The sequence below is a fragment of the Oncorhynchus nerka genome, linkage group LG27 (genome assembly GCF_034236695.1).
Source record: "Oncorhynchus nerka isolate Pitt River linkage group LG27, Oner_Uvic_2.0, whole genome shotgun sequence".
Lineage (NCBI taxonomy): Eukaryota > Metazoa > Chordata > Actinopteri > Salmoniformes > Salmonidae > Oncorhynchus > Oncorhynchus nerka.
The window spans coordinates 106,266,155-106,338,243 of NC_088422.1; the positions used below are offsets into that span (position 1 = coordinate 106,266,155).

Consider the following 72,089-nt stretch of genomic DNA (forward strand, 5'->3'; position numbering starts at 1 on the left):
CTGGTCATGATTCTCCTTTACAAAGCTGACAGAATGTAGAGGGGTGGGGATCTGGTCCTACTTTACAAAGCTGACAGAATGTAGAGGGTGGGGAGCTGGTCCTCCTTTACAAAGCTGACAGAATGTAGAGGGGTGGGGAGCTGGTCCTGATTCTCCTTTACAAAGCTGACAGAATGTAGAGGGGTGGGAGCTGGTCCTCCTTTACAAAGCTGACAGAATGTAGAGGGGTGGGGATCTGGTCCTCCTTTACAAAGCTGACAGAATGTAGAGGGGTGGGGAGCTGGTCCTCCTTTACAAAGCTGACAGAATGTAGAGGGGTGGGGAGCTGGTCCTGATTCTCCTTTACAAAGCTGACAGAATGTAGAGGGGTGGGGAGCTGGTCCTGATTCTCCTTTACAAAGCTGACAGAATGTAGAGGGGTGGGGAGCTGGTCCTCCTTTACAAAGCTGACAGAATGTAGAGGGGTGGGGAGCTGGTCCTCCTTTACAATGCTGACAGAATGTAGAGGGGTGGGGAGCTGGTCCTCCTTTACAAAGCTGACAGAATGTAGAGGGGTGGGGAGCTGGTCCTCCTTTACAAAGCTGACAGAATGTAGAGGGGTGGGGAGCTGGTCCTCCTTTACAAAGCTGACAGAATGTAGAGGGGTGGGGAGCTGGTCCTCCTTTACAAAGCTGACAGAATGTAGAGGGGTGGGGAGCTGGTCCTCCTTTACAAAGCTGACAGAATGTAGAGGGGTGGGAGCTGGTCCTCCTTTACAAAGCTGACAGAATGTAGAGGGGGTGGGGAGCTGGTCCTCCTTTACAAAGCTGACAGAATGTAGAGGGTGGGGAGCTGGTCCTGATTCTCCTTTACAAAGCTGACAGAATGTAGAGGGGTGGGGAGCTGGTCCTGATTCTCCTTACAAAGCTGACAGAATGTAGAGGGGTGGGGAGCTGGTCCTCCTTTACAAAGCTGACAGAATGTAGAGGGCGGGGAGCTGGTCCTCCTTTACAAAGCTGACAGAATGTAGAGGGGTGGGGAGCTGGTCCTCCTTTACAAAGCTGACAGAATGTAGAGGGGTGGGGAGCTGGTCCTCCTTTACAAAGCTGACAGAATGTAGAGGGGCGGGGAGCTGGTCCTCCTTTACAAAGCTGACAGAAGGTAGAGGGGTGGGGACAGGAACTAATGGGGCAACAGGAACTAATGGGGATCCATAACAAACCCCAGGAAGAGTAGCTGCTGCCTTGGCAGGAACTAATGGGAATCCATAATAAACCCCAGGAAGAGTAGCTGCTGTCTTGGCAGGAACTAATGGGGATCCATAATAAACCCCATGAAGAGTAGCTGCTGCCTTGGCAGGAACTAATGGGGATCCATAATAAACCCCATGAAGAGTAGCTGCTGCCTTGGCAGGAACTAATGGGGATCCATAATATACCCCAGGAAGAGTAGCTGCTGCCTTGGCACGAACTAATGGGGATCCATAATAAACCCCAGGAAGAGTAGCTGCTGCCTTGGCAGGAACTAATGGGGATCCATAACAAACCCCAGAAAGAGGAGGAAGAGGAGGAGGAGGGAGGGGGTGGTGGTGGTGGTAGTAGTAGCGGTATTAGTAGTAGTAGTAGTGGTAGTAATAGCAGTAGTAATAGTAGTAGTAGTAGTGGTAGTAGTAGTGGTAGTAGTAGTAGTAGTAGTAATGGTAATGGTAGTAGTAGTAGTAGTAGTAGTGGTAGTAGTAGTAGTAGTAGTAGTGGTAGTAGTAGTAGTAGTAGTAGTAGTAGTAGTAGCAGTAGTAGTGGTAGCTGGAGGAACGAGGATGAGGATGAATGAGGATGAGGATGAATGAGGATGAGGATCCATAATAATGTGGTAACATACTCGTCCATCAGATCCTCTCCATTGATGTAGCGGAGGCTCTTGAGGAAGGACAGGGAGCCCAGCGTCTGAGAGTGTCTGATTCTCACGTAGCCAGTCACTGTCTGGATCAATCCCATGAAACTCTCCAGCTCAGACACTATGTTCTCTAGAGGAGGGGAGGAGACAGGAGTTAGGTTAGGATCGTAGCCTGTCACTGTCTGGATCAATCCCATGAAACTCTCCAGCTCAGACACTATGTTCTCTAGAGGAGGGGAGGAGACAGGAGTTAGGTTAGGATCGTAGCCTGTCACTGTCTGGATCAATCCCATGAAACTCTCCAGCTCAGACACTATGTTCTCTAGAGGAGGGAGGAGACAGGAGTTAGGTTAGGATCGTTGCCTGTCACTGTTCTCTAGAGGAGGAGACAGGAGTTAGGATCGTTGCCTGTAACTGTTCTCTAGAGGAGGAGACAGGAGTTAGGATCGTTGCCTGTCACTGTTCTCTAGAGGAGGAGACAGGAGTTAGGATCGTTGCCTGTCACTGTTCTCTAGAGGAGGAGACAGGAGTTAGGATCGTTGCCTGTCACTGTTCTCTAGAGGAGGAGAGGAGACAGGAGTTAGGATCGTTGCCTGTCACTGTTCTCTAGAGGAGGTAAGGAGACAGGAGTTAGGATCGTTGCCTCTCACTGTTCCCTACTATAAGGTAGTGATATATAACTGTACTATAACAGGTAGTGATATATAACTGTACTATAACAGGTAGTGATATATAACTGTACTATAACAGGTAGTGATATATAACTGTACTATAACAGGTACTTACGTCCTCTACGGATGTTGATTTGTAGGTTGCCCTTGACGACGGTACATCCCTTCAGAGACTGGGCCGCGTCCACGGAGTCAATGACCTTCTCATCACAGATCTTATCACATAGCCCGTCACACGCGCTGCAGAACATACTGGAGATGGGGGAGAGTGGGACAGGGACAGTGAGACAGACAGAAAACATACCAAGGTATACTGAACTAAAATAGAAACGCAACAACCATCAACCTGTCACACTGGAGATGGGGAGAGGGGACAGGGACAGGGACAGACAGAAAACATACCAAGGTATACTGAACTAAAATAGAAACGCAACCAACCATCAACCTGGTTGGTTTCATAACAGAAGAGCATCTGAGGAAACTATAGAAATATATAAACACAACATGCCAGAATTTCAAATATTCTACTGAGTTACAGTTCATAAGGAAATCAGTGTAATAAATTCATTCGGTCCTAATCTGTGGATTTCACAGGACTGGGAATACAGATCTGCATCTGTTGGTCAAAGAGAACAGTTTAAAACAGATGGGGTGTGGATCAGAAAACCAGTCAGTATCTGGTGTGGATCAGAAAACCAGTCAGTATCTGGTGTGGATCAGAAAACCAGTCAGTATCTGGTGTGGATCAGAAAACCAGTCAGTATCTGGTGTGGATCAGAAAACCAGTCAGTATCTGGTGTGGATCAGAAAACCAGTCAGTATCTGGTGTGGATCAGAAAACCAGTCAGTATCTGGTGTGGATCAGAAAACCAGTCAGTATCTGGTGTGGATCAGAAAACCAGTCAGTATCTGGTGTGGATCAGAAAACCAGTCAGTATCTGGTGTGGATCAGAAAACCAGTCAGTATCTGGTGTGGATCAGAAAACCTGTCAGTATCTGGTGTGGATCAGAAAACCAGTCAGTATCTGGTGTGGATCAGAAAACCAGTCAGTATCTGGTGTGGATCAGAAAACCAGTCAGTATCTGGTGTGGATCAGAAAACCAGTCAGTATCTGGTGTGGATCAGAAAACCAGTCAGTATCTGGTGTGGATCAGAACACCAGTCAGTATCTGGTGTGGATCAGAAAACCAGTCAGTATCTGGTGTGGATCAGAAAACCTGTCAGTATCTGGTGTGGATCAGAAAACCAGTCAGTATCTGGTGTGGATCAGAAAACCAGTCAGTATCTGGTGTGGATCAGAAAACCAGTCAGTATCTGGTGTGGATCAGAACACCAGTCAGTATCTGGTGTGGATCAGAAAACCAGTCAGTATCTGGTGTGGATCAGAAAACCAGTCAGTATCTGGTGTGGATCAGAAAACCAGTCAGTATCTGGTGTGGATCAGAAAACCAGTCAGTATCTGGTGTGGATCAGAAAACCAGTCAGTATCTGGTGTGGATCAGACAACCAGTCAGTATCTGGTGTGGATCAGAAAACCTGTCAGTATCTGGTGTGGATCAGAAAACCAGTCAGTATCTGGTGTGGATCAGAAAACCTGTCAGTATCTGGTGTGGATCAGAAAACCAGTCAGTATCTGGTGTGGATCAGAAAACCTGTCAGTATCTGGTGTGGATCAGAAAACCAGTCAGTATCTGGTGTGGATCAGAAAACCAGTCAGTATCTGGTGTGGATCAGAAAACCAGTCAGTATCTGGTGTGGATCAGAAAACCAGTCAGTATCTGGTGTGGATCAGACAACCAGTCAGTATCTGGTGTGGATCAGAAAACCTGTCAGTATCTGGTGTGGATCAGAAAACCAGTCAGTATCTGGTGGGATCAGAAAACCAGTCAGTATCTGGTGTGGATCAGACAACCAGTCAGTATCTGGTGGATCAGAAAACCAGTCAGTATCTGGTGTGACCACCGTTTGCCTCGTAGCACAACTCCTTCACATAGAGTTGATCAGGCTGTTGACTGACCACCGTTTGCCTCGTGCAGCGCGACACATCTCCTTCACAGAGTTTTAAAAAAAACATGTATTTCACCTTTATTTGACCAGGTAGGCCAGTTGAGAACACCTTTATTTAACCAGGTAAGCTAGTTGAGAACAGCTTTATCTAACCAGGTAAGCTAGTTGAGAACACCTTTATTTGACCAGGTAGGCCAGTTGAGAACACCTTTATTTAACCAGGTAGGCTAGTTGAGAACACCTTTATTTAACCAGGTAGGCTAGTTGAGAACACCTTTATTTAACCAGGTAGGCTAGTTGAGAACACCTTTATTTAACCAGGTAAGCTAGTTGAGAACACCTTTATTTAACCAGGTAGGCTAGTTGAGAACACCTTTATTTAACCAGGTAGGCTAGTTGAGAACACCTTTATTTAACCAGGTAGGCTAGTTGAGAACACCTTTATTTAACCAGGTAGGCTAGTTGAGAACACCTTTATTTAACCAGGTAGGCTAGTTGAGAACACCTTTATTTAACCAGGTAGGCAAGTTGAGAACACCTTTATTTAACCAGGTCGGCCAGTTGAGAACACCTTTATTTAACCAGGTAGGCTAGTTGAGAACACCTTTATTTAACCAGGTAGGCTAGTTGAGAACACCTTTATTTAACCAGGTAGGCTAGTTGAGAACACCTTTATTTAACCAGGTAGGCAAGTTGAGAACACCTTTATTTAACCAGGTCGGCCAGTTGAGAACACCTTTATTTAACCAGGTCGGCCAGTTGAGAACACCTTTATTTAACCAGGTAGGCAAGTTGAGAACACCTTTATTTAACCAGGTAGGCTAGTTGAGAACACCTTTATTTAACCAGGTAAGCTAGTTGAGAACACCTTTATTTAACCAGGTAGGCTAGTTGAGAACACCTTTATTTAACCAGGTAGGCTAGTTGAGAACACCTTTATTTAACCAGGTAGGCTAGTTGAGAACACCTTTATTTAACCAGGTAGGCTAGTTATTTAATCAGTTGAGAACACCTTTATTTAACCAGGTCGGCCAGTTGAGAACACCTTTATTTAACCAGGTCGGCCAGTTGAGAACACCTTTATTTAACCAGGTAGGCAAGTTGAGAACACCTTTATTTAACCAGGTCGGCCAGTTGAGAACACCTTTATTTAACCAGGTAAGCTAGTTGAGAACACCTTTATTTAACCAGGTAAGCTAGTTGAGAACACCTTTATTTAACCAGGTAAGCTAGTTGAGAACACCTTTATTTAACCAGGTAAGCTAGTTGAGAACACCTTTATTTAACCAGGTAGGCTAGTTGAGAACACCTTTATTTAACCAGGTAAGCTAGTTGAGAACACCTTTATTTAACCAGGTAAGCTAGTTGAGAACACCTTTATTTAACCAGGTAAGCTAGTTGAGAACACCTTTATTTAACCAGGTAAGCTAGTTGAGAACACCTTTATTTAACCAGGTAGGCTAGTTGAGAACACCTTTATTTAACCAGGTCGGCCAGTTGAGAACACCTTTATTTAACCAGGTAGGCTAGTTGAGAACACCTTTATTTAACCAGGTAAGCTAGTTGAGAACACCTTTATTTAACCAGGTAAGCTAGTTGAGAACACCTTTATTTAACCAGGTAAGCTAGTTGAGAACACCTTTATTTAACCAGGTAGGCTAGTTGAGAACACCTTTATTTAACCAGGTAGGCTAGTTGAGAACACCTTTATTTAACCAGGTAAGCTAGTTGAGAACACCTTTATTTAACCAGGTAGGCTAGTTGAGAACACCTTTATTTAACCAGGTAAGCTAGTTGAGAACACCTTTATTTAACCAGGTAGGCCAGTTGAGAACACCTTTATTTAACCAGGTAGGCTAGTTGAGAACACCTTTATTTAACCAGGTAAGCTAGTTGAGAACACCTTTATTTAACCAGGTAAGCTAGTTGAGAACACCTTTATTTAACCAGGTAAGCTAGTTGAGAACACCTTTATTTAACCAGGTAAGCTAGTTGAGAACACCTTTATTTAACCAGGTAGGCTAGTTGAGAACACCTTTATTTAACCAGGTAGGCCAGTTGAGAACACCTTTATTTAACCAGGTAGGCCAGTTGAGAACACCTTTATTTAACCAGGTAGGCTAGTTGAGAACACCTTTATTTAACCAGGTAGGCCAGTTGAGAACACCTTTATTTGACCAGGTAGGCCAGTTGAGAACACCTTTATTTGACCAGGTAGGCCAGTTGAGAACACCTTTTATTTAACCAGGTAGGCTAGTTGAGAACACCTTTATTTAACCAGGTAGGCTAGTTGAGAACACCTTTATTTAACCAGGTAGGCTAGTTGAGAACACCTTTATTTAACCAGGTAAGCTAGTTGAGAACAAGTTCTCATTTACAACTGCGACCTGGCCAAGATAAAGCAAAGCAGTTCACCTTTTATTTAACCAGACACATACAACAACACAGAGTTACACATGGAATAAACAAAACATACCGTCAATAATACAGTAGAACAAAAGAAAACAAAAAGTCTATATACAGTGAGTGCAAATGAGGTAAGTTAAGGAAATAAATAGGCCATGGTGGCGAAGTAATAGGAATACAATATAGCAATTAAACACTGGAATGGTAGATCGGCAGAAGATGAATGTGCAGGTAGAGATACTGGGGTGCAAAGGAGCAAAGTAAATAAATAAATAAATACAGTATGGGGATGAGGTAGGTAGATAGATGGGCTGTTTACAGATGGGCTATGAACAGGTGCATTGATCTGTAAGCTGCTCTGACAGCTGGTGCTTAAAGCTAGTGAGGAGATGTGAGTCTCCAGCTTCAGAGATTTTTTGCAATTGTTCCAATCATTGGCAGCAGAGAACTGGAAGGAAAGACGACCAAAGGAGGAATTGGCTTTGGGGTGACCAGTGAGATATACTCTGCTGGAGCGCGTGCTACGAGTGGGTGCTGCTATGGTGACCAGTGAGCTGAGATAAGGCGGGGCTTTACCTAGCAGAGACTTATAGATGACCTGTAGCCAGTGAGTTTGGCGACGAGTATGAAGCGAGGGCCAACCAACGAGAGTGTACAGGTTGCAGTGGTGGGTAGTATATGGGGCTTTGGTGACAAAACGGATGGCACTGTGATAGACTGCATCCAGTTTGTTGAGTAGAGTGTTGGAGGCTATTTTATAGATGACACCACCGAAGTCTAGGATCGGTAGCGTGGTCAGTTTCACGAGGGTATGTTTGGCAGCATGAGTTAATCAGGATCTCGTCATGGTATCTCTGTGCATTCAATTTACCCATAACCCCATGGGGCACTATGTTCACATCAGCAGACTGCTCGCCCACACCTTGTCTGCCATCTGCCCGGTACAGTTCAAACCCGGGATTCACCCCGAAGAGCACATTTCTCCAGCGTGCCAGTGGCCATCGAAGGTGAGCATTTGCCCACTGAAGCCGGTTACGGCGACGAATACTCCATCCGCTGTGCCTTCAACCGGCCTCCGTCTGAGCAGACCCCCCCTGCCACCCCCGGGCTACTAACTTTAAACGCCGTGTCGCCCGCGTGCGTAGTGGCGGCTTCCCTGTTCCATCTACTGCTGCCCCCTGGACACTGTGATCACTTGGCTACATGCTGATGCCTGCTGGACTGTCCATTAATCACGGTACTCCATTCTGTTTATTTATGTTGTGTCTGTCGGCCCCAGGTGCGAACTCCGGCTCTGTGTGTAGTTAATCCGACCCTCTCTGCCTAGTCATCGCCATTTTACCTGATGTTGTTGTCTCACCTGTTGTTTTAGCTACCTCTCCCAATTCAACACCTGTGATTACTGTATGCCTCGCTGTATGTCTCTCTCAAATGTCAATATGCCTTGTATACGGTTGTTCAGGTTAGTTATCATTGTTTTAGTTTACAATGGAGCCCCTAGTTCCACTCTTCATACCCCTGATTACCTCCTCTGTCCCACCTCCCACACATGCGGTGACCTCACCCATTACAACCAGCATGTCCAGAGATAAAACCTCTCATCATCACCCAGTGCCTGGGCTTACCTCCGCTGTACCCGCACCCCACCATACCCCTGTCTGCACATTATGCCCTGAATATATTCTACCACGCCCAGAAATCTGCTCCTTTTATTCTTTGTCCCCAATGCTCTAGGCGACCAGTTTTGATAGCCTTTAGCCGCACCCTCATACTACTCCTCCTTCTCTGTTCCGCGGGTGATGTGGAGGTAAACCCAGGCCCTGCATGTCCCCAGGCACCCTCATTTGTTGACAGGTCTATACCCAAACAGATAGAACTTCTAATTTAAAAAATAATCTCTCCAGAAATACGTCTCTCACTGTTGCCGCCTGCTCCAGAACCCCCTCAGCTCCCAGCTGTGCCCTGGACACCATTTGTGAATTGATCGCCCCCCATCTAGCTTCAGAGTTTGTTAGGTGACCTAAACTGGGATATGCTTAACACCCCGGCAGTCCTACAATCTAAGCTAGATGCCCTCAATCTCACACAAATCATCAAGGAACCCACCAGGTACAACCCAAAATCTGTAAACATGGGCACCCTCATAGACATTATCCTGACCAACTTGCCCTCCAAATACACCTCCGCTGTCTTCAATCAGGATCTCAGCGATCACTGCCTCATTGCCTGTATCCGCTATGGGTCCGCGGTCAAACGACCACCCCTCTTCACTGTCAAACGCTCCCTAAAACACTTCTGCGAGCAGGCCTTTCTAATCGACCTGGCCCGGGTATCCTGGAAGGACATTGACCTCATCCCGTCAGTTGAGGATGCCTGGTCATTCTTTAAAAGTAACTTCCTCACCATTTTAGATAAGCATGCTCCGTTCAAAAAATGCAGAACCAAGAACAGATACAGCCCTTGGTTCACTCCAGACCTGACTGCCCTCGACCAGCACAAAAACATCCTGTGGCGGACTGCAATAGCATCGAATAGTCCCCGTGATATGCAACTGTTCAGGGAAGTTAGGAACCAATACACGCAGTCAGTCAGGAAAGCTAAGGCCAGCTTCTTCAAGCAGAAGTTTGCATCCTGTAGCTCCAACTCCAAAAAGTTCTGGGACACTGTATAGTCCATGGAGAACAAGAGCACCTCCTCCCAGCTACCCACTGCACTGAGGCTAGGTAACACGGTCTCCACCGATAAATCCATGATTATCGAAAACTTCAACAAGCATTTCTCAACGGCTGGCCATGCCTTCTTCCTGGCTACTCCAACCTCGGCCAACAGCTTCCGACCCATACAAATCAGCTGGGCCTGACAATCTGAACCTCTATTTCTGAAACTATCCGCTGCCATTGTCGCAACCCCTATTACCAGCCTGTTCAACTTCTCTTTCGTATCATCTGAGATCCCCAAGGATTGGAAAGCTGCCGCAGTCATCCCCCTCTCCAAAGGGGGAGACACCCTGGACCCAAACTGTTACAGACCTATATCCATCCTGCCCTGCCTATCTAAGGTCTTCGAAAGCCAAGTCAACAAACAGATCACGGACCATCTCAAATCCCAACATTCACAAGGCCAGACAGATTACCAGGACGTGTACTCCGAGCATGCGTTGACCAACTGGCAAGTGTCTTCACGGACATTTTCAACCTCTCCCTGTCGGAGTCTGCAATACCAACATGTTTCAAGCAGACTACCATAGTCCCTGTGCCCAAGAACACCGAGGTAACCTGCATAAATTACTACCAACCCTTAGACCCATGTCTGTAGCCATAAAGTGCTTTCAAAGGCTGGTCATGGCTCACATCAACACAATTGTCCCAGAAACCCTAGACACACACCAATTTGCATACCACCCCAACAGATCCACAGATGATGCAATCTCTATTGCACTCCACACTGCCTTTCCCACCTGGGCAAAAGGAACACCTACGTGAGAATGATATTCATTGACTACAGCTCAGCGTTCAACACCATAGTGCCCTCAAAGCACATCACTAAGCTAAGGACCCTGGGACTAAACACATCCTCTGCAACTGGATCTAAAAAAAAATGGAGGTGGTGAGGGTCGCACCCAGGTGGTAAGGGTAGGTAACAACACATCCGCCATGCTGATCCTCAACACTGGGGCCCCTCAGGGGTGCGTTCTCAGACCCCTCCTGTACTCCCTGTTCACCCATGATTGAGGGGCCAGGCACGACTCAACACCATCATTAAGTTTGCTGACGACACAACAGTGGTAGGCCTGATCACCAACTACAAAGAGACAGCCTACAGGGAGGAGGTCAGAGACCTGACAGTGTGGTGCCAGGTCAACAACCTCTCCCTCAATGTGATCAAGACAAAAGGAGACGATTGTGGACGACAGGAAAATGATGACAGAGCACAACCCCCATTCTCATCGACGGGGCTGTAGTGGAGCAGGTTGAGAGTTTTAAGCTCCTTGGTGTCCACATCACCAATAAACTATCATGGTCCAAACACACCAAGACAGTCATGGTAAGTAAGGTAAGACAAAACATATTCCCCATCAGGAGACTGAAAAGATTTAGCATTGGTCCTCAGATCCTCAAAGGATTACAGAAGGTAGTGCGTACGGAACAGCTTCCTGTCATCCAGGACCTCTATACCAGGCGGTGTCAGAGGAAGGCCCAGTACATCACTGGGGCCAAGCTTCCGGTCATCCAGGACCTCTATACCAGGTGGTGTCAGAGGAAGGCCCAGTACCTCACGCCAAGCTTTGACTCTATACCCCCTGTATATAGCCTCCACATTGACTCTATACCCCCTGTATATAGCCTCCAGTATATAGCCTCCACATTGACTCTATACCCCCTGTATATAGCCTCCACATTGACTCTATACCCCCTGTATATAGCCTCCACATTGACTCTATACCTCCTGTATGTATATAGCCTCCACATTGACTCTATACCTCCTGTATGTATATAGCCTCCACATTGACTCTATACCTCCTGTATGTATATAGCCTCCACATTGACTCTATACCCCCTGTATGTATATAGCCTCACTACTGTTATTTTATTGTTGCTTTTTAATTGTTATTTTTCATTTCTTTTTTAAATTCAGATTATTTTAGTAAATGCTTTTGACACTTATTTTTCTTAAAACTGCATTTTTTTAAGGGCTTGTAAGTAAGCATTTAACTGTCATGTCTACACCCGTTGAACTCGGCGCATGCGACAAATAACATTTGATTTGATGAGCAGCGCAACCCAACACCTGTATCGTCTAAGGACTCAGACTAAGGAGAACTGTTGATCCCACAGGTCTGAGTGACAAGTATTGGAGAAAGTCATAGCTATATAACAGCCTCTGTCTCCATCTGCTGGACAGTTTGAAGAAGACAAAACCCACTCACCTCTTGCTCTTGTTGCGTGTGAATCCAGAAGGACAATCAGACATGCACTCTCTTCTGTGAATGACGAAGCGGTCGAAGTCGGGCAGGTGGACGCTGGAGCAGAAGTCCAGGGTGACGCAGCGCCAGCCTTCAAACTTATAGGTATCAGGGGGGCAGTCTGGAACGCAGCGCCCCTCGTGGTAGTAGTGGAGACAGGCAGCGCAAGACGAATCAGTGTTAGGTTCAGTACAGCTACCCAGACACTGGCCGTGACAACACTCACCATCCCACGTACACGCATGACACTTATCAGGACACACTAGAGAGAGAGAGAGAGACAAGAGAGAGAGAGACAGAGAAAGAGAGAGAAAGAGAGAAAAAGAGAGAGAGACAGAAAGAGAGAAAGAGAGAGAGAAAGAGAGAAAAAAAGAGAGAAAGAGAGAGAGAGAAAAAGAGAGAAAGAGAGAGAGAGAAAAAGAGAAAGAGAGAGAAAGAGAGAGAAAGAGAGAAAGAGAGAGAGAGAAAAAGAGAGAGAGACAGAGAGAGAGAGAGAGAGAGAGAGAGAGAGAGAGAGAGAGAGAGAGAAAGAGAGAGAAAAAGAGAGAAAGAAGAGAGAGAAAAAGAGAGAGACAGAGAGAGAGACAGAGAGAGAGACAGAGAGAGAGAGAGAGACAGAGAGAGAGAGAGAGAGAGAGAGAGAGAGAGAGAGAGAGAGAGAGAGAGACGGAGAGAGAAGTCAGTTAATGACTTGACATAGGGAATTCGTACCCATTAATACCATTTCCATCTTTGGATTTAAAAAAAAATCATTATTCAGCACATCGGTACAGCAGATCCCCATATTGTATGGGACACTGAAATGTACTTTTAGAGGCCATTCAATACTCATCATTAAAACAAAAGCAGTTTAGGTCAAAAGACATGAGATCTTTAGAAAGGAATAGAGGAAGTTCATGGTAATGGAATAAATATTGAATCTGCAACATAGAAATGCGAAACGAATTCACAGGAACTCGTGACAAATGATGGAGTCATACATGATTCATCAAACTATATTTTGAAAGAGGAAGCAACATTTAAGCATATGTTTTTCACTGAACTATGTTAATTTCAATAGAAAGTTAGCAAAAATAGATACGATCATGCAACCATGAAGAGGTAAATGTGTCTATTAATGGAAAAATCACATTGATTAACTTGTTGGTCCTATCACAGTTTATTTACTTACTAACTAATGGCACTGCCTACTCCAGACGACTCGTTTTTTAAATCATTTGAGAAAATAATATTTAATTTTATTTGGAATGCTAAGCCAGACAAAATGAAAAAGTGCCTATTTATATAATGAATATGAGTTTGCGGGGCAAAAATTACTAAATATTAAAGCTTTAAACCTCTCACTAAAATATTTACTCATACATAAATTATACTTAAAACACAAAATGGTTCTCCAGTAGATTAAGAAAAGCTCATCCTTTATTCAAAAATGTTACAATTTACAACTTCTCATTTCCCACTAATTGAAATTATTTTCACGTCCGGATTAAATGCGTGCCCAAATTCAACTGCCTGCTACTCATCCCCAGAAGATAAGATATGTATAGATTTAGTAGATTTGGATAGAAAACACTCTGAAGTTTCTAAAACTGTTTGAATCATGTCTGTCATGTCTGTGAGTATAACAGAACTTATTTAGCAGGAATCCTGATTTCTAAGGGATCTTCTTGCAGTTCCTACCGCTTCCACTGGATGTCAACAGTCTTTAGAAATTGGTTGAGGTTTTTCCTTTGTGTAATAAAGTAGCCCTGTTCAAAACGAGGGTCACATCAAGTGTACTGTTAGAGAAGCGTGACCAGAAAGCTACAGTTTGTTTTCCTCCTGTATTGAACACAGATCATCCCGTCTTCAATTTTATCGATTATTTACGTTAAAAAAATACCTAAAGTACAGTTAACTTTTGAGATATTTTGTAGTCACGTTGCGCAAGTTGGAACTGGTGTTTTTCTGGATCAAACGAGCCAAATAAATAAATGGACATTTCAGATATATATCGACAGATTTATTCAAACAAAAGGACCATTTGTGATGTTTATGGGACATATTGGAGTACCAACAAAAGAAGCACATCAAAGGCAAGGCATGATTTATATTTTTATTTCTGCGTTTTTGTGTCGCGCCTGCAGGGTTTCTCTCTTTGTTTACGGAGGTGCTATCCTCAGATAATAGCATCGTTTGCTTTCACCAAAAAGCCTTTTTGAAATGGGACGTTGGCTGGATTCACAACGAGTGTAGTTTTAATTTGGTATCTTACATGTGTGATTTCATGAAAGTTTGATTTTTATAGTAATTTATTTGAATTTGGCACTCTGCATTGTCACTGGCTTTTGGCCAGGTGGGACGCTAGGGTCCCACATATCCCAGAGAGGTTTCTTTAACGAGTTTGACATACTGCTTTCCCGGGAGCAGGCCCAAATCCCTGTCATTTGCGTGAAGAGAAGACGGAGAAAAAGAGGATGGAGATCGGGCTACCTTCTAAGGAAGTCTCGCCTGAGGTAGAGTATCTCATGATAAGCTGTAGATCACACTATCTGTATTTTTCATAGCTGTCTACATACCACCACAGACCGATGCTGGCACTAAGACCACACTCAATGGGCTGTATTCCACACTAAGCAAACAGGAAAATGCTCATCCAGGCAGCACTCCTAGTGGCCGGGGACTTTAATGCAGGGAAACTTAAATCCGTTTGACCAAATTTCTATCAGCATGTTAAATGTGCAACCAGAGGTAAAACAACTCTAGACCACCTGTACTCCACACACAGAGACACAAACAAAGCTCTCCCTCGCCCTACAGTCAGCAAATCTGACCACAATTCTATCCTCCTGATTCCTGCTTACAAGCAAAAAATTAAAGCAGGAAGCACCAGTGACTCGGTCTATAAAAAAGTGGTCAGATGAAGCAGATGCTACACTACAGGACTGTTATGCTAGAACAGACTGGATAATGTTCCAGGATTCCTCTGATGGCATTGAGGAGCACACCATATCAGTCGATGACGTCGTCCCCACAGTGACCGTATGTACATACACCAACCAGAAGCCATGGATTACAGGCAACAGACGCACTGAGCTAGAGGCTAGAGCTGCCGCTTTCAAGGAGCAGGCGTCTAACCCGGAAGTTCATAAGAAATCCCGCTGCGCCCCCCAACGAACCATCAAACAGGCAAAGCTTCAATACAGGACTAAGATCGAATCGTACTACACCGGTTCCGACCTCGTCGGATGTGGCAGGGCTTGCAAACCATTACAGACTACAAAGGGAAGCACAGCCGAGAGCTGCCCAGTGACACGAGCTCAACACCTTCTATGCCTGCTTCGAGGAAAATAACAATGAAACATGCATGAGAGCGCCAGTTGTTCCGGACGACTCTGTGATCAAGCTCTCCATAGCCGATGTGAGTAAGACCTTTAAACAGGTCAACATTCACAAAGCCGTGGGGCCAGATGGATTACCAGGACATGTACTCCGACCAACTGGCAAGTGTCTTCACTGACATTTTCAACCTCTCCCTCACGAGTCTGCAATACCAACAAGTTTCAAGCAGAAACTCCCACTCTCATCGACGGGGCTGTCGTGGAGCAGGTTGAGAGCGTCAAGTTCCTTGGTGTCCACATCACCAACAAACTAACATGGTCCAAGCTAGGGTTGCAAAATTCTGGGAACTTTCAATAAAATGACCTAGTTTTCGAGAAATCCTGGTTGGAGGATGCCGAATTTCCAGTTTATTCCCTTCTGATTCCGAGATTCCTCCAACCAAGATTTTGGGGAAACCAGGGAATTTATTTGCAACCCGTCCAAGCACACCAAGATAGTCATGATGAGGGCACAACAAAAACCTATTTCCCATCAGGAGACTGAAAAGACAGATCACTGGGGCCAAGCTTCCTGTCATCCAGGACCTCTATACAGGCGGTGTCAGTGGAAGGCCCTAAAAATGGTCAAAGACTACAGCCACCCCAGTCATAGACTGTTCTCTCGGCTACTGCACGGCAAGCGGTACCGGAGCGCCAAGTCTAGGTCCAAGAGGAATCTAAACAGCTTCTACCCCCAAGCCATAAGACTCCTGAACAGAACAGCTAATCAAATGGCTACCCAGACTATTTGCATTGACCCCCCCCCCCCCTAATGAAATGGCTCCCCAGACTATTTGCATTGACCCCCCTAATGAAATGGCTCCCCAGACTATTTGCATTGACCCCCTAATGAAATGGCTCCCCAGACTATTTGCATTGACCCCCTAATGAAATGGCTCCCCAGACTATTTGCATTGACCCCCCTAATGAAATGGCTCCCCAGACTATTTGCATTGACCCCCTCCTAATGAAATGGCTCCCAGACTATTTGCATTGACCCCCTCCCCTAATGAAATGGCTACCCAGACTATTTGCATTGACCCCCCCCTAATGAAATGGCTACCCAGACTATTTGCATTGACCACCCCCTAATGAAATGGCTCCCCAGACTATTTGCATTGACCCCCTAATGAAATGGCTCCCCAGACTATTTGCATTGACCCCCTAATGAAATGGCTACCCAGACTATTTGCATTGATCCCCCCCTAATGAAATGGCTCCCCAGACTAATTGCATTGACCCCCTCCCCCTAATGAAATGGCTCCCCAGACTATTTGCATTGACCCCCTCCCCTAATGAAATGGCTCCCAGACTATTTGCATTGACCCCCTCCCCTAATGAAATGGCTCCCCAGACTATTTGCATTGACCCCCCCCTAATGAAATGGCTCCCCAGACTATTTGCATTGACCCCCTAATGAAATGGCTCCCCAGACTATTTGCATTGACCCCCTCCCCTAATGAAATGGCTCCCCAGACTATTTGCATTGACCCCCTCCCCTAATGAAATGGCTCCCCAGACTATTTGCATTGACCCCCCTAATGAAATGGCTCCCCAGACTATTTGCATTGACTCCCCCTAATGAAATGGCTCCCCAGACTATTTGCATTGACCCCCCTCCCTTTTACACCGCGGCTACTCTCTGTTGTCATCATCTATGCACAGTCACTTTAATAACTCTACCTACATGTACATATTACCTCAACTAACCAGTGACCCCACATTGACTCTGTACCGGTACCCCCTGTATATAGCCTCCACATTGACTCTGTACCGGTACCCCCTGTATATAGCCTCCACATTGACTCTGTACCGTACCCCTGTATATAGCCCCACATTGACTCTGTACCGGTACCCCTGTATATAGCCTCCACATTGACTCTGTACCGTAACACCCTGTATATAGCCTCCACATTGACTCTGTACCGGTACCCCCTGTATATAGTCTCTACATTGACTCTGTACCGGTACCCCCTGTATATAGCCTCCACATTGACTCTGTACCGTAACACCCTGTATATAGCCTCCACATTGACTCTGTACCCCCTGTATATAGCCTCCACATTGACTCTGTACCGTAACACTCTGTATATAGCCTCCACATTGACTCTGTACCGTAACACTCTGTATATAGCCTCCACATTGACTCTGTACCGTAACACTCTGTATATAGCCCCACACATTGACTCTGTACCGGTACCCCCTGTATATAGCCTCCACATTGACTCTGTACCGGTACCCCCTGTATATAGCCTCCACATTGACTCTGTACCGGTACCCCCTGTATATAGCCTCCACATTGACTCTGTACCGGTACCCCCTGTATATAGCCTCCACATTGACTCTGTACCTTAATACCCTGTATATAGCCTCCACATTGACTCTGTACCGGTACCCCCTGTATATAGCCTCCACATTGACTCTGTACCCCCTGTATATAGCCTCCACATTGACTCTGTACCGTAACACCCTGTATATAGCCTCCACATTGACTCTGTACCGTAACACCCTGTATATAGCCTCCACATTGACTCTGTACCCCCTGTATATAGCCTCCACATTGACTCTGTACCGTAACACTCTGTATATAGCCTCCACATTGACTCTGTACCGTAACACTCTGTATATAGCCTCCACATTGACTCTGTACCGTAACACCCTGTATATAGCCTCCACATTGACTCTGTACCCCCTGTATATAGCCTCCACATTGACTCTGTACCGTAACACTCTGTATATAGCCTCCACATTGACTCTGTACCGTAACACCCTGTATATAGCCTCCACATTGACTCTGTACCGGTACCCCCTGTATATAGCCTCCACATTGACTCTGTACCGGTACCCCTGTATATAGCCTCCACATTGACTCTGTACCGGTACCCCTGTATATAGCCTCCACATTGACTCTGTACCGTAACACCCTGTATATAGCCTCCACATTGACTCTGTACCGGTACCCCCTGTATATAGCCTCCACATTGACTCTGTACCGGTACCCCCTGTATATAGCCTCCACATTGACTCTGTACCGGTACCCCTGTATATAGCCTCCACATTGACTCTGTACCGGTACCCCCTGTATATAGCCTCCACATTGACTCTGTACCGGTACCCCCTGTATATAGCCTCCACATTGACTCTGTACCGGTACCCCCTGTATATAGCCTCCACATTGACTCTGTACCCCTCTGTATATAGTCTCGTTATTGTTATTTTACTGCTGCTCTTTAATTACCTTCAGACAAACTGGCGTAAATAGAAACCACTTCCATTTGAGGACACAAATGTTGACAGCTGCTCCATACAGATTGAAAAAAAGAAAATGGGAAGATATTTTCGATGTGCCAATTCCATGTGTTTATGAACTGGTACAAAGAAAACAACACTTGATACAACACTTCTTCCATTTAAATTATATAAAATTCTCAGCAAAAAAAAAGAAACGTCCCTTTTTCAGGACCCTGTCTTTCAAAGATCATCGTAATTTGGATTTTTACAAATTAAGATCTGGAAGTTAAAGGGTTTAAACACTGTTTCCTTAGGACACTAAAGAGGCCTTTCTACTGACTCTGTTCAATGAACCATAAACAATGAATGAACATGCACCTCTGGAACGGTCATTAAGACACTAACAGCTTACAGACGGCAGGCAATTAAGGTCACAGTTATTAAAACTTAGGACACTAAAGAGGCCTTTCTACTGACTCTGGAAAAACACCAAAGGAAAGATGCCCAGGGTCCCTGCTCATCTGCGTGAACATGCCTTAGGCATGCTGCAAGGAGGCATGAGGACTGCAGCTGTGGCCAGGAGACAGGATGGACAGCTGATCGTCTTCATAGTGGCTGACCACGTGTAACAACACCTGAACAGGATCAGTACATCCGAACATCACACCTGTGGGACAGGTACAGGATGGCAACAACAACTGCCCGAGTTACACCAGGAATGCACAATCCCTCCATCAGTGCTCAGACTGTCCGTAATAGGCTGAGAGAGGCTGGACTGAGGGCTTGTAGGCCTGTTGTAAGGCAGGTCCTCACCAGCAACAATGTTGTCTATGGGCACAAACCCGTCGTCACTGGACCAGACAGGACAGGCAAAAAGTGACTAACGAGACGCGGTTTAGTGTCTCACCGGGGGTGATGGTCGGATTCGTGATTAGCGTCGAAGGAATAAGTGTTACACCGAGGCCTGTACTCTGGAGTGGGATCGATATGGAGGTGGAGGATCCGTCATGGTCTGGGGCGGTGAGTCACAGCATCATCGGACTGAGCTGGTTGATCGATTTGGAGGTGGAGGATCCGTCATGGTCTGGGGCGGTGAGTCACAGCATCATCGGACTGAGCTGGTTGATCGATTTGGAGGTGGAGGATCCGTCATGGTCTGGGGCGGTGAGTCACAGCATCATCGGACTGAGCTGGTTGATCGATATGGAGGTGGAGGATCCGTCATGGTCTGGGGCGGTGAGTCACAGCATCATCGGACTGAGCTGGTTGATCGATATGGAGGTGGAGGATCCGTCATGGTCTGGGGCGGTGAGTCACAGCATCATCGGACTGAGCTGGTTGATCGATATGGAGGTGAAGGGTCCGTCATGATCTGGGGCGGTGAGTCACAGCATCATCGGACTGAGCTGGTTGATCGATATGGAGGTGGAGGGTCCGTCATGGTCTGGGCGGTGAGTCACAGCATCATCGGACTGAGCTGGTTGATCGATATGGAGGTGGAGGGTCCGTCATGGTCTGGGGCGGTGAGTCACAGCATCATCGGACTGAGCTGGTTGATCGATATGGAGGTGGAGGGTCCATCATGGTCTGGGCGGTGAGTCACAGCATCATCGGACTGAGCTGGTTGATCGATATGGAGGTGGAGGGTCCATCATGGTCTGGGGCGGTGAGTCACAGCATCATCGGACTGAGCTGGTTGATCGATATGGAGGTGGAGGATCCGTCATGGTCTGGGGCGGTGAGTCACAGCATCATCGGACTGAGCTGGTTGATCGATATGGAGGTGGAGGATCCGTCATGGTCTGGGGGCGGTGAGTCACAGCATCATCGGACTGAGCTGGTTGCCATTGCAGGCAATCTCAACGCTGTGCGTTACAGGAAGACATCCTCCTCCCTCATGTGGTACCCTTCCTGCAGGCTCATCCTGACATGACCCTCCAGCATGACAATGCTGTGCGTTACAGGGAAGACATCCACCTCCCTCATGTGGTACCCTTCCTGCAGGCTCATCCTGACATGACCCTCCAGCATGACAATGCTGTGCGTTACAGGGAAGACATCCACCTCCCTCATGTGGTACCCTTCCTGCAGGCTCATCCTGACATGACCCTCCAGCATGACAACGCTGTGCGTTACAGGGAAGACATCCACCTCCCTCATGTGGTACCCTTCCTGCAGGCTCATCCTGACATGACCCTCCAGCATGACAATGCTGTGCGTTACAGGGAAGACATCCACCTCCCTCATGTGGTACCCTTCCTGCAGGCTCATCCTGACATGACCCTCCATCATGACAACGCTGTGCGTTACAGGGAAGACATCCTCCTCCCTCATGTGGTACCCTTCCTGCAGGCTCATCCTGACATGACCCTCCATCATGACAACGCTGTGCGTTACAGGGAAGACATCCTCCTCCCTCATGTGGTACCCTTCCTGCAGGCTCATCCTGACATGACCCTCCAGCATGACAACGCTGTGCGTTACAGGGAAGACATCCTCCTCACTCATGTGGTACCCTTCCTGCAGGATCATCCTGACATGACCCTCCAGCATGACAATGCCACCAGCCATACTGCTCGTTATGTGCGTGATTTCCTGCAAGACAGGAATGTCAGTGTTCTGCCATGGCCAGCGAAGAGCCCGGATCTGAATCCCATTGAGCACGCCTGGGACCTGTTAGATCGGAGGGTGGGGGCTAGGACCATTGCACCCAGAAATGTCTGGGAACTTGCAGGTGCCTTGGTGGAAGAGTGGGGTAACATCTCACAGCAAGAACTGGCAAATCTGGTGCAATCCATGAGGAGGAGATCCACTGCAGAACTTAATGCAGCTGGTGGCCACACCAGATACTGACTGTTACTTTTGATTTTTACCCCCCCATCCCTTTGTTCAGGGACACATTATTCCATTTCTGTTAGTCACGTGTCTGTTAGTCACGTGTCTGTTAGTCACGTGTCTGTTAGTCACGTGTCTGTTAGTCACGTGTCTGTTAGTCACGTGTCTGTTAGTCACGTGTCTGTTAGTCACGTGTCTGTTAGTCACGTGTCTGTTAGTCACGTGTCTGTTAGTCACGTGTCTGTTAGTCACATGTCTGTTAGTCACATGTCTGTTAGTCACATGTCTGTGGAACTTGTTCAGTTTATGTCTCAGTTGTTCAATCTCATTGTGTTCATACAAATATTTACACGTTAACTTTCCTGAAAATAAATGCAGTTGACAGTGAGAGGACATTTATTTTTTTGCTGAGTACAACAATCGCAGCTCTGTAGATTTTGCCTCGAAGAGACAGAATCACTAGATCATTTATTCTGGTATTGCCCCTATGCAGCTTGTTTCTAGTCACAGGTTCAGGAATGGTTAAAGAAATAAAAATAAATCACAACGTGCACTTAAAGTTCATGTAGAAAATAGTAAAAATAAAACTAAAAAAATACTTTCATGAGTAGGTGTGTCCAAACGTTGACTGGTACTAAAAAAAATATCATTTCTATTTATTTTTGGGGGAGGGTTTCGAAACTTCTCCCACGACCCCATTTTCATATCAGGTGACCCCCACATGGGGCCGTGACTCCTAGTTTGAGAACCCCTACGCTAGAGTTTGGACAGTGGCGGGAGATCTAGGTGTTCCAGAGTCTAGTTGAAGTGTGAACTGTGAGCTGGTTGACTGGTTCCTCTGGGGACAGGCAGCACGGTGCTGGTTTCTCTCTGTATGTCATTATCTGCCGTGTCATCTCCCTGGACTGTGGGCTGGTTGACTGGTTCCTCTGGGGACAGGCAGCACGGTGCTGGTTTCTCTCTGTATGTCATTATCTGCCGTGTCATCTCCCTGAACTGTGGGAACTCACCTGAGGTCATCACTTTCTACCTGCTGGAAACAGTCTGTCATGCTACCTGTCACCTCTACATCAGGGGAGAGAAGGCAGAGAGAGGCCTTACAGCACAGCACTCAGAGGCCAGGTAGAGAGAGAGAAGGCAGAGAGAGGCCTTACAGCACAGCACTCAGAGGCCAGGTAGAGAGAGAGAGAAGGCAGAGAGAGGCCTTACAGCACAGCACTCAGAGGCCAGGTAGAGAGAGAGAAGGCAGAGAGAGGCCTTACAGCACAGCACTCAGAGGCCAGGTAGAGAGAGAGAAGGAGTGAGGATGGGGTCAGAGAAGGGGTGGTACGCCAGGTAGAGAGAGAGAAGGAGTGAGGATGGGGTCAGAGAAGGGGTGGTACGCCAGGTAGAGAGAGAGAAGGAGTGAGGATGGGGTCAGAGAAGGGGTGGTAGGCCAGGTAGAGAGAGAGAAGGAGTGAGGATGGGGTCAGAGAAGGGGTGGTACGCCAGGTAGAGAGAGAGAAGGAGTGAGGATGGGGTCAGAGAAGGGGTGGTACGCCAGGTAGAGAGAGAGAAGGAGTGAGGATGGGGTCAGAGAAGGGGTGGTACGCCAGGTAGAGAGAGAGAAGGAGTGAGGATGGGGTCAGAGAAGGGGTGGTACGCCAGGTAGAGAGAGAGAGAAGGAGTGAGGATGGGGTCAGAGAAGGGGTGGTACGCCAGGTAGAGAGAGAGAAGGAGTGAGGATGGGGTCAGAGAAGGGGTGGTACGCCAGGTAGAGAGAGAGAAGGAGTGAGGATGGGGTCAGAGAAGGGGTGGTACGCCAGGTAGAGAGAGAGAAGGAGTGAGGATGGGGTCAGAGAAGGTGGTACGCCAGGTAGAGAGAGAGAAGGAGTGAGGATGGGGTCAGAGAAGGGGTGGTACGCCAGGTAGAGAGAGAGAAGGAGTGAGGATGGGGTCAGAGAAGGGGTGGTACGCCAGGTAGAGAAAGAGAAGGAGGAGTGAGGATGGGGTCAGAGAAGGGGTGGTACGCCAGGTAGAGAGAGAGAAGGAGTGAGGATGGGGTCAGAGAAGGGGTGGTACGCCAGGTAGAGAGAGAGAAGGAGTGAGGATGGGGTCAGAGAAGGGGTGGTACGCCAGGTAGAGAGAGAGAAGGAGTGAGGATGGGGTCAGAGAAGGGGTGGTACGCCAGGTAGAGAGAGAGAAGGAGTGAGGATGGGGTCAGAGAAGGGGTGGTACACTATTTATACTGGCAGTGGGCTGGCATGGTTCTGGTCCAAACGCTTTGGTCCAAAGTAATGCAGCATTTGGGACTGGGCCAGGGGACCAGACATGGCAGAAGGGGTCAGGAACACCATTTGGGACTAGGCCAGGGTACCAGACATGGCAGAAGGGGTCAGGAACACCATTTGGGACTGGGCCAGGGGACCAGACAAGGCAGAGGCGGCCAGGAACACTATTTGGGACTGGGCCAGGGGACCAGACATGGCAGAGGGGGTCAGGAACACCATTTGGGACTGGGCCAGGGGACCAGACATGGCAGAGGGGGTCAGGAACACCATTTGGGACTGGACCAGGGGACCAGACGAGGCAGTGGATGGCAGGAACAGGCTCTTCCACAACACCAAGACTGTCACAAACACACACAGTAGCACTGCTGCTGTCATGAAGCCTGGGGGACGGCACAGGCTGTACCCACACCCCCTCCACCCAACACAAACACACACAGTAGCACTGCTGCTGTCATGAAGCCTGGGGGACGGCACAGGCTGTACCCACACCCCCTCCACACAACACAAACACACACAGTAGCACTGCTGCTGTCATGAAGCCTGGGGGACGGCACAGGCTGTACCCACACCCCCTCCACCCAACACAAACACACACAGTAGCACTGCTGCTGTCATGAAGCCTGGGGGACGGCACAGGCTGTACCCACACCCCCTCCACCCAACACAAACAGTAGCACTGCTGCTGTCATGAAGCCTGGGGGACGGCACAGGCTGTACCCACACCCCCTCCACACAACACAAACACACACAGTAGCACTGCTGCTGTCATGAAGCCTGGGGGACGGCACAGGCTGTACCCACACCCTCCACCCAACACAAACACACACAGTAGCACTGCTGCTGTCATGAAGCCTGGGGGACGGCACAGGCTGTACCCACACCCCCTCCACCCAACACAAACAGTAGCACTGCTGCTGTCATGAAGCCTGGGGGACGGCACAGGCTGTACCCACACCCCCTCCACCCAACACAAACACACACAGTAGCACTGCTGCTGTCATGAAGCCTGGGGGCACGGCACAGGCTGTACCCACACCCTCCACCCAACACAAACAGTAGCACTGCTGCTGTCATGAAGCCTGGGGGACGGCACAGGCTGTACCCACACCCCCTCCACACAACACAAACACACACAGTAGCACTGCTGCTGTCATGAAGCCTGGGGGACGGCACAGGCTGTACCCACACCCCTCCACCCAACACAAACACACACAGTAGCACTGCTGCTGTCATGAAGCCTGGGACGGCACAGGCTGTACCCACACCCCTCCACCCAACACAAACAGTAGCACTGCTGCTGTCATGAAGCCTGGGGGACGGCACAGGCTGTACCCACACCCTCCACCCAACACAAACACACACAGTAGCACTGCTGCTGTCCAATGAAACCTGGGGGACGGCACAGGCTGTACCCACACCCTCCACCCAACACAAACAGTAGCACTGCTGCTGTCATGAAGCCTGGGGACGGCACAGGCTGTACCCACACCCCTCCACCCAACACAAACACACACAGTAGCACTGCTGCTGTCATGAAGCCTGGGGACGGCACAGGCTGTACCCACACCCTCCACCCAACACAAACACACACAGTAGCACTGCTGCTGTCATGAAGCCTGGGGACGGCAACAGGCTGTACCCACACCCTCCACCCAACACAAACACACACAGTAGCACTGCTGCTGTCATGAAGCCTGGGGGACGGCACAGGCTGTACCCACACCCCCTCCACCCAACACAGACACACCAAATAATGCTGCAGAGCAGGGTACTGCCCAGGGAAAGGAGGGTAAAGGGCATCCGTCTAGACATGGTGATGTGACAACACCAGAGAGACGGAGGAGACCAGTCAGTCAGCTACAGATAACAATCTTTACTTTAAGAGCCAACTGCCGAGCTGTTTCCAATGACAACTACTGCCGAGCTGTTTCCAATGACAACTACTGCCGAGCTGTTTCCAATGACAACTACTGCCGAGCTGTTTCCAATGACAACTACTGCCGAGCTGTTTCCAATGACAACTACTGCCGAGCTGTTTCCAATGACAACTACTGCCGAGCTGTTTCTAATGACAACTACTGCCGAGCTGTTTCTAATGACAACTACTGCCGAGCTGTTTCTAATGCCAACTACTGCCGAGCTGTTTCTAATGCCAACTACTGCCGAGCTGTTTCTAATGACAACTACTGCCAAGCTGTTTCTAATGCCAACTACTGCCGAGCTGTTTCTAATGACAACTACTGCCAAGCTGTTTCTAATGCCAACTACTGCCAAGCTGTTTCTAATGACAAGGGGTCGTGCTTTATACCAGGTATTGACCAGGGGTCGTGTTTTATACCAGGTATTGACCAGGTGTCGTGTTTTATAGCGCGTATTGACAGGGGTCTTGTTTTATACCGCGTATTGACAGGGGTCTTGTTTTATACCGCGTATTGACAGGGGTCTTGTTTTATACCGCGTATTGACAGGGGTCGTGTTTTATACCGCGTATTGACAGGGGTCTTGTTTTATACCGCGTATTGACAGGGGTCGTGTTTTATACAGCGTATTGACAGGGGTCGTGTTTTATACTGTGTATTGACCAGGGGTCGTGTTTTATACCGCGTATTGACAGGGGTCGTGTTTTATACCGCGTATTGACAGGGGTCGTGTTTTATACAGCGTATTGACAGGGGTCGTGTTTTATACCAGGTTTTGACCAGGGGTCGTGTTTTATACAGCGTATTGACAGGGGTCATGTTTTATACCAGGTATTGACAGGGGTCGTGTTTTATACTCAGGTATTGACCAGGGTCGTGTTTTATACTGGGTATTGACCAGGGTCGCGTTTTATACCAGGTATTGACCAGGGTCGTGTTTTATACTGCATTGACCAGGGGTCGTGTTTTACCATACCAGGGGTATTGACCAGGGGTCGCGTTTTATACCAGGTATTGACCAGGGTCAATACCTGGTATAAAAAAAAAATTATAAATTGGTGGGTTTTTTTCGCTTCAATAGAATGATCAGGGACGATGAGTGCTGCAATAGTTTGTGTCGGGGGTCTAGTCGAGGGTCAGTCTGTTATATCTGGAGTATTTGTGTGAATTAAAGTATGCTCTCTCTAATTCTCTCTCTGAGGACCTGAGCCCTAGGACCATGCCTCAAGACTACCTGGCCTGATGACTCCTTGCTGTCCCCAGTCCACCTGGTCGTGCTGCTGCTCCAGTTTCAACTGTTCTGCCTGCGGCTATGGAACCCTGACCTGTTCACCGGACGTGCTACCTGTCCCAGACCTGCTGTTTTCAACTCTCTAGAGACAGCAGGAGTGGTAGAGATACTCTTAATGATCGGCTATGAAAAGCCAACTGACATTTACTTCCTGAGGTGCTGACTTGTTGCACCCTCACAACTACTGTGATTTTATTATTTGACCATGCTGGTCATTTATGAACATTTGAACATCTTGGCCATGTTCTGTTATAATCTCCACCCGGCACAGCCAGAAGAGGACTGGCCACCCCTAAGAGTCTGGTTCCTCTCTAGGTTTCTTCCTAGGTTTTGGCCTTTCTAGGGAGTTTTTCCTAGACACCGTGCTTCTACACCTGCATTGCTTGCTGTTTGGGGTTTTAGGCTGGGTTTCTGCACAACACTTTGAGATATCAGCTGATGTACGAAGGGCTTTATAAATACAATTGATTGATGTACGTGCAACTACAGTTTTCCGTCACAGAAAAAAAGTTCCATTTCTTTTTTTTTTGGAGTGTAAAGTGTTGGTCCCATGTTTCCTGAGCTGAAATAAGAGATCTCAGAAATGTTACATAACGCTTAAAGGGCTTATTTCTCTCAAATTCTGTGCACAAATGGTTTTACATCCCCGTTAATGAGCATGTCTTTGCCAAGACAATCCATGCATCTGACAGGTGTGGCATATCAAGAAGCTGATCAATCAGCATGATCATTACACAGGTGCACCTTGTGCTGGGGACAATAAAAGGCCATTCTAAAATCTGCAGTTGTGTCACAAAAAACCCACAGATGTCTCAAGTTGAGGGAGTGTGTAATTGGCATGAATGTCCACCAGAGCTGAATTGAATGTTAATTTCTCTAGCACAAGCCGCCTCCGTCGATGTAGAGAATTTGCCAGTTGATGTTTTTCTTCAGTGTACTATGGGGTGGCCAGGTAGAGTCATTACTCATTTGGATTGCAGAGACAAAGAGACTGTTCTAGCATCTTCAAAGTGCACAAATATTTATTCATTATCCATTTTTTGGGGGTGGCGCGACGGCAATCGTTTTGCCAGCACCACAGCGGAAACACTGATCCACCCGTCCCCTCAGCACCACAGGGGAAACACTGATCCACCCGTCCCCTCAGCACCACAGGGGAAACACTGATCCACCCGTCCCCTCAGCACCACAGGGGAAACACTGATCCACCCGTCCCCTCAGCACCACAGGGGAAACACTGATCCACCCGTCCCCTCAGCACCACAGGGGAAACACTGATCCACCCGTCCCCTCCACTATTTTCACACATTCTTGCACATTCTAGTCATCCGTCAGCCCTACCCTAGTTAGTCATCCGTCATCCCTACCCTAGCTAGTCATCCGTCATCCCTACCCTAGCTAGTCATCCCTACCCTAGCTAGTCATCCCCTACCCTAGCTAGTCATCCCCTCCCTACCCTAGCTAGTCATCCGTCATCCCTACCCTAGCTCAGTCATCCCTACCCTAGCTAGTCATCCGTCGTCCCTACCCTAGCTAGTCACCCGTCAGTCCCTACCCTAGCTAGTCACCCGTCGTCCCTACCCTAGCTAGTCACCCGTCAGTCCCTACCCCTACCCGTCTACCTCTAGCTAGTCACCCGTCAGTCCCTACCCTAGCTAGTCACCCGTCGTCCCTACCCTAGCTAGTCACCCGTCAGTCCCTACCCTAGCTAGTCACCCGTCAGTCCCTACCCTAGCTAGTCACCCGTCGTCCCTACTCCTAGCTAGTCACCCGCTCAGTCCCTACCCTAGCTAGTCATCCGTCATCCCTCCTCCTACCCTAGCTAGTCATCCGTCATCCCTACCCTAGCTAGTCATCCGTCATCCCTCCTCCTACCCTAGCTAGTCATCCGTCATCCCTACCCTAGCTAGTCATCCGTCATCCCTACCCTAGCTAGTCATCCGTCGTCCCTACCCTAGCTAGTCCTCCGTCGTCCCTACCCTAGCTAGTCATCCGTCGTCTCTGAGAGGAAATAATGTGAATATTTCAGATGATTCCCGGCAGTTCTATATCCAACAGACAAAACACTGGTCTATAGACATCGTGTGCCAGAAATAATACGATGAGGCAAAGCTAGACGAGCAGACAGACAGTGGTGACATCAGGTCAGTATTTTTTGGCAAAGCTAGACGAGCAGACAGACAGTGGTGACATCAGGTCAGTATTTTTTGGCAAAGCTAGACGAGCAGACAGACAGTGGTGACATCAGGTCAGTATGTTTTGGCAAAGCTAGACGAGCAGACAGACAGTGGTGACATCAGGTCAGTATGTTTTGGCAAAGCTAGACGAGCAGACAGACAGTGGTGACATCAGGTCAGTATTTTTGGCAAAGCTAGACGAGCAGACAGACAGTGGTGACATCAGGTCAGTATGTTTTGGCAAAGCTAGACGAGCAGACAGACAGTGGTGACATCAGGTCAGTATGTTTTGGCAAAGCTAGACGAGCAGACAGACAGTGGTGACATCAGGTCAGTATGTTTTGGCAAAGCTAGACGAGCAGACAGACAGTGGTGACATCAGGTCAGTATTTTTGGCAAAGCTAGACGAGCAGACAGACAGTGGTGACATCAGGTCAGTATGTTTTGGCAAAGCTAGACGAGCAGACAGACAGTGGTGACATCAGGTCAGTATGTTTTGGCAAAGCTAGACGAGCAGACAGACAGTGGTGACATCAGGTCAGTATGTTTTGGCAAAGCTAGACGAGCAGACAGACAGTGGTGACATCAGGTCAGTATTTTTTGGCATGTGAAATGTAAACAGCAGTTTAAAGAAAGCTACAAGTGGTTGTTGGATGGGAGGGAGGTGAGGCAGCGTAGCAGAATAGAGATGAGAGGTCAGACTGTGTGTGTGTGTGTGTGTGTGGTGTGTGTGTGGTGTGTGTGTGTGTCAGATATAGCTTGGTGTATTGAGGACCACCAGCTGGTATACTGTCAGATATAGCTTGGTGTATTGAACAAGTGAACTGGCTTGCTATGCAGCCGCGAGACTTGGGAACTGGCTTGCTCATGCAGCCGCGAGACTTGGGAACTGGCTTGTCATGCAGCCGCGAGACTTGGGAACTGGCTTGTCATGCAGCCGCGAGACTTGGGAACTGGCTTGCTCATGCAGCCGCGAGACTTGGGAACTGGCTTGCTATGCAGCCGCGAGACTTGGGAACTGGCTTGCTCATGCAGCCGCGAGACTTGGGAACTGGCTTGTCATGCAGCCGCGAGACTTGGGAACTGGCTTGCTATGCAGCCGCGAGACTTGGGAACTGGCTTGTCATGCAGCCGCGAGACTTGGGAACTGGCTTGTCATGCAGCCGCGAGACTTGGGAACTGGCTTGCTATGCAGCCGCGAGACTTGGGAACTGGCTTGCTCATGCAGCCGCGAGACTTGGGAACTGGCTTGCTATGCAGCCGCGAGACTTGGGAACTGGCTTGCTCATGCAGCCGCGAGACTTGGGAACTGGCTTGTCATGCAGCCGCGAGACTTGGGAACTGGCTTGCTCATGCAGCCGCGAGACTTGGGAACTGGCTTGTCATGCAGCCGCGAGACTTGGGAACTGGCTTGCTATGCAGCCGCGAGACTTGGGAACTGGCTTGCTATGCAGCCGTGAGACTTGGGTGCCGGTTCACAGCAGAAGGCTACTACTGTATGTATTAATGGGTTCACAGCAGAAGGCTACTACGGTATGTATTAATGGGTTCACATCAGAAAGACTACTACGGTATGTATTAATGGGTTCACAGAGAAGACTACTACTGTATGTATTAATGGGTTCACAGCAGAAAGACTACTACTGTATGTATTAATGGGTTCACAGCAGAAGGCTACTACGGTATGTATTAATGGGTTCACAGCAGAAAGACTACTACGGTATGTATTAATGGGTTCACAGAGAAGGCTACTACTGTATGTATTAATGGGTTCAGAGAGAAGACTACTACGGTATGTATTAATGGGTTCACAGCAGAAGGCTACTACGGTATGTATTAATGGGTTCACAGCAGAAAGACTACTACGGTATGTATTAATGGGTTCACAGCAGAAGGCTACTACGGTATGTATTAATGGGTTCACAGAGAAGGCTACTACGGTATGTATTAATGGGTTCACAGAGAAGGCTACTACTGTATGTATTAATGGGTTCACCGAGAAGACTACTACTGTATGTATTTATGGGTTCACATCAGAGAAGACTACTACTGTATGTATTTATGGGTTCACAGCAGAAAGACTACTACTGTATGTATTTATGGGTTCACAGCAGAAAGACTACTACTGTATGTATTAATGGGTTCACCGAGAAGACTACTACTGTATGTATTAATGGGTTCAGAGAGAAGACTACTACTGTATGTATTAATGGGTTCACAGAGAAGACTACTACTGTATGTATTAATGGGTTCACCGAGAAGACTACTACTGTATGTATTAATGGGTTCAGAGAGAAGACTACTACTGTATGTATTAATGGGTTCACAGCAGAAAGACTACTACTGTATGTATTAATGGGTTCACAGCAGAAAGACTACTACGGTATGTATTAATGGGTTCACAGAGAAGACTACTACGGTATGTATTAATGGGTTCACAGCAGAAAGACTACTACGGTATGTATTAATGGGTTCACAGCAGAAAGACTACTACGGTATGTATTAATGGGTTCACAGAGAAGACTACTACGGTATGTATTAATGGGTTCACAGCAGAAAGACTACTACGGTATGTATTAATGGGTTCACAGCAGAAAGACTACTACGGTATGTATTAATGGGTTCACAGCAGAAAGACTACTACGGTATGTATTAATGGGTTCACAGCAGAAAGACTACTACGGTATGTATTAATGGGTTCACAGAGAAGACTACTACGGTATGTATTAATGGGTTCACAGCAGAAAGACTACTACTGTATGTATTAATGGGTTCACAGCAGAAAGACTACTACGGTATGTATTAATGGGTTCACAGAGAAGACTACTACTGTATGTATTAATGGGTTCACAGCAGAAAGACTACTACGGTATGTATTAATGGGTTCACAGCAGAAAGACTACTACGGTATGTATTAATGGGTTCACAGCAGAAAGACTACTACTGTATGTATTAATGGGTTCACAGCAGAAAGACTACTACGGTATGTATTAATGGGTTCACCGAGAAGACTACTACTGTATGTATTAATGGGTTCAGAGAGAAGACTACTACTGTATGTATTAATGGGTTCACAGAGAAGACTACTACTGTATGTATTAATGGGTTCACAGCAGAAAGACTACTACTGTATGTATTAATGGGTTCACAGCAGAAAGACTACTACGGTATGTATTTATGGGTTCACAGAGAAGACTACTACTGTATGTATTAACCTCTTCCCTCTACTCGGGACGCTTGCGTCCCAACTAGAGCTCTGGAAATGCAAATGCGCTACGCTAAATGCTAATAGTATTAGTTAAAACTCAAAAGTTCATTAAAATACACATGCAGGGTATCGAATTAAAGCTACACTCGTTGTGAATCCAGGCAACAAGTCAGATTTTTAAAATGCTTTTCGGCGAAAGCATGAGAAGCTATTATCTGATAGCATGCAACACCCCAAAAGACCCACAGGGGACGTAAACAAAATAATTTGCATTTCGGCGTTACACAAACCGCACAATAAAATAGAAAACATTCATTACCTTTCACCATCTTCTTTGTTGGCACTCCTAGATGTCCCATAAACACTATTTGGGTCTTTATTTCGATTAAATCGGTCCATATAAAGCCTAGATATCGTTATATGTAGACTGTGTGATAAACGAAAAAAACAGTTTCAAAACGTAACGTCATTTTTTTTAATTCAAAAAGTCGACGATAAACTTTCACAAAACACTTCGAAATACGTTTGTAATGCAACTTTAGGTATTAGTAAACGTTAATAAGCGATAAAATTCATCAGGAGGCGTGTGTAAAGATCATTAGCTGTCCGTCTGGAAAAATGTCCGGCTAGAAACTCAACGAAAATATCCGGTCCTAGACCGGAGGAGATACGGTGTCCTGTATGTGTTTGACCAAGAAAAAACTCGAAGGGAAATGACAAGACTCTAGACACCGTGTGGAAGCTGTAGTTACTGCAACCTCAGTCAATTAATTGTGGTTCACGTTTATCAATGGGTTCAAGTAGCGCATGGATATATTTTCCCATTTTCAGTGATCAGTTTTTTCCTGTGCTTTTCGATGTAAATGCCGTTCTGGTAAAGCCACAGCAGTGATTTAACCAGTTTTATAAACGTCTGAGTGTTTTCTATCCACACAGACTAAGCAAATGCATATACTATATTCCTGGCATGAGTAGCAGGGCGCTGAAATGTTGCGCGATTTTTAACAGAATGTTCAAAAAAGTAGAGGGTAGAAGCAACAGGTTAATGGGTTCACATCAGAAAGACTACTACGGTATGTATTAATGGGTTCACAGCAGAAAGACTCCTACGGTATGTATTAATGGGTTCACAGCAGAAAGACTCCTACGGTATGTATTAATGGGTTCACAGCAGAAAGACTCCTACGGTATGTATTAATGGGTTCACAGCAGAAAGACTACTACGGTATGTATTAATGGGTTCACAGCAGAAAGACTCCTACGGTATGTATTAATGGGTTAACAGCAGAAAGACTACTACGGTATGTATTAATGGGTTCACAGAGAAGACTACTACGGTATGTATTTATGGGTTCACAGAGAAGACTACTACGGTATGTATTAATGGGTTCACAGCAGAAAGACTACTACTGTATGTATTAATGGGTTCACAGCAGAAAGACCACTACGGTATGTATTAATGGTTTCACAGAGAAGACTACTATGGTATGTATTAATGGGTTCACAGAGAAGACTACTACTGTATGTATTAATGGGTTCACAGCAGAAAGACTACTACTGTATGTATTAATGGGTTAACAGAGAAGACTACTACTGTATGTATTAATGGGTTCACAGCAGAAAGACCACTACTGTATGTATTAATGGGTTCACAGAGAAGACTACTACTGTATGTATTAATGGGTTCACAGAGAAGACTACTACGGCATGTATTAATGGGTTCACAGCAGAAAGACTACTATGGTATGTATTAATGGGTTAACAGAGAAGACTACTACTGTATGTATTAATGGGTTCACAGCAGAAAGACTACTACTGTATGTATTAATGGGTTCACAGAGAAGACTACTACTGTATGTATTAATGGGTTCACAGCAGAAAGACTACTACTGTATGTATTAATGGGTTCACAGCAGAAAGACTACTACTGTATGTATTAATGGGTTCACAGCAGAAAGACTACTACAAATGTATTAATGTGTCAGTATACTCTACTGTATGTAGAATGTTACATACATCATTTCATTTATTAAAGGGTTCACAGCAGAAAGACTACTATGGTATGTATTAATTTAAAAAAGACTGGGTAATGGGTTCACAGAGAAGACTCTACAAGTATTTGAATACTACTACTGTATGTATTAATGGGTTCATTTGAATACTGTATTAATGGGTTCAAGCAGAAAGACTACTACTGTATGTATTAATGGGTTCAGCAGAAAGACTACTACTGTTGTATTAATGTAGGAAGACTACTACTGTGTCCACAGAGAAGACTACTACTGTATGGGTTCCAGAAAGACTACTATTAATGGGTGCAGAAAGACTACAAGTTAACACAGAAATAGACAACTACTGTATGTGGAAATGGGTTGAACTTTTCACAAAACAAAGACCTACTTATCTCCTTACACATCAGAGAAGACCACTGTATGTATTTATGGGTTCTACAGCAGAAAGACTACCTTTATCTATGGGTTCACAGCACTACTACTGTCTGTTTAATGGATTCTACAGCCAGAAAGACCTTTATCTCCCAGTAAGACTACACCCACCACTACGGTATGTCTTAATGGTTTCCACAGTAAGATTCTACAGCCACAAAAAGTCAGATTCCATTAGCCACAAAGTCAGATTCCACAGCCACAAAGACTACTACTGTATGTATTAATGCCACAAAGTCAAATTCCACAGCAGAAAGTCAAATTCCACAGCCACAAAGTCCGTATGTATTAAGCCACAAAGTCAGATTCCACAGCCAGAAAGACTCAGATTAATGGGTTCACAGCCACAAAGTCAGATTCCACAGCCACAAAGTCAGATCCCACAGCCACAAAGTATTAGATTCCACAGACTACAAAGTAAATTTAACAGCCACAAAGTCATTAATTTCACAGCAGAAAGTCAGATTCTACAGCCACAAAGTCAGATTCCAAGCCACAAAGTCAAATTCCACAGCCACAAAGTACTACTGATTATTAATGGGTTCACAGCAGAAGGCCACATGTCTTAATGGGTTCAGAAAAGACGCCATTACTTTCTTAAAGAGACAGCGCTACTACATTTATAAAAAAAAAGAAGACTCCGGTTGAATTAATCGGTTCACAGCTTTTCTACGCTCCTGCTCTCCTCTGCAAACTAGATGTATTAATGGGTGCTCACAGCAGAAGCGACTACGAGGTGTCAAGTGGATGATGGGATATTCATTAGTTACTGGTCCACAGAGAGGAAGCTACTACTGTATGTATTAATGGGTTCAGACAGAAGCTACTAGAGTCTAGCAGGAGTGGGAACTAGGACGGTTCTTATTAATGGGTTCACAGAACGAAAACATCTTTACTGTAAAATTACGAGACTAAGACCTGAGGCATTAATGGGTTCACACTGGCTGTTGTTGCTAATGGGTTCCAGAGGCAGACTACTACTGTATGTATTAATGGGTTCGGAAGACGTCTCCAGAGGGGCAAAAGACTACAGAGAGGGTGACTGTGAGAATAAGATTAATGTTCCACCTCAAGACTGCCCCTGTATGTATTAATGGGTTCCACCAGAAAGACTCACTGCCCCTGTATTAATGGTCCCTGAGAAGCTACAGTTCCATCTCACGGTATGTATTAATGGGTTCACAGCACTGTATTAATGGGTTCACAGCAGAAAGACTACTACTGTATGTACATCCCAGCAGAAAGCTCAGTTCCACCTCATCACTGCCCCTGTACGGTCCCTGTAGCTCAGTTCCACCTCATCACTGCCCCTGTTCCAGCTCAGTTCATTAATGGGTCACTGACTACTACCCTGGCTCAGTTCCCCTAATGGGTTCACAGGTCCCTGTAGCTCAATGGGTTCCAGCAGAAAGACTAATACGGTCCCTGTATTAATGGGTTCCCCTGTAGAGAAGACCCTGTAGCTTAGTTCCAGAAAGACTCACTGCCCCTGTATTAATGGGTCCCTGTAGCTCAAAGACTCCACCTCATTACTGGGTTCACAGCAGAAAGTCCCTGTAGCTCAATGTTCCCTGCAGAAAGTCCCTGTAGCTCAGTTCCACCTCATTAATGCACCTGCTACTACTGTCCCTGTAGCTCAGTTCCACCTCAAGACTGCCCCTGTATGTAGCTCAGTTCCACCTCATCACTGCCCCTGTACGGTCCCTGAAGCTCAGTTCCCCTTACCTCCCTGAGAAGACTCAGTTCCCCTGTATGTATTCAGTTCCCCTGTCCCCTGTAGCTCAGTTCCACCTCATCACTGCCCTGTACGGTCCCTGTAGCTCAGTTCCACCTCAAAAGTCACTGCCCCTGTGCAGGTCCCTGTAGCTCAGTTCACCTCAGTTCCAGGCAACAGTCAGTTCCACCTCATGCACTGTCCCCTGTTCCCCAGCACTGGTCCCTGTAGCTCAGTTCCACCTCATCACTGCCCCTGTAAAATAGTCCCTGTAGCTCTTCTTTGTTCCCCACCTCATCTTTATTGCCCCTATAATGGGTCCCTGTAGCTCAGTTCCCCTGTATGGTCCCTGTAGCTCAGTTCCACCATCACTCAAATTCAAAAGTCACTGCCCCTGTACGTTTGTAATGCAACTTTAGGTCCCTAGTAGCTCAGTTCCACCTCATACTGCCCCTCAGACGGTCCCTGTAGCAGGAAAAATGAGTCCCTGTAGCTCAGTTCCACCTCATCACTGCCCCTGGAGGAGATACGGTCCCTGTAGCTGTTCCACCTCATCACTGCCCTGTAGGTCCCGTGTGGAGCTCAGTTCCCAACTGTCAGTCCCTGTAATTCAGTTCACACGGTCCAAGTAGCTCAGTATCCATTCATCCTGCCAGTGATCAGTCCCTGTGCTCAGTTCCACCTCATCAATGCCCCTGTACGGTCCCTGTAGCTCAGTTCCACCTCATAACTGCCCCTGAGTGTTTTCTATCCCACAGCTCAGTTCCACCTCATCACTGCCCCTGTCCCTGGCTCAGTTCCACCTCATCACTGCCCCTGTTTAACAGAATGTCCCTGTAGCTCAGTTCCACCTCATCACTGCCCCTGTACGGTCCCTGTAGCTCAGTTCCCCTGGGTCCCTGTAGCTCAGTTCCCTGTACGGTCCCTGAGCTCAGTTCCCCTGTATCCCTGCTCAGTTCCCCTGTACGGTCCCTGTAGCTCAGTTCCAGCAGAAAGACTCATCACTGCCCCTGTGGGTCCCTGTATGTATTAGGGTTCAGCAGAGTTCCACCTCATCACTGCCCCTGGGTTCAAGTCAGTTCCCCTGGGTCCCTGTAGCTCAGTTCCACCTCACAGCTGCCCTGTACGGTCCCTGTAGCTCAGTTCCCATCACTGCCCCTGTATTAATGGTCCAAAGCTCAGTTCCCTTAATGGGTCCCTAGCTCAGTTCCCCTGTTCTACCTGTACCCCTGTCAGTTCCACCTCATCACAGCCCTACTGTATGTACGGTCCCTGTAGCTCAGTTCCACCTGTACGGTCCAAAGCTCAGTTCCATCTCATCACTGCCCCTGTCACGGTCCCTGTAGCTCAGTTCCAGCAGAAAGACTACTAAGCTCAGTTCCACCTCATCACTGCCCCTGTACGGTCCAAAGTTGTAGCTCAGTTCCCTGTACAGTCCCTGTAGCTCAGTTCCACCTCATCACTGCCCCTGTTCACGGTCCCTGTAGCTCAGTCCAAATCATCACTGCCCCTGTACGGTCCCTGTAGCTCAGTTCCACCTCATCACTGCCCCTGTACGGTCCACAGAAGCTACTTCCCCTGTACGGTCCCTGGCTCAGTTCCACCTCATCACTGCCCCTGTACGGTCCCTGTAGCTCAGTTCCCTACTACTGTATGTACGGTCCCAGTAGCTCAGTTCCCTGTACGGTCCCAGAAGCTCAGTTCCCCTGTACGGTCCCTGTAGCTCAGTTCCATTCATCACTGCCCCTGTACGGTCCCTGTAGCTCAGTTCCCCCTGGGTTCAGTCCCTGTAGCTCAGTTCCACCTCATCACTGCCCCTGTACGGTCCCTGTAGCTCAGTTCCACCTCATCACTGCCCCTGCACCCCTGTAGTCAGTTCCACCTGACTACTACTGGTCCCTGTAGCTCAGTTCCACCTCATCACTGCCCCTGTACGGTCCCTGTAGCTCAGTCCACACCTCATCACTTCCCCTGTACGGTCCCTGTAGCTCAGTTCCACCTCATCACTGCCCCTGTAAGCTATCCCTGTAGCTCAGTTCCCCAAAAGACCCACAGGTCCCTGTAGCTCAGTTCCACCTCAACTGCCACTGTAAAATGGTCCCTGTAGCTCAGTTCCACCTCATCACTGCCCCTGTACGGTCCCTGTAGCTCAGTTCCCCTGTAGGTCCCTGTAGCTCAGTTCCCCTGTTTTTACGGTCCCTGCAGCTCAGTTCCTGCACGGTCCCTGTAGCTCAGTTCCATCTCATCACTGCCCCTGTACGGTCCCTGTAGCTCAGTTCCACCTCATCACTGCCCTGCAGGTCCCTGTAGCTCAGTTCCCCTGTATGGTCCCTGTACTCAGGGAAATCCCCTCTAGGTCCCTGTAGCTCAGTTCCACCTCATCACTGCCCCTGTACGGTCCCTGTAGCTCAGTTCCCCTGTTACGGTCCCTGTAGCTCAGTTCCCCTGTTTTTTCCTGTGCGGTCCCTGTAGCTCAGTGATTTAACCAGTTTGTGACGGTCCCTGTAGCTCAGTTCCACCTGCATATACTGCCCTGGCATGTAGGTCCTGTAGCTCAGTTCCCCTGTACGGTCCCTGTAGCTCAGTTCCATCTCATCACTGACCCCTGTAGGTCCCTGTAGCTCAGTTCCCCTGTACGGTCCCTGTAGCTCAGTTCCACCTCATCACTGCCCAGAAAGTCCCTGTAGCTCAGTTCCACCTCATCACTGCCCCTGTATTAATGGGTCCCAGCAGCTCAGTTCCCGGTGTACGGTCCCTGAAGCTCAGTTCCACCTCATCACTGCCCCTGTACGGTCCCTGTAGCTCAGTTCCACCTCATCACTGCCCCTGTACGGTCCCTGTAGCTCAGTTCCCCTCATCACTGCCCCTGTATTAATGGTCCCTGTAGCTCAGTTCCCCTGTACGGTCCCTGTAGCTCAGTTCCACCTCATCACTGCCCCTGGGTTCACGGTCCCTGTAGCTCAGTTCCACCTCATCACTGCCCCTGTACGGTCCCTGAAGCTCAGTTCTGTACGGTCCCTGTAGCTCAGTTCCACCTCATCACTGCCCCTGTACGGTCCCTGTAGCTCAGTCCACACCTCATCACTGCCCCTGTACGGTCCCTGTAGCTCAGTTCCACCTCATCACTGCCCCTGTACGGTCCCTGTAGCTCAGTTCCCTGTAAGGTCCCTGTAGCTCAGTTCCACCTCATCACTGCCCCTGTACGGTCCCTGTAGCTCAGTTCCACCTCATCACTGCCCCTGTATGTATTAATGGTCCCTGTAGCTCAGTTCCCCTGTACGGTCCCTGTAGCTCAGTTCTCAGCAGGTCCCTGTAGCTCAGTTCCCCTGTACGGTCCCTGTAGCTCAGTTCCACCTCATCACTGCCCCTGTACGGTCCCTGTAGCTCAGTTCCACCTCATCACTGCCCCTGTACGGTCCCTGTAGCTCAGTTCCCTGTACGGTCCCTGTAGCTCAGTTCCACCTCATCACTGCCCTGTACGGTCCCTGTAGCTCAGTTCCCCTGTATTAATGGGTTCACGGTCCCTGTAGCTCAGTTCCCCTGTACGGTCCCTGTAGCTCAGTTCCCATTCAAAGTGTACGGTCCCTGTAGCTCAGTTCCACCTCATTTCACTTAGCCCTTTTCACGGTCCCTAATAGCTGCCCCTGTCACGGTCCCTGTAGCTCAGTTCCATCTCATCACTGCCCCTGTCCCTATTCGGTCCCTGTAGCTCAGTTCCCACTGTACGGTCCCTGTAGCTCAGTTCCACCTCATCACTGCCCCTGTACGGTCCCTGTAGCTCAGTTCCACCTCATCACTGCCCCTGTACTGTCCCTGTAGCTCAGTTCCACCTCACACTGTCCCATGCCACGTCCCTGCTCAGTTCCCCTGTACGGTCCCTATAGCTCAGTTCCACTCATCACTGCCCCTGTACGGTCCCTGTAGCTCAGTCCACATCTCATCACTGCCCCTGTCGGTCCCTGTAGCTCAGTTCCCTGTACGGTCCCTGTAGCTCAGTTCCACCTCATCACTACCCCTGTACGGTCCCTGTAGCTCAGTTCCACCTCATCACTGCCCCTGTCGGTCCCTGTAGCTCAGTTCCACCTCATCACTGCCCCTGTACGGTCCCTGTAGCTCAGTTCCCTGTCACGGTCCCTGTAGCTCAGTTCCACCTCATCACTGCCCCAAAGTCGGTCCCTGTAGCTCAGTTCCCAGCCACAAAGTCCCTGTAGCTCAGTTCCACCTCATCACTGCCCCTGTACGGTCCCAGCCAGCTCAGTTCCACCTCAAAGTCAGTTCCCCTGTACGGTCCCTGTAGCTCAGTTCCCCTGTACGGTCCCTGTAGCTCAGTTCCACCTCATCACTGCCCCTGTAAATTCCCTGTAGCTCAGTTCCCCTGCACGGTCCCTGTAGCTCAGTTCCACCTCATCACTGCCCCTGTACGGTCCCTGTAGCTCAGTTCCCTGTACGGTCCTGTAGCTCAGTTCCACCTCATCACTGCCCCTGTACGGTCCCTGTAGCTCAGTTCCCTGTACGGTCCTGTAGCTCAGTTCCCCTGAGTAGCGCTGTCGGTCCTGTAGCTCAGTTCCCCTGTACGGTCCCTGTAGCTCAGTTCCACAGTCATCACTGCCCCTGTTGCACGGTCCCTGTAGCTCAGTTCCCCTGTACGGTCCCTGTAGCTCAGTTCCACCTCATCACTGCCCCTGTACGGTCCCTGTAGCTCAGTTCCACCTCATCACTGCCCCTGCGGTCCCTGTAGCTCAGTTCCCCTGCACTGGCTCAGTCCCTGTGTTAGCTCAGTTCCACCTCATCACTGCCCCTGTACGGTCCCTGTAGCTCAGTTCCCCTCATCACTGCCCCTGTACGGTCCCTGTAGCTCAGTTCCCCTCATCACTGCCCCTGTACGGTCCCTGTAGCTCAGTTCCCCTGTACGGTCCCTGTAGCTCAGTTCCACCTCATCACTGCCCCTGTACGGTCCCTGTAGCTCAGTTCCACCTCATCACTGCCCCTGTACGGTCCCTGTAGCTCAGTTCCCCTGTACGGTCCCTGTAGCTCAGTTCCACCTCATCACTGCCCCTGTACGGTCCCTGTAGCTCAGTTCCACCTCATCACTGCCCCTGTACGGTCCCTGTAGCTCAGTTCCACCTCATCACTGCCCCTCCCTGTAGCTCAGTTCCCCTGGGTCCCTGTAGCTCAGTTCCACCTCATCACTGCCCCTGTACGGTCCCTGTAGCTCAGTTCCACCTCATCACTGCCCCTGTACGGTCCCTGTAGCTCAGTTCCACCTCATCACTGCCCCTGTACGGTCCCTGTAGCTCAGTTCCCCTGTCACTGCCACCTCATCCCTGTAGCTCAGTTCCCCACGGTCCCTGTAGCTCAGTTCCACCTCATCACTGCCCCTGTACGGTCCCTGTAGCTCAGTTCCACCTCATCACTGCCCCTGTACGGTCCCTGTAGCTCAGTTCCTGTCACTGCCCTGTACGGTCCCTGTAGCTCAGTTCCACCTCATCACTGCCCCTGTACGGTCCCTGTAGCTCAGTTCCACCTGTCACTGCGGTCCCTGTAGCTCAGTTCCACCTCATCACTGCCCCTGTACGGTCCCTGTAGCTCAGTTCCACCTCAGTTCCCCTGTACGGTCCCTGTAGCTCAGTTCCACCTCATCACTGCCCCTGTACGGTCCCTGTAGCTCAGTTCCAGCTCATCACTCCCCTGTACGGTCCCTGTAGCTCAGTTCCATCTCATCACTGCCCCTGTACGGTCCCTGTAGCTCAGTTCCCCTGTCGGTCCCTGTAGCTCAGTTCCACCTCATCACTGCCCCTGTACGGTCCCTGTAGCTCAGTTCCACCTCATCACTGCCCCTGTACGGTCCCTGTAGCTCAGTTCCACCTCATCACTGCCCCTGTCCCTGTAGCTCAGTTCCCCTGGTCCCTGTAGCTCAGTTCCCCTGTCACGGTCCCTGTACTCAGTCCCTCTCATCACTGTTCCCCTGTACGGTCCCTGTAGCTCAGTTCACCTCATCACTGCCCCTGTACGGTCCCTGTAGCTCAGTTCCACCTCATCACTGCCCCTGTACGGTCCCTGTAGCTCAGTTCCACCTCATCACTGCCCCTGTACGGTCCCTGTAGCTCAGTTCCCCCTCATCACTGCCCCTGTACGGTCCCTGTAGCTCAGTTCCCCTGTACGGTCCCTGTAGCTCAGTTCCACCTCATCACTGCCCCTGTACGGTCCCTGTAGCTCAGTTCCACCTCATCACTGCCCCTGTACGGTCCCTGTAGCTCAGTTCCACCTCATCACTGCCCCTGTCGGTCCCTGTAGCTCAGTTCCACCTCATCCTGCCCCTGTTCCCCTGTACGGTCCCTGTAGCTCAGTTCCACCTCATCACTGCCCCTGTACGGTCCCTGTAGCTCAGTTCCACCTCATCACTGCCCCTGTACGGTCCCTGTAGCTCAGTTCCACCTCATCACTGCCCCTGTACGGTCCCTGTAGCTCAGTTCCACCTCATCACTGCCCCTGTACGGTCCCTGTAGCTCAGTTCCACCTCATCACTGCCCCTGTACGGTCCCTGTAGCTCAGTTCCACCTCATCACTGCCCCTGTACGGTCCCTGTAGCTCAGTTCCACCTCATCACTGCCCCTGTACGGTCCCTGTAGCTCAGTTCCACCTCATCACTGCCCCTGTACGGTCCCTGTAGCTCAGTTCCACCTCATCACTGCCCCTGTACGGTCCCTGTAGCTCAGTTCCCCTGTACGGTCCCTGTAGCTCAGTTCCACCTCATCACTGCCCCTGTACGGTCCCTGTAGCTCAGTTCCACCTCATCACTGCCCCTGTACGGTCCCTGTAGCTCAGTTCCACCTCATCACTGCCCCTGTACGGTCCCTGTAGCTCAGTTCCACTGCCCCTGTACGGTCCCTGTAGCTCAGTTCCACCTCATCACTGCCCCTGTACGGTCCCTGTAGCTCAGTTCCACCTCATCACTGCCCCTGTACGGTCCCTGTAGCTCAGTTCCACCTCATCACTGCCCCTGTACGGTCCCTGTAGCTCAGTTCCCCTGTACGGTCCCTGTAGCTCAGTTCCACCTCATCACTGCCCCTGTACGGTCCCTGTAGCTCAGTTCCACCTCATCACTGCCCCTGTACGGTCCCTGTAGCTCAGTTCCACCTCATCACTGCCCCTGTACGGTCCCTGTAGCTCAGTTCCCCTGTACGGTCCCTGTAGCTCAGTTCCACCTCATCACTGCCCTGTACGGTCCCTGTAGCTCAGTTCCACCTCATCACTGCCCCTGTACGGTCCCTGTAGCTCAGTTCCACCTCATCACTGCCCCTGTACGGTCCCTGTAGCTCAGTCCCCCTGTACGGTCCCTGTAGCTCAGTTCCACCTCATCACTGCCCCTGTACGGTCCCTGTAGCTCAGTTCCACCTCATCACTGCCCCTGTACGGTCCCTGTAGCTCAGTTCCACCTCATCACTCCCTCAGTTCCACCTCATCACCTGTCACGCCCCTGTACGGTCCCTGTAGCTCAGTTCCACCTGTGTACGGTCCCTGTAGCTCAGTTCCACCTCATCACTGCCCCTGTTCCCTGTACGGTCCCTGTAGCTCAGTTCCACCTCATCACTGCCCCTGTCGGTCCCTGTAGCTCAGTTCCACCTCATCACTGCCCCTGTACGGTCCCTGTAGCTCAGTTCCCCTGTACGGTCCCTGTAGCTCAGTTCCACCTCATCACTGCCCCCTGTACGGTCCCTGTAGCTCAGTTCCACCTCATCACTGCCCCTGTACGGTCCCTGTAGCTCAGTTCCCTGTCACCTCCCAGCTGCCCCTGTACGGTCCCTGTAGCTCAGTTCCCCTGTACGGTCCCTGTCAGTTCCACCTCATCACTGCCCCTGTACGGTCCCTGTAGCTCAGTTCCACCTCATCACTGCCCCTGTACGGTCCCTGTAGCTCAGTTCCACCTCATCACTGCCCCTGTAGTCCCTGTAGCTCAGTTCCACCTTCACTGCCCCTGTACGGTCCCTGTAGCTCAGTTCCACCTCATCACTGCCCCTGTACGGTCCCTGTAGCTCAGTTCCACCTCATCACTGCCCCTGTAGTTCCCCTGTACGGTCCCTGTAGCTCAGTTCCACCTCATCACTGCCCCTGTACGGTCCCTGTAGCTCAGTTCCCTGTACGGTCCCTGCTAGCTCAGTTCCACCTCATCACTGCCCCTGTCACGGTCCCTGTAGCTCAGTTCCCCCTCATACGGTCCCTGTAGCTCAGTTCCACCTCATCACTGCCCCTGTACGGTCCCTGTAGCTCAGTTCCCTGCTGTCACCCCTGTACGGTCCCTGTGCTCAGTTCCACCTCATTCCTGCCCTGTAGTCCCTTGCTCAGTTCCACCTCATCTGCCCCTGTAGCTCCCAGTTCCCCCTGGGTCCTGTCATTCCCTTGCCCGGTCCCTGCTGCTCAGTTCCCCTCAGTCACGCTGTACGGTCCCTGTAGCTCAGTTCCCCTGAGTCCCTGTATTGTCACACCTCATCACTGCCCCCCTGGTCATTCCCAGAGCTAGTTCCACCTCATCACTGCTGCTGTCATTCCCAGAGTATTGTTCACCTGCTCCACCTCATCACTGCCCCCCCTGTACGGTCCCTGTAGCTCAGTTCCACCTCATCACTGCCCTGTCATTCCCTGTAGCTCAGTTTCCCTGCACTCAGTTCTGTCATTCCCCTGAGTCCCTGTGCTCACCTCATCAGCTACCCATTTAACCATCTCAGTCATTCTTCACCTTCTCAGAGTCTCATTGTCACAACGGGCTGCTGTCATTCCCAGAGTATTGTCACAACGGGCTGCTGTCATTCCCAGAGTATTGTCATTCAACGGGCTGCTGTCATTCCCAGAGTATTGTCACAACGGGCTGCTGTCATTCCCAGAGTATTGTCACAACGGGCTGCTGTCATTCCCAGAGTATTGTCACAACGGGCTGCTGTCATTCCCAGAGTATTGTCACAACGGGCTGCTGTCATTCCCAGAGTATTGTCACAACGGGCTGCTGTCATTCCCAGAGTATTGTCACAACGGGCTGCTGTCATTCCCAGAGTATTGTCACAACGGGCTGCTGTCATTCCCAGAGTATTGTCACAACGGGCTGCTGTCATTCCCAGAGTATTGTCACAACGGGCTGCTGTCATTCCCAGAGTATTGTCACAACGGGCTGCTGTCATTCCCAGAGTATTGTCACAACGGGCTGCTGTCATTCCCAGAGTATTGTCACAACGGGCTGCTGTCATTCCCAGAGTCTCACTCTGCCATTTTAGACCATGGCGTTCGGAGGGCATTATATCAAATCATTTAAAAGATGCATATGTCCTCCGATTAACATTACAGCATTGTTGCATTTTATTTTTTAAATGTAACGTTTATTTAACCAGGCAAGTCAGTTACACTGACGACCTACGACCTGCATTAGGATGTTTATTTTCTCCTTTATGACGATCGGGGTTTGATAGTTTTGTGATTTAATTACATTTTGTTACAATTACATCTCATTTTTCATTTATGGATTTTTTTCCCCCCGTAATTTTAAAGATCCCAATGTCTTATTAACGTTGACAGCCCTAATGGCCAGGGCCCATTTGTGCCAGGGCCCATTTCTGCCAGGGCCCATTTCTGCCAGGGCCCATTTCTGCCAGGGCCCATTTCTGCCAGGGCCCTAATGGCCAGGGCCCTAATGGCCAGGGCCCATTTCTGCCAGGGCCCATTTCTGTCACTTCATTGAGCTGACAAGCTTCAGTCTGCTCAGCACCCACCGTAGAAGCAGTAACAGTCAGTTCACTCTCCTGTCCGACTGGTGTACTGTCATTGGGCGATAGTGTTCAGGTTTGCTCTACCACGCCAAGGCCAGATATGCTTACCACCATGTAAAGTGCACCCTCTTCAGGACAAATATTCATTATTGAGCATTTTCTCAGAAATCGGTTCTCATAAATCGGACGATAATATCAGCTTTATTTAAACATACACATGGCAAGTTCCTCTCAAGAACTTGCCACTTAGCATGTTGAAATAAACAAGGAACAAGCCGTTTCACTTGAGAAAATAATCGAGCTCGTTGTGAACCAAACCATCAGCTAGACACACTCATTCAAACAGAGGACGAGTCACTTGAGAAAATAATCGAGCTCGTTGTGAACCAAACCATCAGCTAGACACACTCATTCAAACAGCGGACGAGGATGGATTGAAAAACCCCTGAGACTGTTCCTACCTTTCTGGCAGTGGTTAGAGGTCCAGCAGCGACAGTTGAAGTTGTCATTGAAGTTGGTCTTGATGCATCGACGACTGTCCTCCACGATGCCTGGACACACGTCCCCACACTCCTTACTCTGTTTATTCCCTGCTATGAAGTTATTAAACTCAGCATCCATGATAAGAGACCAGTCGATAGAGTCCAAATAGCAGAGCTCAGGGTTCTTCTCGATCCGGATGGCTCCTCTGGTGATGTTCTGGAGGCTGTAGAGGCCGATGTCCTTCAGAGAAGTCATCTCAAAGATCACCAGGGCGTAATTGTAAAAGAGATTTCGCCCTCGGATCACTGTGAGGTTAGGGAACAGGGTGGACAGGGAGTCCAGGCCCGAGACTCTGAATAAAAATTAAATCAAAACTTTGTTTAAAAAGTGATTTTTTTTTTTTTAAAGCAGCAACACACTTCTACATGGAAACAACATAAAAAGAGATCAAAGTAAAACAAGCAGGAATAATCAAAAAGATGAATAAAATAATAGTGAAATCATTGAGAGGCGGAAGCTGTGTATCTGACCCGCTAACCTGAACAGCAGCAAGTAGTCAGTGATCATGGTGAGTTTGGGGAAGGAGAGCGAGCGGAACACTTCCTGGTTGAGGTTGTAGTTCTTGTCTCCTATTAGGAGGATCTGGAGGTAACCCTCGACGATCGTACAGTTCTCCAGGCGACGGAACTCACTGATGTCGTTACCGATGTCAATGCTGGGACCACAAACTGGACAGAGAGAGAGAGAGACAATGGAAGAGACTTTAAATGTACTTTTCAATTTCAACTAAAGCCCAATAAAAGCCTTGTAGAGAGCTAGAGAAACAGACTTAGCCTAACATAATGGTTGCTTTCATGCTATGGGACGAGGGTTTGAGATCATTTCACTACTCTAATAATATCATACATTTATCCGTTTTCCAGATATTGGAAACACATGTCGTTTTTTTTTTTTTTTTACATAAGAGAAGGTTACTTAAGGCAACAAATGTAAGGAGTGTGTTTGGTCGGGATGGACGTTATAATGCGAACGTCTAGCAACCCAGAGGTTGGTGGTTCGAATCTCATCACAGACAACTACTTACTATGTTTTCACTACTTACTATGTTAGTTAACCCCTAACCTGACTCATAACCCGCGTTAGCCACATAGCTAACGCTAGCCACAACTAATTGGAATTCGTAACTTAAGACATTTAAGAAAATGGATAACATATTGTACTTATTGCAAAATGTGTAACATCATACGAAATGTAATTCGTTACTTCCACCAATGAATACGACACGTAAGACATTATACTAAACAGAAACTCGGTTTTCCAGGATAATAGGACATGTGGAGAGAGCAGGTTGTCCCTGTAGGTACATTACGTTCAACAATGGTTGTCTAAAGGTAGAACAAGATCAACTATTGGGAGCAAAGAGGAGCATTAAGACAACGTAGCAAATATATATATATATATATATACACAGTATTGCATTTATCAATTTAGTTAGCTAGTCGTTACCTGGAAAACGGAGATAAAACCACTTACTTTCTCCATGTGCGGGCCGAGGGCAGGTCGCGGAGACACACAGCAGCAGACCACAGAACAAGGTCAACGGATCCGTTTCTGTGCCAGACTTCATTCCGGTAAAAGAAACTTCCTCCCAGCGTCAGAAACAAACAACGGGAATGACCCCAATTAATTAATGCTCCCAATATGGTCGCTTCTCAGGCCACACAAATAAAGGCCAAGAACGTGGACCAAAGTGAACACGTCCCTGACTTGTAATTCCTAAATGTTGACTTCTCGGTACCGTCGGTGTTAGTACCGTCAGTATCGGTACCGTCGGCAGCCAAGCCGATGCGATCTCCCGGACTAACAGACGTCGTCTTCTCCTGTGTTGAGGAATGTCCACTGCGGGGTGGGTTGAATCCAGCAGGAAAACAAGGCTGTCTGGTCTCTCTATCATGTAATTACCCGTCGACGTCGGGTTGAGACAGACAACCTCCCAGGGATGTATGAAATGTTACAGAGAAACAGCCGCGTCGAGCAGTTGACAATCCGCATCTTCCGACTCCATTTCTTCAAAAAGCAAAATGCCACTTTGTTCGCTTGAATGCGCTCTTCACCAGGCGGGGAGAAAGTCCTCCCAACGTGGACGGGAGAGCAGGCTTGGTTCGGGGTTTGGTGGCGGTAATACTTTAGTTAGCACATGAATGGGGGGAAAAGAGCCCTCCCGGAGTGAGACACATGAGGTTTGATCCAAAATATCCGTCAGGACGAAAAAGGATTCAACAACTGCAGCCCCCGGTGTCTCCCCTCCTCCGTCTTCACCCGCCGCTCATACAGACACACTAACGACTGAATCCATTTTCAGCACGTAGAAACGGGATTATTTCAATATCGTCAGTGTTCGTTCAGATTCAGACCCTTGTAGTATCCCAATTTGAGCCCGTTTTCTTGTCTTCTTTACAACGTCAGTCAGCGGCTCCGGTTGTGGGATCACGGCTCAGTGGGATGGATTCAGCGCCGTAAAACAAGGCTGGATGTTTCTTTCAGCCACACACCGTAGACTGCTACGTCCTTACTAGGCTGGAAGGAAAACCTGGACCGAATCCAGGAGTGGCTTTGTTTTTTCCTCTCACAGATGCTCACCAGCTTGGGAGTCCTAAAAAAAACGGAAATGACTTACCTCTGGATTGTTCAGTCATTGCTATGGGGAAAGTACATTGGGAAACGTCAAAAAGAAGGTCTGAGGTTAACACAGGTTTAGGAGATATTATACAGTCTTTTTCTATGAGATAATATCATACCACTTTATATAATGTTTTCATACCCTACATTACTCATCTCATATGTATATACTGTACTCTATACCATCTACTGCATCTTGCCTATGCCGTTCGGCCATCACTCATCCATATATTTATATGTACATATTCTTCAATCATTCCTTTACACTTGTGTGTATAAAGTAGTTGTGAAATTGTTAGGTTAGATTACTCGTTGGCTATTACTGCATGGTCGGAACTAGAAGCACAAATATTTAGCTACACTCGCATTAACATCTGCTAACCATGTGTATGTGACCAATAAAATTAGATTAAATTTGTTTTGTACGACCTTTATGAATTAAGAAGACTTGATGTGCTTTTTTTTATTACATAAATGATTAAAAATGAACAAAAAGTGAATTCTCATTTAACAAAACATATAAGATCTCCTAAGCCTGTGCTTAGCTTACCATAGATCTTGTTTTCAGCTTTTATTCAAAATCCCTACAAAAACGAACCCTGGTGGTTAGTGCCTGTTTCTCTCTGGGCTCAGCACCAGTTAGTGCCTGTTTCTCTCTGGGCTCAGCACCAGTTAGTGCCTGTTTCTCTCTGGGCTCAGCACCAGTTAGTGCCTGTTTCTCTCTGGGCTCAGCACCAGTTAGTGCCTGTTTCTCTCTGGGCTCAGCACCAGTTATTGCTGTTTCTCTCTGGGCTCAGCACCAGTTAGTGCCTGTTTCTCTCTGGGCTCAGCACCAGTTAGTGCCTGTTTCTCTCTGGGCTCAGCACCAGTTAGTGCCTGTTTCTCTCTGGGCTCAGCACCAGTTAGTGCCTGTTTCTCTCTGGGCTCAGCACCATTTATGATAAACTAACCCTGGTGGAGTTAGTGCCTGTTTCTCTCTGGGCTCAGCACCAGTTAGTGCCTGTTTCTCTCTGGGCTCAGCACCAGTTAGTGCCTGTTTCTCTCTGGGCTCAGCACCAGTTTAGTGCCTGCCTGGGCTTTAGATCCTGTTTCTCTCTGGGCTCAGCACCATTAGTAAACTAACCCTGCCTGTTTCTCTCTGGGCTCAGCACCAGTTAGTGCCTGTTCTCTCTGGGCTCAGCACCAGTTAGATGCCTGTTTCTCTCTGGGCCTGTTTCTCTCTGGGCTCAGCACCATACATTATGATAAACTAACCCTGGTGGAGTTAGTGCCTGTTTCTCTCTGGGCTCAGCACCAGTTAGTTAGTGCCTGTTTCTCTCTGGGCTCAGCACCAGTTAGTGCCTGTTTCTCTCTGGGCTCAGTTTCACCATACATTTTCTCTCTGGGCTAAACTTAACCCTGTTTCTCTCTGGGCTCAGCACCAGTTAGTGCCTGTTTCTCTCTGGGCTCAGCACCAGTTAGTGCCTGTTTCTCTCTGGGCTCAGCACCAGTTTAGATAAACTAACCCTGCCTGTTTCTCTCTGGGCTCAGCACCAGTTAGTGCCTGTTTCTCTCTGGGCTCAGCACCAGTTAGTGCCTGTTTCTCTCTGGGCTCAGCACCATACATTATGATAAACTAACCCTGGTGGAGTTAGTGCCTGTTTCTCTCTGGGCTCAGCACCAGTTAGTGCCTGTTTCTCTCTGGGCTCAGCACCAGTTAGTGCCTGTTTCTCTCTGGGCTCAGCACCAGTTAGTGCCTGTTTCTCTCTGGGCTCAGCACCAGTTAGTGCCTGTTTCTCTCTGGGCTCAGCACCATACATTATGATAAACTAACCCTGGGGGAGTTAGTGCCTGTTTCTCTCTGGGCTCAGCACCAGTTAGTGCCTGTTTCTCTCTGGGCTCAGCACCAGTTAGTGCCTGTTTCTCTCTGGGCTCAGCACCATACATTATGATAAACTAACCCTGGTGGAGTTAGTGCCTGTTTCTCTCTGGGCTCAGCACCAGTTAGTGCCTGTTTCTCTCTGGGCTCAGCACCAGTTAGTGCCTGTTTCTCTCTGGGCTCAGCACCATACATTATGATGATAAACTAACCCTGGTGGAGTTAGTGCCTGTTTCTCTCTGGGCTCAGCACCAGTTAGATCCTGTTTCTCTCTGGGCTCAGCACAAGTTAGATCCTGTTTCTCTCTGGGCTCAGCACCAGTTAGTGCCTGTTTCTCTCTGGGCTCAGCACCATACATTATGATAAACTAACCCTGGGCTCAGCGCCAGTTGGCCTGTTTCTCTCTGGGCTCAGCACCATACATTATGATAAACTAACCCTGGTGGAGTGCCTGTTTCTCTCTGGGCTCAGCACCAGTTAGATCCTGTTTCTCTCTGGGCTCAGTTTAGATCTCTCTGGGCTCAGCACCAGTTAGTGCCTGTTTCTCTCTGGGCTCAGCACCATACATTATGATAAACTAACCCTGGTGGAGTTAGTGCCTGTTTCTCTCTGGGCTCAGCACCAGTTAGTGCCTGTTTCTCTCTGGGCTCAGCACCATACATTATGATTAAAAACAATGATGTAACGAGTATAAATATGACCATTCTAACCAGCTACATATTGATTTAGAACTGGGCGATATGGACAGAAATCCAGAGCGCCATAAATTGCCTTGAATTGGTGCGATAAGGATAAATAGAACAACCCCTTTGGAACATTCATCTGCAACACAGTTTCTTCCCCCAGTTATCTAGTACTACTAGTTTGACGGTTGTGACAATCAATTGTTCCATTAATAATCACCCATATTAGCAAACTTATCTTCATTTCAAATGTCACGTTTCTCTAGTAGCCTAGAGGCTACTCGTCATAATGAACGATATCAGCAAAACGCCTGCGATAAGTGATCGGTATGGTTGGGTGTCGATCATTTTCAGCTGCATTCCACATTTTCCATCATCACGGTAGTTAGTATCCATTCAGTCATACATTCAGTCCTTGGTGTTGTCTTGCCCATCCAAGGACTGAATTGGATTCTTAGTATTGACCGTGGCCTAGGGATGAGCATGAGCAATGGAGTACTCAAACGGACACCAGAACTCACTCTTTAACCAGACTAGAGACCCAGTTGGGTTTTTTAGACTGGTAAACTATTTTGTGGAATGTGGTTTGTGGCCTGAACAGTTATATTTTGTCTGGAATTGTTTAATTTGCTTTGACTCTCACGTTCCATTAGTACATGTGCATTTGCAGGGAACAAGGAGAAATAAACCAGGCCAAAGCATTAGTTCTTCTCCTTAAATTCATTTTCTCCTCCTGAATTGCGTTCAAACCGCTCCCTCTACTGTTCTTTAATGCCCACACAAGCTCCTGCTAGGCCGACAGAAATAAAGGCCTATAAAAACACGGCTATAAAATGTATCTAACTGACAGGATAAACAAGCTGCATTCCTTGCCAAATCACGACAGTTTTATCACAGATAAATGTAAAAAATGGACTGGTTGATTGAAGTAAGGAAATATGTTCCGTCAATAAGCTGCTGTTTTGGAGTAACTGCGTCCCATCTATTCTTCCTCCTAGGCTACTATGAGACCTGCTAACATAGACTATAACCCCCCCTAAACATAGACTATAACCCCCCTAAACATAGACTACAAACCCCCCTAAACATAGACTATAACCCCCCCCCAAACATAGACTATAACCCCCCCTAAACATAGACTATAACCCCCCTAAACATAGACTATAACCCCTAAACATAGACTATAACCCCCTAAACATAGACTATAACCCCCTAAACATAGACTATAACCCCCTAAACATAGACTATAACCCCCTAAATAGACTATAACCCCCTAAACATAGCCTATAACCCCCCAAACATAACCCCTAAACATAGACTATAACCCCTAAACATAGACTATAACCCCCCTAAACATAGACTATAACCCTCCTAACATAGACTATAACCCCCCCCCTAAACATAGACTATAACCCCCTATACATAGACTATAACCCTAAACATAGACTATAACCCCCCTAAACATAGACTATAACCCCCTAAACAAACATAGACTATAACCCCCTAAACATAGACTATAACCCCCTAAACATAGACTATAACCCCCCTAAACATAGACTATAACCCCCTAAACATAGACTATAACCCCTAAACATAGACTATAAAACATAGACTATAACCCCCTAAACATAGACTATAACCCCCTAAACATAGACTATAACCCCCTAAACATAGACCCCCTAAACATAGACTATAACCCCCTAAACATAGACTATAACCCCTAAACATAGACTATAACCCCCATAGACTAAACATAGACTATAACCCCCTAAACATAGACTATAACCCCCTAAACATAGACTATAACCCCCCACTAAACATAGACTATAACCCCCTAAACATAGACTATAACCCCCTAAACATAGACTATAACCCCCTAAACCCCTAAACATAGACTATAACCCCCTAAACATAGACTATAACCCCCTAAACATAGACTATAACCCCCTAAACATAGACTATAACCCCCTAAACATAGACTATAACCCCCTAAACATAGACTATAACCCCCCTAAACATAGACTATAACCCCCCTAAACATAGACTATAACCCCCACTAAACATAGACTATAACCCCCTAAACATAGACTATAACCCCCTAAACATAGACTATAACCCCCAAACATAGACTATAACCCCCCTAAACATAGACTATAACCCCCTAAACATAGACTATAACCCCCTAAACATAGACTATAACCCCCTAAACATAGACTATAACCCCCTAAACATAAATAACCCCCTAAACATAGACTATAACCCCCTAAATAACCCCTAAACATAGACTATAACCCCCATAGACTATAAACATAGACTATAACCCCTAAACATAGACTATAACCCCCTAAACATAGACTATAACCCCCTAAACATAGACTATAACCCCCTAAACATAGACTATAACCCCCTAAACATAGACTATAACCCCCTAAACATAGACTATAACCCCCTAAACATAGACTATAACCCCCTAAACATAAACAAACAGACTATAACCCCTCATAGACTATAACCCCCTAAACATAGACTATAACCCCCTAAACATAGACTATAACCCCCTAAACATAGACTATAACCCCCTAAACATAGACTATAACCCCCATAAAACCCCTAAACATAGACTATAACCCCCCTATAGACTATAACCCCCTAAACATAGACTATAACCCCCTAAACATAGACTATAACCCCCTAAACATAGACTATAACCCCCTAAACATAGACTATAACCCCCTAAACATAGACTAAACATAGACTATAACCCCCTAAACATAGACTATAACCCCCTAAACATAGACTATAACCCCCTAAACATAGACTATAACCCCCCTAAACATAGACTATACCCCCTAAACATAGACTATAACCCCCCTAAACATAGACTATAACCCCCTAAACATAGACTATAACCCCCTAAACATAGACTATAACCCCCTAAACATAGACTATAACCCCCCTAAACATAGACTATAACCCCCCCCTAAACATAGACTATAACCCCCTAAACATAGACTATAACCCCCTAAACATAGACTATAACCCCCTAAACATAGACTATAACCCCCTAAACATAGACTATAAACCCCCCTAAACATAGACTATAAACCTATAACCCCTAAACATAGACTATAAACATAGACCCCCCCTAAACATAGACTATAACCCCCCTAAACATAGACTATAACCCCCCCTAAACATAGACTATAACCCCCTAAACATAGACTATAACCCCCTAAACATAGACTATAACCCCCCTAAACATAGACTATAACCCCCTAAACATAGACTATAACCCCCCTAAACATAGACTATAACCCCCTAAACATAGACTATAACCCCTAAACATAGACTATAACCCCCTAAACATAGACTATAACCCCCCTAAACATAGACTATAACCCCCCCAAACATAGACTATAACCCCCTAAACATAGACTATAACCCCCCTAAACATAGACTATAACCCCCTAAACATAGACTATAACCCCCTAAACATAGACTATAACCCCCTAAACATAGACTATAACCCCCTAAACATAGACTATAACCCCTAAACATAGACTATAACCCCCCAAACATAGACTATAACCCCCTAAACATAGACTATAACCCCCTAAACATAGACTATAACCCCCTAAACATAGACTATAACCCCCTAACTATAACCCCCTAAACATAGACTATAACCCCCTAAACATAGACTATAACCCCCCTAAACATAGACTATAACCCCCCTAAACATAGACTATAACCCCCTAAACATAGACTATAACCCCCTAAACATAGACTATAACCCCCTAAACATAGACTATAACCCCCTAAACATAGACTATAACCATAGACTATAACCCCCTAAACATAGCCTAAAGACTATAATAAACATAGACTATAACTATAACCCCCTAAACATAGACTATAACCCCCTAAACATAGACCCCCCTAAACATAGACTATAACCCCCTAAACATAGACTATAACCCCCCCTAAACATAGACTATAACCCCCTAAACATAGACTATAACCATAGACTATAACCCCCCTAAACATAGACTATAACCCCCTAAACATAGACTATAACCCCCTAAACATAACTATAACCCCCTAAACATAGACTATAACCCCCTAAACATAGACTATAACCCCTAACCCCCTAAACATAGACTATAACCCCTAAACATAGACTATAACCCCCTAAACATAGACTATAACCCCCTAAATATAGACTATAACCCCCTAAACATAGACTATAACCCCCTAAACATAGACTATAACCCCCTAAATATAGACTATAACCCCCATAGACTAAACATAGACTATAACCCCCTAAACATAGACAATAACCCCCTAAACATAGACTATAACCCCCCATAGACTAAACAAACATAGACTATAACCCCTAAACATAGACTATAACCCCCTAAACATAGACTATAACCCCCTAAACATAAACCCCCTATAGACTATAACCCCTCCCCCCCTAAACATAGACTATAACCCCCTATAACCCCTAAACATAGACTATAACCCCATAGACTATAACCCCCTAAACATAGACTATAACCCCCTAAACATAGACTAGGTTCCAAACTGAAAACAAAACATTAGTTAGATAAACAGAGCATATGTTCATGAGAATCATTAAACCCCCTAAACCTACCCCCTAAACATAGACAGACTATAACCCCCTAAACATAGACTTTAACCCCCCCCCTAAACATAGACTATAACCCCCTAAACATAGACTATAACCCCCTAAACATAGACTTTAACCCCCCTAAACATAGACTATAACCCCCTAAACATAAACATAGACTATAACTCCCCCTAAACATAGACTATAACCCCCTAAACATAGACTATAACCCCCTAAACATAGACTATAACCCCTAAACCCCCCTAAACATAGACTATAACCCCTAACTATAACTCCCCCCTAATAGACTATAACCCCCTAAACATAGACTATAACCCCCCTAAACAAACATAGACTATAACCCCCTAAAGATAAACATAGACTATAACCCCCTAAACATAGACTATAACCCCCATAAACATAGACTATAACCCCCATAACTATAACCCCCTAAACATAGACTATAACCCCCCCCTAAACATAGACTATAACCCCCTAAACATAGACTATAACCCCCTAAACATAGACTATAACCCCCTAAACATAGACTATAACCCCCCTAAACATAGACTTTAACCCCCCTAAACATAGACAGGTTCCACACTGAAAACAAAACATTAGTTAGATGAAGGCAGAGCATATGTTCATGAGAATCATTAAGCCGAGGCTTACTCACCAGACTATAACCCCCCTAAACATAGACTTTAACCCCCTAAACATAGACAGGTTCCACACTGAAAACAAAACATTAGTTAGATGAAGGCAGAGCATATGTTCATGAGAATCATTAAGCCGAGGCCTACTCACCAGACAGATGTCCTGGCCATAATTCATCACCATGCAGTGTTCAATGTGGAATTGTTCATACATTTAGACAATTCAGAAAAACAGACAGAAAAAACTAAATTGAACGTCTCGAAAAGAAGACAGATTTTGGTTAGTTTGAGATTCTTCAAAGTAGCCACCCTTTGCCTTGATGACAGCTTTGCACTCTCTTGGCATTCTCTCAACCAGCTTCATGAGGTAGTCACCTGGAATGCATTTCAATTTAAAAGAAAATATATGTGGAATTTATTTTCTTTCTTAATGTGTTTGAGCCAATCAGTTGTGTTGTGACAAGGTAAGGTTGGTATACAGAAGATAACCCTATTTGGTAAAAGACCAAGTCCATATTATGGCAAGAACACCTCAAATAAGCAAAGAGAAACGACACTCCATCATTACTTTAAGGCATGAAGGTCAGTCAATCCGGGAACATTTCAAGAATGTTGAACATTTCTTCAAGTGCAATTGCAAAAACCCTCAAGCGCTAATGATGAAACTGGCTCTCATGAGGACCACCACAGGAAAGGAAGACCCAGAGTTACTTCTACTGCAGAGGATAAGTTCATTAGAGTTAAGTGCACCTCAGATTGCAGCCCAGTTCAAGTAACAGACACATCTAAACATCAACTATTCAGAGGAGACTGTGTGAACCAGGCCTTGATGGTGACACTGTCTGTGATTTATTTAGAATTCAAGGGACACTTAACCAGCATGGCTACCACAGCATTCTGCAGCGATACGCCATCCCATCTGGGGTGCACTTAGTGGGACTATCATTTGTTTTTCATCAGGACAATGACCCAAAACACCTCCAGGCTGTGTAAGGACTATTTGACCAAGAAGGAGAGTGATGGAGTGCTGCATCAGATGACCTGGCCTCCACAATCACCCGACCTCAACCCAATTGAGATGGTTTGGGATGAGTTGGACCGCAGAGTGAAGGAAAAGCAGCCAACAAGTGCTCAGCATATGTGGAAACTCCTTCAAGACCATTGGAAAAGTATTCCAGGTGAAGCTGGTTGAGAGAATGCCAAGAGTGTGCAAAGCTGTCATCAAGGCAATGGGTGGCTTTGAAGAATCTCAAAAATAAAATACATTTTGATTTGTTTAACACTTTTTTGGTTACTACATGATTCCATATGTGTTATTTCCTAGTTTTGATGTCTTCAATATTATTCCACAATGTAGAAAAGTTGTCAACATAAAGAAAATGCCTTGAATGAGTAGGTGTGTCCAAACTGTTGACTGGTGCTGTTTATGGCATGTTTATCATAACTTAGGGATTCATTCATTGTTGTCTGTGATGGTTATCATAAATTAGGTGTTGTTGTGCGCTGTTGCCATATATAGATGAATACATCCATATTTGTTTCCATTGCAGGCCTTTTTGTAGTTGTGTTTTAGTTTTCCCATTGGAGTACTCGAACAGTCAAAACATTTAAATTGGCCATCATTAGCATGGACAACCACAGAGACTTCTAACAGAAATCAATGATGGACGCTAGAAACTGCAACCAGAATCCAACCAGAATCCAACCAGAAACAGAGAGGTGAATTGACCCCAAACCAACCAGAATCCAACCAGAAAAAGAGAGGTGAATTGACCCCAAACCAACCAGAATCCAACCAGAAACAGAGAGGTGAATTGACCCCAAACCAACCAGAAACAGAGGGGTGAATTGACCCCAATCCAACCAGAAACAGAGGGGTGAATTGACCCCAAACCAACCAGAAACAGAGGGGTGAATTGACCCCAAACCAACCAGAAACAGAGGGGTGAATTGACCCCAAACCAACCAGAAACAGAGGGGTGAATTGACCCCAAACCAACCAGAAACAGAGGGATGAATTGACCCCAAACCAACCAGAAACAGAGAGGTGAATTGACCCCAAACCAACCAGAAACAGAGGGGTGAATTGACCCCAAACCAACCAGAAACGGAGGGGTGAATTGACCCCAAACCAACCAGAAACAGAGGGGGGAATTGACCCCAAACCAACCAGAAACGGAGGGGTGAATTGACCCCAAACCAACCAGAAACGGAGGGGTGAATTGACCCCAAACCAACCAGAAACGGAGGGGTGAATTGACCCCAAACCAACCAGAAACAGAGAGGTGAATTGACCCCAAACCAACCAGAAACAGAGAGGTGAATTGACCCCAAACCAACCAGAATCAGAGGGGTGAATTGACCCCAAACCAACCAGAAACCAACCAGAATCAGAGGGGTGAATTGACCCCAAACCAACCAGAATCAGAGGGGTGAATTGACCCCAAACCAACCAGAATCAGAGGGGTGAATTGACCCCAAACCAACCAGAAACAGAGAGGTGAATTGACCCCAATCCAACCAGAAACAGAGGGGTGAATTGACCCCAAACCAACCAGAAACTGAGAGGTGAATTGACCCAAAACCAACCAGAAACAGAGGGGTGAATTGACCCCAAACCAACCAGAAACTGAGAGGTGAATTGACCCCAAACCAACCAGAAACAGAGGGGTGAATTGACCCCAAACCAACCAGAAACAGAGGGGTGAATAGACCCCAAACCAACCAGAAACAGAGGGGTGAATTGACCCCAATCCAACCAGAAACGGAGGGGTGAATTGACCCCAAACCAACCAGAAACAGAGGGGTGAATTGACCCCAAACCAACCAGAAACGGAGGGTGAATTGACCCCAAACCAACCAGAAACAGAGGGGTGAATTGACCCCAAACCAACCAGAAACGGAGGGGTGATGAAATGGCTCCCCAGACTATTTGCATTGACCCCCCCCCCCCCTAATGAAATGGCTCCCCAGACTATTTGCATTGACTCCCCCCCCCCCCACCCTAATGAAATGGCTCCCCAGACTATTTGCATTGACCCCCCCTCCCTTTTACACCGCGGCTACTCTCTGTTGTCATCATCTATGCATAGTCACTTTAATAACTCTACCTACATGTACATATTACCTCAACTAACCAGTGACCCCACATTGACTCTGTACCGGTACCCCCAGTATATAGCCTCCACATTGACTCTGTACCGGTACCCCCTGTATATAGCCTCCACATTGACTCTGTATCGGTACCCCCTGTATATAGCCTCCACATTGACTCTGTACCGTAACACCCTATATAGCCTCCACATTGACTCTGTACCATGACCCCCTGTATATAGCCTCCACATTGACTCTGTACCATGACCCCCTGTATATAGCCTCCACATTGACTCTGTACCGTAACACCCTGTATATAGCCTCCACATTGACTCTGTACCGTAACACCCTATATAGCCTCCACATTGACTCTGTACCGTAACACCCTGTATATAGCCTCCACATTGACTCTGTACCATGACCCCCTGTATATAGTCTCCACATTGACTCTGTACCGTAACACCCTGTATATAGCCTCCACATTGACTCTGTACCGTAACACCCTGTATATAGCCTCCACATTGACTCTGTACCATGACCCCCTGTATATAGTCTCCACATTGACTCTATACCGTAACACCCTGTATATAGCCTCCACATTGACTCTGTACCGGTACCCCCTGTATATAGCCTCCACATTGACTCTGTACCGTAACACCCTGTATATAGCCTCCACATTGACTCTGTACGGGTACCCCCTGTATATAGCCTCCACATTGACTCTATACTGGTACCCCCTGTATATAGCCTCCACATTGACTCTGTACCGGTACCCCCTGTATATAGCCTCCACATTGACTCTGTACCGGTACCCCCTGTATATAGCCTCCACATTGACTCTGTACCGGTACCCCCTGTATATAGCCTCCACATTGACTCTGTACCGGTACCACCTGTATATAGCCTCCACATTGACTCTGCACCGGTACCACCTGTATATAGCCTCCACATTGACTCTGTACCGGTACTCCCTGTATATAGCCTCTACATTGACTCTGTACCGGTACCCCCTGTATATAGCCTCCACATTGACTCTGTACCGGTACCCCCTGTATATAGCCTCCACATTGATTCTGTACCGGTACCCCCTGTATATAGCCTCTACATTGACTCTGTACCGTAACACCCTGTATATAGCCTCCACATTGACTCTGTACCGGTACCCCCTGTATATAGCCTCCACATTGACTCTGTACCGGTACCCCCTGTATATAGCCTCCACATTGACTCTGTACCGGTACCCCCTGTATATAGCCTCCACATTGACTCTGTACCGGTACCCCCTGTATATAGCCCCCACATTGACTCTGTACCGGTACCCCCTGTATATAGCCTCCACATTGACTCTGTACCGGTACCCCCTGTATATAGCCTCCACATTGACTCGGTACCGGTACCCCCTGTATATAGCCTCCACATTGACTCTGTACCATAACACCCTGTATATAGCCTCCACATTGACTCTGTACCGGTACCCCCTGTATATAGCCTCCACATTGACTCTGTACCGTAACACCCTGTATATAGCCTCCACATTGACTCTGTACAGGTACCCCCTGTATATAGCCTCCACATTGACTCTGTACCGGTACCCCCTGTATATAGCCTCCACATTGACTCTGTACCGGTACCCCCTGTATATAGCCTCCACATTGACTCTGTACCGTAACACCCTGTATATAGCCTCCACATTGACTCTGTACCGTAACACCCTGTATATAGCCTCCACATTGACTCTGTACCGGTACCCCCTGTATATTGCCTCCACATTGACTCTGTACCATAACACCCTGTATATAGTCTCACTATTGTTATTTCACTGCTGCTCTTTAACTACTTGTAACTTTTATTTCTTATTCTTATCCTTATTTTTAAAAACTGTATTGTTGGTTAGGGGCTCGTAAGTCAGCATTTCACTGTAAAGTCAGCATTTCACTGTAAAGTCAGCATTTCACTGTAAAGTCAGCATTTCACTGTAAAGTGAACACCTGTTGTAATCGGCGCATGCGACTCTATACAGTTTGATTTGATTTGATTTGATTTGGTGGTGGTGTTTCTTCAAGTGTAACTAACATCAATGTCGCCACCTAGTGGCATGAGACTGTACTCACCATGCCTGGCTGGCTGCACAGAGTCATGAGACTGTACTCACCATGCCTGGCTGGCTGCACAGAGTCATGAGACTGTACTCATCATGCCTGGCTGGCTGCACAGAGTCATGAGACTGTACTCACCATGCCTGGCTGGCTGCACAGAGTCATGAGACTGTACTCACCATGCCTGGCTGGCTGCACAGAGTCATGAGACTGTACTCACCATGCCTGGCTGGCTGCACAGAGTCATGAGACTGTACTCACCATGACTGGCTGGCTGCACAGAGTCATGAGACTGTACTCACCATGCCTGGCTGGCTGCACAGAGTCATGGGACTGTACTCACCATGCCTGGCTGGCTGCACAGAGTCATGAGACTGTACTCACCATGCCTGGCTGGCTGCACAGAGTCATGAGACTGTACTCACCATGCCTGGCTGGCTGCACAGAGTCATGAGACTGTACTCACCATGCCTGGCTGGCTGCACAGAGTCATGAGACTGTACTCACCATGCCTGGCTGGCTGCACAGAGTCATGAGACTGTACTCACCATGCCTGGCTGGCTGCACAGAGTCATGAGACTGTACTCACCATGCCTGGCTGGCTGCACAGAGTCATGAGACTGTACTCACCATGCCTGGCTGGCTGCACAGAGTCATGAGACTGTACTCACCATGCCTGGCTGGCTGCACAGAGTCATGAGACTGTACTCACCATGCCTGGCTGGCTAAGAGTCATGAGACTGTAGACACCATGCCTGGCTGGCTGCACAATCATGAAAACCATGCCTGGCTGGCTGCACAGAGTCATGAGACTGTATCACCATGCCTGGCTGGCTGCACAGAGTCATGAGACTGTACTCATCATGCCTGGCTGGCCTGCACAGAGTCATGAGACTGCACAGCATGTTTTAGACTGTTTGCCTGGCTGGCTGCATAAATATGTATATGCCTGGCTGGCTGCATAGAGTCATTTTATATGCCTGGCTGGCTGCAGATCATGAGACTGTTCACCATGCCTGGCTGGCTGCACAGAGTCAAGACTGTATTGCCTGGCTGGCTGCACAGAATGAGACTGTTCATGCCTGGCTGGCTGCACAGAGTCATGAGACTGTACTCACCATGCCTGGCTGGCTGCACAGAGTTTGTTGCCTGTGTTCTCTGAGATGAGACTTACACCATGCCTGGCTGGCTGCACAGAGTCAAGGACCATGTATAATGCACTTATAGAAGTAGAAGTTGTATTCTCCTATAGATTGAATATAGATGTAATATGGCATGTTTTAGTGTTTTTAATAGATAAATAAAATAAATAAATAAAATATTATTTTCTCCAAACAAGTCAAATTCTGAAGAATGTATTCTGATTGTTTGGTGAAACAAAGAGAACAGGGTTTGTTTGTGTTCTCTGAGATGCTTGATTACATACGGCCCTCGGACCATTACCAGGAACAAGTTGTATTCTCAGTGGTGACAAAGTGACTGATTAGTCAGATGCTTGATTACATACGGCCCTCGGACCATTACCAGGAACAAGTTGTATTCTCAGTGGTGACAAAGAGACTGATCAGTCAGATGCTTGATTACATACGGCCCTCGGACCATTGCCAGGAACAAGTTGTATTCTCAGTGGTGACAAAGAGACTGATCAGTCAGATGCTTGATTACATACGGCCCTCGGACCATTACCAGGAACAAGTTGTATTCTCAGTGGTGACAAAGAGACTGATCAGTCAGATGCTTGATTACATACGGCCCTCGGACCATTACCAGGAACAAGTTGTATTCTCAGTGGTGACAAAGAGACTGATCAGTCAGATGCTTGATTACATACGGCCCTCGGACCATTACCAGGAACAAGTTGTATTCTCAGTGGTGACAAAGTGAATGATTAGTCAGATGCTTCCATTCTACTTGATGGTTAAGTAGATTTACAGTCCTCGTAGGTTTAAGACCAACCGATGCAGAACCTTATCCAAACCCAACCCACCTCATTACATTGGGATCTATCTTGTTTAACTACCCTGATAAACAGAACCTTATCCAAACCCATCCTACCTCATTACATTGGGATCTATCTTGTTTAACTACCCTGATAAACAGAACCTTATCCAAACCCAACCCACCTCATTACATTGGGATCTATCTTGTTTAACTACCCTGATAAACAGAACCTTATCCAAACCCATCCCACCTCATTACATTGGGATCTATCTTGTTTAACTACCCTGATAAACAGAACCTTATCCAAACCCAACCCACCTCATTACATTGGGATCTATCTTGTTTAACTACCCTGATAAACAGAACCTTATCCAAACCCATCCCACCTCATTACATTGGGATCTATCTTGTTTAACTACCCTGATATACAGAACCTTATCCAAACCCAACCCACCTCATTACATTGGGATCTATCTGGTTTAAATACCCTGATATACAGAACCTTATCCAAACCCAACCCACCTCATTACATTGGGATCTATCTTGTTTAACTACCCTGATAAACAGAACCTTATCCAAACCCAACCCACCTCATTACATTGGGATCTATCTTGTTTAACTACCCTGATATACAGAACCTTATCCAAACCCATCCCACCTCATTACATTGGGATCTATCTGGTTTAACTACCCTGATAAACAGAACCTTATCCAAACCCATCCCACCTCATTACATTGGGATCTATCTGGTTTAAATACCCTGATAAACAGAACCTTATCCAAACCCAACCCACCTCATTACATTGGGATCTATCTTGTTTAACTACCCTGATATACAGAACCTTATCCAAACCCAAACCAGGTGGTGAGGCGAGGCGAGGCGAGGAAGAGAGGAGAGGAGAGGAGAAGAGAGGAGAGGAGAGGAGGGGAGGGGAGGGGAGGGGAGAGGAGAAGAGAAGAGAAGAGAAGAGAGGAGGGGAGGGGAGGGGAGGGGAGGGGAGAGGAGTGGAGTCAGCGTCTGTTGATGGTCTGTTGAGGGTCTGTTGATGGTCTGTTCTAGATCACTATGAAAGAGGAAGAGAGGAGAGGAGGACAGGGTCAGGGTCTGTTGATGGTCTGTTGATGGTCTGTTCTAGAACACTGTGAAAGAGGAAGCCAGTCAGATGAAACCCAGTGTGCGTCCCAAATGCCACCCTATTCCCTACATAGTGCACTACCAGGGGGCAGTGGTAAAACGTAGTGCAACACATAGAGAATGGGGTCCCATTAGGGGCACAGTGCCAGTGGACTGTAGAAGAGTCCCTGACAGTTGGAATTACCCTCATCAATGTAACTCTCTTTCATCAGCCCAGAGAGAGAGGAACACAAAGACCTGAACATTACCTCAACTCTGGCAAGCACAGCTCACATTCCTACAATCACCACAGAAACAAACAAACTATTAAAGGGTGTATCCCAAACAGCACCCCTAGGGCCCACAGGGCTCCTGTCAAAAGGAGTGCACTATAAAGGGTACACGGTTCCATTGGAACACACCCTAAAACACTCCCACCGACCACCCAAGACGACCCTGTACCGTGTGTCACCAACAATCCTTCAACAGGGCACAGTCTGTACCCGCATGAGGCATTGGTATATACATGTTTGCAAACTTTTTAAATTCATGATATTTATAGCCATTGAGTCTTGAAGAGTAGAACTTACTAATGCCTCGTGAGGTTAATTCAACTGTTGTTCACCATCAGAACATAAAATAGAAGCTTGTTTCACTGGATATGTTAGGCTGTTTCACTGGATATGTTAGGCTGTTTCACTGGATATGTTAGGCTGTTTCACTGGATATGTTAGGCTGTTTCACTGGATATGTTAGGCTGTTTCACTGGATATGTTAGGCTGTTTCACTGGATATGTTAGGCTGTTTCACTGGATATGTTAGGCTGTTTCACTGGATATGTTAGGCTGTTTCACTGGATATGTTAGGCTGTTTCGCTGTTTCACTGTAACATGTAGAAGTCGGCGTCCCCTTTTCTTATGTTTAGATGAGCTGACTGGTAAATACACCCATTTGTACAAGTTGGTTTGTTGTTGTTAGAACTGCAGGTTTCTTCAGCTGACTATCAGAGAGACAGTGACCACCCACTAACCAGCATAGTGAGTCACTGAGCGTCTGTACCAACATGACCCCCTCTGTCCACTGGATGTCATGCCTGTCAACTTGCATTTGTTAAATCCTCATAAAGCGTGTCCATAAAGGCTGGCCCACCTACCTTGACCATCTCTGATGCTCTCCTTCTCCTGGGCCACTCATGTTGAAGTAACCCTATTTGTGTTCCAAATGGAACCCTATTCCCCATATAGTGCACTACTTTAGACCAGAGCCCTATAGAACCCTATTCCCTATATAGTGCACTACTTTAGACCAGAGCCCTATGGCACCCTATTCCCTATATATAGTACACTACTTTAGACCAGAGCCCTATAGAACCCTATTCCCTATATAGTGCACTACTTTAGACCAGAGCCCTATGGCACCCTATTCCCTATATAGTGCACTACTTTAGACCAGAGCCCTATAGAACCCTATTCCCTATATAGTGCACTACTTTAGACCAGAGCCCTATGGCACCCTATTCCCTATATAGTGCACGACTTTAGACCAGAGCCTATAGGGCTATCTAGGGAATAGGATGAAGTTTGGAATGCAGGCCCTGATTACTACCAGCAGGTCACACATGGTAATGAGCATCTGTTTGTTGTTAACTATGTGCCCATTCAGGAGGAAGGGCATTTTGAGAGGAAGTAATGGATGATGATGTGTAAGAAGGTCTGGGACTTCTAAAGCGCTAATGATGGACTCTATAAATGTTGAAAACAGGAAGAGCTGGAGCTTCTAAAGCACTAATGATGGACTCTAAAGGTTGAAAACAGGAAGAGCTGTGGCTCCTAAAGCACTAATGATGGACTCTAAATGTTGAAAACAGGAAGAGCTGTGGCTTCTAAAGCACTAATGATGGACTCTAAATGTTGAAAACAGGAAGAGCTGGAGCTTCTAAAGCACTAATGATGGACTCTAAATGTTGAAAACAGGAAGAGCTGTGGCTCCTAAAGCACTAATGATGGACTCTAAATGTTGAAAACAGGAAGAGCTGTGGCTCCTAAAGCACTAATGATGGACTCTAAATGTTGAAAACAGGAAGAGCTGTGGCTCCTAAAGCACTAATGATGGACTCTAAATGTTGAAAAGGAGGGAGGTGTTCATTCCCAGGGTCCTGAACTATGTGATGAGCTTGTGGGGCACTATGGTGTTGAACGCTAAACTGTAGTAAATGAACAGCATTCTCACATAGGTGTTCCTTTTGTCCAGGTGGGTGAGGGCAGTGTGGAGTGTAAATAGAGATGTGTCATCTGTGGATCTGTTGGGATGGTATGCGAATTGGATTGGGTCCTGGGTGTTCTGGGTGCTCTGGGATGATGTTGTTGATGTTAGCCATGACCTGCCTTGCTCAGTATTTCATGGCTATACATGTGAGTTCTACCGGGCGATAGTCATTTAGGCAGCTAACCTTGGCATTCTTGGGCACGAGGACTATGGTGGTGAGCTTGAAACACGTTGGTATGACAGACCAGGTCAGGGATAGGTTGAAATTGTCAGTGAAGACACTTGCCAGCTGGTCAGTAGAAACACTGGATTTCCATCTGTTCTTTTCCCCCAGGTGAAGCTGGTTGAGAGAACGCCAAGATAATGCAAAGCTGTCATCAAGGCAAAGTGCGGCTACTTTGAAGAATATAAAATATATGTTGATTTGTTTAACACTTTTTTGGTTACTACATGATTCCATATGTGTTTTTTTCATAGTTTTGATGCCTTCACTATTATTCTACAATGTAGAAAATAGTCAATATAAAGAAAAACCCTGGAATGAGTCCAAACTGTTGACTGGTGCTGTAAGTAGGACACATGACATCCCTTTGAGGAAAAACACCTTCTATTGGAGGTGTGTTCAGGTTGCTATGGGTAACAGGGTTGAAACAGACATCCCTTTGAGGAAAAACACCTTCTATTGGAGGTGTCTTCAGGTTGCTATGGGTAACAGGGTTGAAACAGACGTCCCTTTGAGGAAAAACACCTTCTATTGGAGGTGTGTTCAGGTTGCTATGGGTAACAGGGTTGAAACAGACATCCCTTTGAGGAAAAACACCTTCTATTGGAGGTGTGTTCAGGTTGCTATGGGTAACAGCGTTGAAACAGACATCCCTTTGAGGACAAACACCTTCTATTGGAGGTGTCTTCAGGTTGCTATGTGTAACAGGGTTGAACCAGACATCCCTTTGAGGAAAAACACCTTATATTGGAGGTGTGTTCAGGTTGCTATGGGTAACAGACATCCCTTTGAGGAAAAACACCTTCTATTGGAGGTGTCTTCAGGTTGCTATGTGTGACAGGGTTGAAACAGACATCCCTTTGAGGAAAAACACCTTCTATTGGAGGTGTCTTCAGGTTGCTATGGGTAACAGGGTTGAAACAGACATCCCTTTGAGGAAAAACACCTTCTATTGGAGGTGTGTTCAGGTTGCTATGGGTAACAGGGTTGAACCAGACATCCCTTTGAGGAAAAACACCTTCTATTGGAGGTGTCTTCAGGTTGCTATGGGTAACAGGGTTGAAACAGACATCCCTTTGAGGAAAAACACCTTCTATTGGAGGTGTGTTCAGGTTGCTATGGGTAACAGGGTTGAACCAGACATCCCTTTGAGGAAAAACACCTTCTATTGGAGGTGTCTTCAGGTTGCTATGTGTAACAGGGTTGAACCAGACATCCCTTTGAGGAAAAACACCTTCTATTGGAGGTGTCTTCAGGTTGCTATGGGTAACAGTGTTGAAACAGACATCCCTTTGAGGAAAAACACCTTCTATTGGAGGTGTCTTCAGGTTGCTATGGGTAACAGGGTTGAAACAGACATCCCTTTGAGGAAAAACACCTTCTATTGGAGGTGTTTTCAGGTTACTATGTGTAACAGGGTTGAAACAGACATCCCTTTGAGGAAAAACACCTTCTATTGGAGGTGCGTTCAGGTTGCTATGGGTAACAGGGTTGAAACAGACATCCCTTTGAGGAAAAACATCTTCTATTGGAGGTGTCTTCAGGTTGCTATGTGTAACAGGGTTGAAACAGACATCCCTTTGAGGAAAAACACCTTCTATTGGAGGTGTCTTCAGGTTGCTATGTGTAACAGGGTTGAAACAGACATCCCTTTGGTAATGTGTCTTCAGGTTGCTATGGGTAACAGACATCCCTTTGAGGAAAAACACCTTCTATTGGAGGTGTCTTCAGGTTGCTATGTGTTACAGGGTTGAAACAGACATCCTTAGTTGTATTAGTTTGGTCATAATTAAGCTGCCAGGTTGTGTATATGTACTGTATGTGTATATGTACTGTATGTGTATATGTACTGTATGTGTATCTGTACTGTATGTGTATATGTACTGTATGTGTATATGTACTGTATGTGTAGTTGTAGTGTATGTGTAGTTGTACTGTATGTGTAGTTGTAGTGTATGTGTACTGTATGTGTATATGTACTGTATGTGTAGTTGTACTGTATGTGTATATGTACTGTATGTGTAGTTGTACTGTATGTGTAGTTGTAGTGTATGTGTAGTTGTACTGTATGTGTAGTTGTAGTGTATGTGTACTGTATGTGTATATGTACTGTATGTGTAGTTGTACTGTATGTGTAGTTGTAGTGTATGTGTACTGTATGTGTATATGTACTGTATGTGTAGTTGTACTGTATGTGTAGTTGTAGTGTATGTGTACTGTATGTGTATATGTACTGTATGTGTAGTTGTACTGTATGTGTAGTTGTACTGTATGTGTAGTTGTAGTGTATGTGTACTGTATGTGTATATGTACTGTATGTGTAGTTGTACTGTATGTGTAGTTGTACTGTATGTGTACTGTATGTGTATATGTACTGTATGTGTAGTTGTACTGTATGTGTACTGTATGTGTATATGTACTGTATGTGTAGTTGTACTGTATGTGTACTGTATGTGTATATGTACTGTATGTGTAGTTGTACTGTATGTGTAGTTGTGCTGTATGTGTAGTTGTGCTGTATATGTACTGTATGTACTATATATACTGCATCTTTATGTAATACATGTATCACTAGCCACTTTAAACTATGCCACTTTGTTTACATACTCATCTCATATGTATATACTGTACTCGATACCATCTACTACATCTTGCCTATGCCGCTCTGTACCATCACTCATTCATATATCTTTATGTACATATTCTTTATCCCTTTACACTTGTGTGTATAAGGTAGTAGTTTTGGAATTGTTAGTTAGATTACTCGTTGGTTATTACTGCATTGTCGGAACTAGAAGCACAAGCATTTCGCTGCTAACCATGTGTATGTGACAAATAAAATGTGATTTGATTTGATTTGATATGTACTGTATGTGTATATGTACTGTATGTGTATATGTACTGTATGTGTATATGTACTGTATGTGTATATGTACTGTATGTGTATATGTACTGTATGCGTATATGTACTGTGTGTAGTTGTGGAGCCACCTGCTGCATTCTTTGAGTAACTGCATCTCAGTGTGTGCGTGTATATATCTATATATATATATATATGTGTATGTGTATATGTATATCTTTTTAAATGTAATTTAATTTCACCTTTATTTAACCAGGTAGGCTAGTTGAGAACAAGTTCTCATTTGCAACTGCGACCTGGCCAAGATAAAGCATAGCAATTCGACACATACAACGACACAGAGTTACACATGGAGTAAAACAAACAGTCAATAATACAGTAGAAAAAAGTATATTTACAGTGAGTGCAAATGAGGTAAGATAAGGGAGTTAAGGCAATATATAGGCCATGGTGGAGAAGTAATTACAATATACCAATTAAACACTGTCATGGTATGATGTGCAGAAGATGAATGTGCAAGTAGACATACTGGCGTGCAAAGGAGCAAGATAAATAAATAAATACTGTATGGGGATGAGGTAGATTGGATGGGTTATTTACAGATGGGCTATGTACAGGTGCAGTGATCTGTGAGCTGCTCTGACAGCTGGTGCTTTAAGCTAGTGAGGGAGGTAAGAATCTCCAGCTTCAGTGACTTTTGCAATTCGTTCCAGTCATTGGCAGCAGAGAACTGGAAGGAGAGGCGGCCAAAGGAAGAATTGGCTTTGGGGGTGACCAGTGAGATATACCTGCTGGAGTGCGTGCTACGGGTGGGTGCTGCTATGGTGACCAGTGAGCTGAGATAAGGCGGGGCTTTACCTAGCACAGACTTAAAGATGACCTGGAGCCAGTGGGTTTGGCGACGAATATGAAGCGAGGGGCAGCCAACGAGAGCGTACAGGTCGCAGTGGTGGGTAGTATATGGGGCGTTGGTGAAATAACGGATGGCACTGTGATAGACTGCATCCAGTTTGCTGACTAGAGTACTGGAAGCTATTTTGTAAATGACATCGCCGAAGTCGAGGATCGGTAGGATAGTCAGTTTTACGTGGGTATGTTTGGCGGCGGAGTGAAGGATGCTTTGTTGCGAAATAGGAAGCTGATTCTAAATTTAATTTTGGATTGGAGATGTTTGATGTGAGTCTGGAAGGAAAGTTTACAGTCTAACCAGAACTCCTAGGTATTTGTAGTTGTCCACGTATTCTAAGTCAGAGCCGTCCAGAGTAGTGATGTTGGATGGGCGGGCAGGTGCAGGTAGCGATCGGTTGAAGAGCATGGATTTAGTTTTACTTGTATTTAAAGAGCAGTTGGAGGCCACGGAAGGAGAGTTGTATGGCATTGAAGCT

General features: G+C 46.8%; 1 protein-coding gene across 1 annotated transcript; it reads right to left on the reverse strand.

The window, feature by feature from the left end:
- Positions 1-1,993: 1,993 nt before the first annotated feature.
- LOC115116691 (insulin-like growth factor 1 receptor) lies at positions 1,994-49,170 on the reverse strand. The gene is made up of 7 exons (XM_065011226.1): positions 48,137-49,170; positions 47,142-47,331; positions 46,582-46,955; positions 11,885-12,182; positions 2,659-2,795; positions 2,052-2,194; positions 1,994-2,002 (listed from the first exon to the last, which is right to left on the reverse strand). Exons 1-7 carry the CDS (start codon positions 48,228-48,230, stop codon positions 1,994-1,996), a joined length of 1,245 nt encoding a protein of 414 aa, XP_064867298.1. The 5' UTR covers positions 48,231-49,170.
- Between the last annotated feature and the right edge of the window lie 22,919 nt (positions 49,171-72,089).

Coding starts and splice junctions, on each gene's coding strand:
- LOC115116691 (XM_065011226.1), bottom strand. CDS start 48,230: ATGAAGTCTGGCACAGAAACGGATCCGTTGACCTTGTTCTGTGGTCTG. Junction 47,332..48,136: donor TCGGCCCGCACATGGAGAAA/GTAAGTGGTTTT, acceptor CTCTCTGTCCAG/TTTGTGGTCCCAGCATTGAC. Junction 2,796..11,884: donor ACACGCAACAAGAGCAAGAG/GTGAGTGGGTTT, acceptor CCCCATCTCCAG/TATGTTCTGCAGCGCGTGTG.